The sequence below is a fragment of the Pleuronectes platessa genome, chromosome 2 (assembly GCF_947347685.1).
Source record: "Pleuronectes platessa chromosome 2, fPlePla1.1, whole genome shotgun sequence".
NCBI classification, from domain to species: Eukaryota; Metazoa; Chordata; class Actinopteri; order Pleuronectiformes; family Pleuronectidae; genus Pleuronectes; species Pleuronectes platessa.
Window position 1 is genome coordinate 6,393,680 of NC_070627.1, and position 60,656 is coordinate 6,454,335.

The window sequence follows — 60,656 nt, forward strand, 5'->3', positions numbered from 1 at the left end:
ATTTTCTCTTTATCCAGGCAGCCGGTTGATCCGTGCACGTTGACGTCCAAACAAATGAAAGTGCACGGAACTTTGAATTTAACAGTTTATTCCTGCGAGATCGGATGTGTTGTCCCTGAAGGTCACGGACATGTGATCGATTATACAACATAAGAAAAGTTTCAAAGGGTGAAAAGTCGAACACTACTCAAGCGAGTCACATGAGGACATTTTCATATTGTACAGAAATAAATACACAGGTAACCTGCCACAGTAAACAAAGCATTAGTGTTCTCTGCAGAATCTTTAGAGGAGCTGTATTAATTTGTGTTAAACCACTCGTGGGATCTGGAACCTTCTTGGGAGCTTGAACATTTAAATGGAAACTTAAAAACAAAACAATAAACACACTTAGGCTTTAACACTTCATTTGGTTTTAAAGGTAGGATCCTCAAATACGTTTCTAACAACATGAATAAAACAATGAATTAGTCGGCAACACCATAAAAACTTTAAACCCAATTATTAGTCCAGATTGGCAGAAACATCGTAATCTCCACATTTACTACGGCAAGAGAAAAAAACACAAATGCAGTAATTTGTTTAAAAAAATATAATAAGTGGAAATTATATAATACTTTCATATAAATTAAGTAATGCTGCATTTTGTCTTGTTGATTTTCTTCATCCACTTGGTTCGGGGAGTTTGTGACGATACAGAAAATACGATACACAATCAGATGTGTTGCTCCGAGACTTAAACACACGCAAATTTATGCTGATGGTCTAAATGAGAAGTCGCACACGTCTCACTAATCTCTGGGAAACAGTGAAGGTTGTAATCGTTCAGTAATTAGCAGGTTGTAATAGTTGTGTCTTTATTGTTCAACGGCTGGTTTCACGTTCTCTTCTTTCTTTCTTTTATTACTCAACCACAAAAACAAAAAGTCATGCCGACAACAGACGTGAGAGGGATTCTTTTTGTTCATTGTCTTATTTAATTTCATTAATATAATATTGCTTTGAAATTTGAGACAGTGTCATATTTCCACTGAGCCACACTCTGTCCACAAACATGGGCAAAGCATCGTATGCTGGTACAGTTTCATTATCTTTTTCTTTTCTCGTCTCTACATTTCTGTTTACAGCTTCCCTCACCCCCCCCCCCCCCCCCCCCCCCTGCTGTGACTACCTCCCATAGACCTGAATCAATAGAAATGCTCATTAATGCTCTATATATATCGTCAATGGTCTACGGTGCTCTAAAACATTTCAGTACCTACATGATGAGATCAGAGAGTCACACGGAGGCCAGGAATTAGTCCCGACCTTTCATGGCTGACCTTTCCTGGGGACGGGAGGGAAACACCTGGTCCCGCTCGGCCGCTGATCGGGGACGACGGGTTGCGTCTCGTCCGTGTCGTGTTGGGTTTCATATCGTGTGGTGTGGTGTGTGTGTGTGTGGGGGGGGGGGGGGGGGGGGGGGGGGGCATCAGTGCAGGAGCAGGGGGGATATACAGAGTGGGATCTAAATGTCAGAGCAGCACTGGTCTGGTCACCGGCCCCTGCATGTTTTTGGTAAGTCTCTCTCTCTCTCTCTCTCTCTCTCTGCCTCTCTCTCTCTCTCTCTCTCTCTGCCTCTCTCTCTGCCTCTCTCTCTCTCTCTCTCTCTCTCTCTCTCTGCCTCTCTCTCTCTCTCTCTCTCTCTCTGCCTCTCTGCCTCTCTCTCTGCCTCTCTCTCTCTCTCTCTGCCTCTCTCTCTCTCTCTCTCTCTCTCTCTCTGCCTCCCCCTCTTCTCTTTCCACTGCTCTGCCCACTAAACTCACTGCACGCACGCACACTCGCAGCGGCCGCTCCCCGTCAACTCACAGCTTGGTATCCGGAAACTTGAACGCTGGGGCGAGCTACACAAGGAAAACACCAATGTTAAAAAAGAGACTGGTACATGCACAGCCATTATCATGCCACCAAAACTTTGCTTCAAATAGCTGCTGCTCATTAAAGTGTAATGCTTTTTTTTTTTTTTTTCATATTGTGCATCCAGTACTGGAGCAGGCTGTCTTGGTGACGCACAAAATGGGAGAACACATACGTGACAGAAAATCTGTAGTTGGGGAAAGGGATGACGACAGTGGAGGAGGGATGAGGATGATTTGTGTGGGGGGTGGGGGTGGGGGGGGGAACATAAAAAGCAGATGAGTGAGAGGAGACGAGACACTGCTACGGTTACAAACGACGACTGCTCAGGCCAAGTGCATCAAAGGGAGGACACACAACACACACAGAGAGGAGACACTGCCAACATGCATCGTCAGTGGAAGCTAACAGTGAACAGTCAGAAACAATGGCGACGCAGCCACGGGCACCGACGCACACGAGGCCGGGTACATCTTTTTAAAACAAGTCTCCAGCAGACACACACTCTCACACACACACACACACACACACACACACACACACACACACACACACAACCGGAGAGGAGCTCAGATCAAAAACACAAAAGAAGAAGAAAGAAACCTGGCATCTCCCTCAGCAGCAGCAGCAGCAGCAACACACAAACAAGGACGGTGGCTGGTGATGTAACAGTAACAGTCCCAAACTCCCATGAGGACACACAGAGGAACAAGGCACACAAAGCACGCACAGCAGGTAACGCACACAGAGAGGGGGGGGGGGGGGGCACAGATATGCATCGACTCCACAACGAGCATTTCTGAGTCACAGTGCAGCAGAAGGAAGATTCTTCAAAATAGAAATCAAAGATAAAGATTGTGTCACGTCCTCAGCGTCACAAATCCACCGCACCAGATTCTTTTTTTTCCTAAAAACTTGGCTCCTTTTTTTTGAATGTCGTGGAATTGAATCATTTCTTTTATTTATTTTCATTTTTCTTCCACTTACGTTTATTTTCAAGTGACATACTTTGCGTGTTCTGCTTTTATTCTAAATCTATGCGGAAAAAAACCAGCATGGATACCGATAATGATAAGATGCTATGTTTTGGGGGAAATATGCAAAATTGTGCTCGGGGCTGGTTGATAATACTCTGGAGTTAAACTGAGGATGTTGTTTGTTTACCGATTGCCATAATTGTGAGACGCAGAAGCAAAGTCAGTGCACTCCATTATGCTTGTGTTGTGTCTTTTCCCTTCGCCTCTGGTTGTGTTAGTGTCAGGATCGCTCTCTCCCAAAGTGGTTCAGTCAAATTTCCCCCGTCTATCAAAAGGTATCACAAAATGCACAGATTGTTTTTCCTATTTGCATCGTAAGAAAAAAAAAAGAAGAAGGTATTAAAAGGGATAGTGCCACGTTCTTTGTATTTTTTTTTTTCAACACAGTGTTTTCTTTTAAATTGACAATAAGAAGAAGATGCCGTGATTTGCAGTCTCTCTCTCTCGGTGCTACCGTGACTGCTGAGAGGCACAGGGCCGAACGAGACCGGAGCCGAAAGACTCATCTGGACCGAGCTGCACCAGCGAGAGAACAACGTCATCCCAGCCAGTCGGAGTCAGTTCAACACGACAAGTCAACAAAGTCTCGTAGAAGCAGGGGGCGGGGCGTGCAGCTGTTGGGTGGTGGTGCTCAGGGAGGTCAAGGGGCAGGAGGTGGTCGGGGTTAGTTGATTATAGATAACCCCGATAAATCAAGTAAGGCTGTTGTCCTCGGAATAGTGTAGGAAAGTTGTCCTCCAATGTGTGTGTTTGTGTTTGTGTGTGTGTCTGTGTGTGAGGGTTCAGTTCTCAGTCCGTTTGAGTTCAGACATCAGCGATAGATTCCGTCATGTTGTTTTTTTCATGAGTATTGTACAAATGTGTAGAAAGAAAAAAAAAAGGGTTGTCTGCTGCATGTAGCTGCTTTTTTGTGTTTGTTTTTTGTCTTTCACTGATTATTTGTTCCGTCTTGCATTCCCAGGCTAGCAAAGCAGCCGCCTCATGAGCGCCTCACAGTGGTAGATGCCTGGTAAGACAGGACAAGCTACAGATGGAGAAAGAAAGAAATAATAATCATGTCTTGAGGCAAAACACCCAAATAAACAAGTAAAATTATCAACAAAAGTCCGTAAATTAAAAATAAAAAGTAATGCTGAGAATGTTTTTATAATATTTTACACATTTTGAGTTTAAATCTTTAGTCTGCGAGTAAAAGGAAAACGATTAATCGCTTTCTTGCTGAGAATAAGATGCAAACACTGATAACACTCTCACGTCCGTGACATAAATATTAAACTACAGCTAGCTGCTAAATTAGCTTCGTACAAAAACTGACAATCACGCTGTATCTCTATTGTATAAAATAAATCTCAAAGATTACGAGTAAAACAATCGCCACTTTACAGAAGGTTGTGTCGTCCCGACACTTTACACGTTTTTTTCCTGGATCCGCCCACTTCCGTACCAAAATATAATGGGTTCGTCCCTGATACATAACTCATCCTTCTTCCAGGTTTCGTGAAAATCTGTTCAGTTGTATGTGTGTAGTTTTGCACATAAACAAACAAACAGGGGTCAGGGGTGAAAACATAACCTCCTTGGTGGAGGTAAGAATAAAAATGCAAACTTCGGGCGCTACCAGGGGCCTGCACGCAGGGTAGAAGGAAATACTTTGGAGCAGAAAGCAGTTATTTGTCATCTTTACGCTTTGAATTTGATATGGATTAAAGAAATGAGATGGACGGACGAGTGGACGGAGCCAGAGAAGCTGTTTCCTCACGTTTCCTTTACACTGAGCTGCAGCCTGTAGCTTTATATTTGCTGTACGGACTTGAGAGCACTATCGATATTCTCATTGACTCTCTGGAAGAAAGCAAACCAGCTTGAGCCATTAACAGACTTCCTCCTTTGGTGTTACATCAAACTTTTTACTTCAATTTTAAAACTTAAGCTTGCTGGAAACTCTCAAACTTGCTAATGAGGAGTCTAGATGGAAAATAACAATATCAAGCTGTTGTGAATCAATATGAATAAAAAAAAAGAAAGAAAAAAGGAAGAAATATAAAGATGCAACCTCTGGGAGGTATCGGGGATTTGGAGGCAGATGCAAGCTGTCAGGACGAGGAGGAGGATGAGGAGGAAGAGGCAGTTTGGTTGAGAGAGCAGGGCCACCGTAAAAATGAGATCAGTCCGAGATCCTCCGTTCCAGGGCTCCGCCATTGGCTGCAGCAGCAACAGGCGAGGGAGGCTGCCGGGGGGGTAGTCGGAGGGGGGGTTGGAGGCACGGGAGAGTTTGTCATGGCGGGCGGGAGGTTTGGTGATGAAGGTCGCTGGGCAGGGCAAAGGGGGGGTGCAGGAGTAGGCCGCCCTGAGGGGTTGCTATACCATCACAGTGAGAAGGCACGGGGCTCGCATGTATGTATGTGTGAGTGCAAGAGAGAGAGAGAGAGAGAGAGAGAGAGAGAGAGAGAGAGAGAGAGAGAGAGACAGAGAGACAGAGAGAGAGAGAGAGAGAGAGAGAAAGATATGAAAGAGTGGATGCAAGGTAAGAGGAAAGTGTGTGGGGGGGGCAGATGGGGCAGCTGTTGGGTCGGGGTTGGGGGGGGGGGGGGGTCCGGCCTCAGAATATGGTGGTCTCGTACTTGGTGCTGACGGGGCGCCTGTTGGAGTCGCGCTGGTCCAAGAGCCAGTTGGTGCTGCCCAGGGACTGCATGTCTGCGTCCATCTCCAGGGGGTCGATCTGCCGGGGGGGGGAGGGGGGAGGAAGGGAGGAGGGAGGAGGGACGAGAGGAGGGCGTGAGACGGGCGGAGCAGTGGCGGCCATTTTCGCCAACACTGGCGAGTCCTCAGCTCTCTCTCTCTCTGTCTCTCTCTCTCTCTCTCTCTCTCTCTCTCGCTCTCTCTCTCTCTCACACACACACACACACACACAAACACACACAACGTGCATGTGGATTCAGAGGCACAGTCCGGTGATCCTTTGTTATCAATCACAGACGAGGTCGAGGTTCGTCAATCCACAACATGGATGAAGTCTGACAGGAAATACACTCAGCGGGAAAAACCAAGGCTACGACTCTCGTGTTAAAACACTGCGTCTAACACGTGCTCTACACCAGTGACTTAGAATTACAAAGTTAAAAAAATCTAGAATGTTATAGTTTACACCTTCACTTCAACATGTAGGCAAATACACTATTCAGCAAATGATCCGACAAAGTCCACTTCGACTTTAAACCCCCTCACTGGCCGACAGTCCTCGTAACAACAAGGTTAAAACACATCGAGAAAACAAAAAACCTTTTCTCCTCATTGTCTGGAACTAACTGTGTCTTCAGGTGTGAAAATGAGATGATGAAGATGAGAGATGGGGAAAGTAAAGGCATGAGGAGAACGTTCATGGCTGAGGTTTTTAAGTTCCACAATAACGAGAGGGAGGGGGGGACAGAAGGTGCAACCAGGGAACGTAAGAAAAGAGGGGAGGGGGGTGGTGTGGAAGCAGATGTGTGATGAATCAAAGGTTAAATAGAGGAAAAGGAAAGAGAAGGACCTGGACTCCAGGGCTAACAGAGTGCAACGGGAGGAAGGAGGGACGGTGGGTAGTACACGTGTGACAGTGACAGCAGCGGCATTCGAGCGGAGGGGCACCCTGGGAGGCAGGAGGACCAAGAAGACAAGAACAAAGACATGTTAAAGAAAACGACAGAGAGGAGAGAGGGACAGAGCATTGAACAGGCACCGGATGTTTTTAGTGACCGCGGTAGGAAAAGTTTTTAGTTATTTTTTCACAGGAAAATGATTCAACTTCACATGTTGTAATTGACCAGTGTGAAGCTTTGGTTTTGTCAACATATAAATATTGTTTTTCATAAAACTTTTCAAAAATCGAAAGCACAAGAAGTGAAGTGTGAGGAATGAATTATCTGCCCTAACGTTAGCTGTGATCATCAGCATGTAGACTGTTTATAAAGATGGACGACATGGAAAGTGAAGCCAAATCATTTTTCATACACCCCACCTCCTCCATGTTAGTCAATTGGACCAAATTAGGTAGTAAAAGTACACGTTAATTTGGGGTTAAATGTTTGTACAACGGGAGGAAGTGGAGACGTGTCCTACATTTTTATATACAGTCTATTCCCCTCAGCAGTGAGTCCTTTATAAAGTTACAAGTAAAATTTTCATGCACTTTCTGGAAACATGCAAAGAGAGCAAACCAATCCCCGTCAAACCTACGAATACCAGAGATTTACGAACATCACATTTGTTGAAGACATTTTCAATTCTGTCTCCTCATAACAACCTTTTCTCTTGTAACGTTATATCATATGTGCATTTAAACAAGTAGCAGGTAAACAGGGTTATTAAAGAATAAATATCCTGCTTAAAATAGATATAGTAGGAATTAGATATAGATATATTAGCTTTGCAAGAACAACGTTTTTTCTTTATTTCCATGCTGACTTTTTCCTCTTTCTTTTAGCACAATAAACTATATAATAAACCACGAACTTTACGGAACTTCTTAGTGTCGTTTAAATCTCTTCATAAAGCTTTTTCTTTATCGTAAAGCTTTCACGAAGTTTTGACGTCGGCTATGTTTTATTTTCGTGTACAATTCTCATTTTCTTCTCCTCTGTTTTATGAGCCGAACATCTGTCTCTTGCTTTAAAACTATAAATGATCCGCAGTCATTTCAGTAGACAAAACTGACTTCAGGTCAAATTGTTGCTTCAAATGTTACTGAATAGTCTTGAGTTAGGAAATCTCCTGTAATCATCACTGTATATGGATGAACTGTATTTGACCAGAAAAAAAAGCCGGAATTCAAAGTTTAACAGGTGTAGTGACTGTAAGTGAGGCTAACTGTTTGTCTGCAACACTTTCTATCTAAGCTAAGCAGATTTGGTTGAATTCGTAGAAGCATTAATAAGCAGGGAAACCTAACAAGCAGCCGCACTCATTATGCAGCTCTGTGATTACTCCATATTTTATCCTGACAGGCAGGTAGTAAAACAAAGTGATTTGTATCCCTGCAGGAGCATGTGGTCCGGGAGCTCCCGGCCGTGCAGCTACTCTCGGGTGACAGTGATCACCGCAGGCTCATTATACGCAGCCTGAGAGGTCAATGCATCAGAGGCGCGGAGGTCCACGTGAGCGTTCACGCAAAACACTCGATCAATGGCGAGGAAGCAGCGGATGGGTCCAACCGGCGCGGCAGAGTCCCACAGGAAATCATACACCCGCCCGAGAGCAACAAATAAAGCTATTCATTCATCATGCAAACTCCCCCCCCCCCCTGCCGATCGGAGTGAGTCACTGAGTTGGGCGAGGGGGAAATTGGAAGTAAAGTAATGACTCATCACTTTCTCCCACACACACAGAGAAGCCTCCTCTGTGGGCGGCCGACTGGTTATTCACAGGAAGAAGTCGGTCACGAGTTCCCGTGCACGTCTCGTGACTCACGACCGCACACACTCACAGAAACACACTTTCATGGTGCTGCGGTGTTTGTGAGGTGGTACTCACTGCTGATCTCCGCATGCTGCTCCACGACTGGGACGCAGGACGGGTGGTTTTGGTCTCGATGACCTCCGGGACATGAGACGAAGGGGGAGGGACGTACTGTCTCGCCCTGGACTGGATCGCCATCTGGTAGGCCACCTCGAAGGCCTGTCCCAGGGTCAGGATGATCTCGTAGGTCTGCGTCTGTGAGAACAAACCAGAAATGAGAACTTCTACTTCAGCTGCTGTGGACACAACGTCCTCACACAAAGTCTTAAAGTTTTAATAGGTTTTTAAATTGAGTCACAGTTTATTTGCAACTAATTTGATTGGATTCTTAAACGACCTCCATAGCAAACCTCCGCTAAATAATTAGTTGTTGGAAAAGCAACAAGTGGCTTGAATCATCCAAATTTACCATATTTATAATTGGAATATCATTCAATATTTTTTATATTTTACATTTCAATAACTAGAAATACCACAATTATTTTGTCTTCTCGAATCGTTGGGATAATTAGAAAAATTCCCCACAGCTCATTTTCAGAGAAAAGCAAAACACTTTTATTTTTTTTACTTGACTTAAATACAAATGAGTGACGCATAAAATTCATAATCTGGTCTCGTGAAAACTCAAATCAAATCATACTGCTCAGTTAAAACCGTTTCCCTGCAGGTGAACGTGGATCTGCAGTCGCCCGTCGGTCACAGAGGATTTACTGTAATCAACCTTTACAGAAGCCGAGACACAAATTACAACATAATCGGTGCCGGTTCGTGGAAATGCAAAGTGTAGCGGGAGTGGAACTTCAATTAAGCCATTTGACGAGCCAATCAAAGGAAACCAGGTCCCTCGGATGCAGCACGCAGTTCTGACCACTGGATTCCTGACATCCCACAAAGGAAACCTGGTTTTCAGACTCAATAATGAGTTTATAAAAAGCTTGTGTTGGAAAGACTTTAAAGAACCAGAGGAACATTCGGAGAGAGTAAACATTCGCAGAGGCTAACGTCAAATCCCCTTCAACTACATCACAGACTGTTTATACAGATGGACGACATGACAGCTGCCCAAAAGTGAAGCCAAGTTGATTTGATCACCCCCTGGTGGCTGACTGCAGTTTAGGCCAAAAACTCTCCCGCATCCATGTTAGTGGATGGGACATGGACCAAATTAAAATGTCAAAATACTTTATTCTCAAACATGGTGTCTGTCACTGTAGGTAGTTCTTATCACACAGATGTATAAGCGCAGATTATTATGTTAAGATTTGTTTTAATTTATTATTTGATACTTTAAAAATGGGTGAAATGTCATGATTGACTGATGAGACTGACTTGCAATTGGTTGCACATTTATATCGGTCGGATTTTGAAAGCATGGCTCCATCCCCCCCGTTCGCTACTCTGGTTCAAACTAACATCATCATGCATGATTGCATCGTTCATATTCTGGCTTCACTTCTGGCTAGTGGGAGGAAGTGGAGAGGCAGCGTCCATCTTTACAAACAGTCTTTGCTTCAAACCGATGTTTCTAACGGTGTGGACGTGTTTTCCTCACCACTTCCACGGTGGTGAAGACATGACAGAAGTGGTGGCCGCTCTTCAGATCCTTGGTGATGTAAGCAAAAGTGCAGAGGTCGTCTGGGTCCTGGGCGGCGCAGGAGATGTTCCTGATCTCGTGCTCTGCGACGATGGACTGATGGAGAGAGAGCAAAGGAAGTGGAGGGGAGTGACTGGAAATCAGCTGCTAATGGAGGCTGAACCTGGGGTGTGTGAGTTGTACAGATCAATAAACACAGACACACACACACACACACACACACACACACACTGTCCCTTTACCTTCGTGGCTGCATCGATGAACTTGACCCCCCTGTAGGTGATGGACAGGATGACAACTGGACCCTTTCTAGAGTCTTTTGATTTCTGTAACGGACACAATAAACAAAATAAAGCTGGACAGCTCCTCAAAAGTGAAGCCACATCATCTTCATCGCCCCCTGGTGGCTGCACTACAGCTTATAAACCTTGTCTCCTCCATGTTATTGGATGGGACATAGACCCAACTAGTCTTAGATCTTTGATGCTATAAAAAGCTGAATATATAATATGACACACAATGGTTCATAGACTTCGAATTGATTGTGACAAATGGGGATCGTCAGCTAAAATTATCACTGTAAACATTTACTGTCTTTTATTAAAATTCATAGTCAACAAAATGGTTTCAGTAGTTTTGAGGAGAAAAAGATTCTAAGTTATTTCCAGTGATATTCACCCTAATTTTGGCGCAGGCGTCTTGTGTGGACTCGATCCCTCGTAGATCCCTGATGATCATTGATCCGAGGTACTAGGGGAAAGAATGGAAACCACACCAGTGTTGGGTCAAACTGCTCGATGGTAAAAAAGGGTGTTATATATCGATTCATTGTGAATAGTGAAATGTAAAGAGAGTAAAAACGTGACTCACGGTGGCCTCGTAGCCGCAGGACTCCAGGATGAGTTTCTCTGGCTGGTGATGCCAGGCGGACACCGTGGCGTAGGTCGCCGACTGGCTCGGTGGCCGGAGGTTTATACGAGAGTCTTTGTGCCGCTCGCTCTGTCTGTCCTGCAGAGAGGGAGAGAACGCTGTTTGGTGATCGCAATGAAAAGAGGAAACTAAACCTGTTACATAAAATTAACAAATTCATCTGGATGACAGTGGAAAATTATCCAATGTCTTAGTGTCAGGACCAAATATTTGATATAGATATAAAGATGGCAGCTCCCAAAAGTGAAGCCAAATAATTAGTATAGGTCATAAACTCTGCCTCCTCCATGTTAGTAGATTGGACATGGAACAAGCTAAAAAGTGCAAGGGAATTTTTTCTCAAGGATGGTTTCTATCATTTTATTTAGTTCTTATCACACTGATGGTCAAGATTTTTTTTATTTTACTAGTAAGTTTGGTTTCTATTCATTATTCGATTCTATGAAAACAGGGTGAAACATCATGATTGACAGCTGAGACCGACTCACGATTGGTCAAGACACGACGATCGATCAGGACTGCGCGGACTCTTGCACCAAATTACCTCAAAAGCCAAACTGGCAGCAGCCAATTTCAGGATGTTTTGGCTTAATTTAGGTGCAGTGGGAGGAAGTGGAGACGCGTCATCTATTTAAACATATACAGTCTATCGTCAGGACACAGATCCACATCTCAAGATTATAATGAAGCCTGTATTCTGCATTATATTGGAACTGAACAACAGATCACATCTTGAGAACACGACTCAATGTCCATATTTGTGTGTTTCTGTCCATCTGTCCTGACGTCTGACTGCCTCACATTAGCACGAGGCAAAGTGAAGTGCACCTGGTCAGCACTTTAATAAAAAATCATTTTCTATCTGCTTCTACAAACATAAATATTCATGCCCTGGGTTTGGCCTTGAGGTCAACGTGCGCTGTGCTCAGCTCTTTCTTAAATCACCTGTCAGTGTAAAATATAATGATTGCAATAATCTAAGCATTTCGAAAAAAAAGATAAGTATTGATTTTACATATATGGACCCTGGTGAGTGCAGTCGTGAAACTTTCCCCCTGCAGGCGCTGCTCGGTGTTGTGTGTTCGGTCAAAGTGAAGCAGGTACCGGGCGAAGGTTTCTGCGGTTGACCTTTTAGAAAATGGTAAATTCTTATAACTGAGATTCTCTGAGTTCATTCTCAAAGGCCCAGCATCACAGACGAGCTGAGGGAATTCAGGGAGACTAGTGAGAACTGAACTCACGTCGGGGAGAGAAGAATCCAGTGGTTTATTTGTTTTTTGTTTTCATTATATTAAACCATCTCTAAATTAAAGGCAGCTCTGGATTTCACTCTGAGATCAAATCCCCTGAGTGAAGCCTCTGTGCTTCTGGTACAAGTCATTTAATTGAAAAAATAATAATACAATAATATTGTGTTTTAAAATTAAATTTAATCCAAATTAATGATTTGATGCCTTTTTGAAATCAAAGACTAACAAGTCATAAATAAATGATGATGTTTGAACTCTTTATCTGATGTTTTGTTTTATGTAATTCACCATATTTTGCAATGTATCATTTTTTAAATAAGAAAATGGGAGATTTTAGCTAAACTTTTCCTTTTTTAACAGAGGAGTTACTTAAATCTTATTGTGGGGAAACAATTAAATTGATAAGATATCTGACAGGAAAGTGGCTCCTTGGTTACTGAAGTAAATTAAATGTCAGACAAACCAAAGTAATTATTTTAAAAATAGTCTTTTAAAACTCACGGCTCATGGATTCCAACATTGACCACAACGGTCTTATAATTCATACTCCAATATAAAAGAGACAGAACAAAAAATATAGCCAAATTTAGGACAGTAAACTAACTCATATTGTCTCACTTCATATTTTCTTAAATTACTCACCAGTCAGCTTCTCCTATTTCAATTTTCCTAATCACATTCTAATGTTGTGGTTCTTTGGCTCTGAACAATGAGATTTAACTCAACCAGGAAGTTTGTTTTGCATCCAGATCAGCTCAGAGTCTCAGTGTCTCAGCATCCTCGTCCATTTTCCCTCTAATCGCTCACTCCCAGTGAATGAGAACGAGTTTGTTGTTGTTGTTGTTGATAAAGGTGAAATGAGGAACTCACTACAGAGCGCGGCCTCTCGCTGTACGACCTCAGGGACACACTACAGTCCTGGTCGGCTGCTCTCCGCCGGCGGTCCGAGTCGCTCAGCGGCAGGAGCATGTCCATGGAGCGACTGGTGTAGGGGTCCATCTGACCGAGGGGGGACGTGGTCTGGGACAGGAGGTCATGAAACTGCCACACAAACCCACACACACACACAAAAGACCACAAACACATCACAGATTAATGGGCTGACAGCGCAGGCCGGTTTCCCCCGATCTACATCGGAGCTTAATCCTCCACACAAGAGCCTCCTCCGTGGAGAGTCTCCATTCTTTCTAGCCCAGTTTAATCTGCCTGGGAAATCAGCCCTGAGTGTTTAACCGTTGTGAACATAATGATATTGAAGAATCGCAATTTCCAAAATTAGATTTCCTGCCGCAGAAAGGCGAGGATCCATTTTCTCACAAAATGATGTCGGCGCAGAGACACAGATCTCCACGTGACGCCGGTTTAACCTCCATCTTACGCTCTGTGCTGATTATGGTCCAATAAGAGAGGAAGCTTCCATCTCTGTTCAAGTACTTTTTATCTTTTGAAAGCATTTCATGGTGAAAAGCATCTTGCAGCAGCGTCACTGACTCTAAATATGGGTCACACCGAGGGCATCTGCACATCCCACCCTTTTATCTAATTGGCCATCTTGAGCAGAACCAGTGTATTAAGTGAATTAGCGCTGACGGTCTGTTTCTGCAGTGTAGTGGTGATAAAGTGGCTCGAACGCTGCTGCAGTCTGATTCCCACTCAGGGCTTCAGATAGAAACAAGCTGCTGGGACCGGGACGTCTTCTGGTGCTTCACACAGAGAGAGAAGATATCAAACCTGTGTCGTCTAATGAACACCGGGGTTCACAGAGTTAAACCGATTCACTGCAACAGGCAACAAAATGTTGTGATTATCCACCGAGGCCCTGAAGTACGAGTCATCTCAAAACTCATCGAGGGATGAGACGACTCAGTGACAGCTGTTGTTATGATTTCTCACGTTTCACAGTGATGTCAACAAACCAGTGTGTGAAAAATATCACTGAAGACCGACTGTGCATTTTATTTCTCATGACATTTATTAATCATTCATCGTTAATGTGACCTGGATTTAGAGCTGAAACACATGATTATCGATATGATCGATAAACATGAGGGCACAGAGAGAGAAAGAGAGAAAGAGAGAAAGAGAGAAAGAGAGGAAGAGAGAAAGAGAGAAACAGAGAAACAGAGAAACAGAGAAAGAGAGAGATAAACATAGAAAGAAAGAAATATAGATAGAAAGAAAGAAAGATATAAAGAAAGCGAGAAAGAAAGAAAGAAACAAACAAAGAGCGAAACAGAGAGAAAGATCGAGAGAAACATTGAAAAAAATAAACAAATACAGATAGAAAGAAAGAAAGAGAGAAAGATAGAAAGAAACGTTGACAAAATAAAAGAAATATAGATAGAAAGAAATAAAGAAAGAGAGGGAAAGATAGAAAGAAACGCTGAAAAAATAAAGAAAGTGAGAGAAACAAAAAATCAAACAAAGAGAGAAACAGAAAGATAGAAATGGGAGAGACACATAAAAAGAAAGAAAGAAATATAGAAAGAAAGAAAAGAAACAACATATTGGTCTAAGTAATGTAAGAAAACTGAAAAACTTGATAAACTAGATAATCTAGATGAACTAGATAAACTAGATGAACTAATGTATTATTTGACTCATCATTGTAGCTCTAGTTTGGATGAGCATTTAAAAAGAAAACCTATTTGTTCAAGGTCTGCATGTGAAGTTCACACAACATCGGATCTGAGCGATCAGAGCTCCCAACACAGATCATGCCATGTCACCAGTCTCACCATGATGGGGGACAGACGCCGGGACTTGCTGGGAGCCTCCTCGTAGGGTCTCTCTGCCAGGGAGGCGATGATCCTCTTCCTGTGGCCCAGGGCGCCGATTTTAATCACCTAGAAGCAAACACGACTCCGTCAATATGTCACAAAGACCAATTCATCTCCTCTAAGCAAATACGTGTTGATCCCAAAAACCAAAACCCAGAGCGGACGTCCCCTCGCTGGCAGCCGTCCACCGGCCGAGCGACTCACTCTTGTCAATAATTCAGCCTCAGTCTGTTTTTTGCCATAAGCCCAAAGTGCAGCAGCGTCTCCTTCCAGGGACACTGCATAACTCACACAGCGTCTCTCATTGGACAACACAGGAGGCAGGATGTTCAGATGTACGTTTTTAATTCACAGCATTTCAGCAGCTGCCACACACGGCTCCCGGGTGCCTGAACCTTTTGTGAATGTCTTTTCAAAGTGGTGTGACGAGGTAAGAAAAACCCACACATGGCTTCATTTGATGCAGTGGGAGCTCATTATCTCAATACTGTACATTTGCATAATTGGCTATTAACGTCCGTACTCATCCAGTCGAGGTGGATGTCGAGTGATTGATGTTACATTTGCAATTACGCCGCTTGGTACGAAATACTCTATAACCGGCTCGGGTGGTTCTTTGTCTGAAGGCTTCGGTTATTTATTCAGTGGGAGTTGCAGGCAGAGGAGGCAACTGGTTTGTGCTCTGGATTTTCCTTTTTCACTTATTCTCATGTACAGAATCCCAGCGAGACCAGTATGTGCTGGTGTTGAGCGGCATAAGATCATTTAAATTGTAATAAAGAGCCGTGGGATCGTACGGCAGAGTAAACCAGCTCGAACATCCTCTTAACGCTTGGTTCTGTTTCCTGAAAGATGCTGAGGAGGAAGCAGGAAGTGTCCTGGGTGAAGTGAGTCCTGCCAAGATGCTGGGAGGCCGTTCTGCCCATCTCACTGTGCTGCACCGCAGTCTGCTGGAGCCCGTCCCTCAAACACTGCTCACACAGCACACTGCGTTTGGCTGCCGCTCTCCTGCAGCTGCTGGTGCGACTGCAGCTGGTTTCAGTCTCTGCATATATCGATCAAGCCAGACTCACCAGGGACTGACGGGGAAACATGCTTATCCACATGCTAAGGTCACGTGTTGGATCGTCTGGCTGCCTGACGTCACTCCAACAAGCTGGTTTCTACTAGACAGGTGGTCTCCACTGACACTAACAAGGACAAGTTCAGACTCCAGAGTTATGTTGAGTCAATAATTATCACATGATAAGTGTCATCGATGGTAATATCACGGGGGAGTATTCGGGTCATGTTGAAGAAAAAGGAATTCTGAGATTTCGAGTATAAAGTGATCATTTCAGACACTGTGTCATGTTAGCAGGGGTGAATATTAGAAGACCAATTTGTCTTTGGAACATCTTGTGAAGTTACACTTTAGTTTAAAGTGTCAGGACTTTGAAGAGATTGGGAAAGAAACTGTCTGTTCTGAAGAAATAAAAACCAGGGACTTGAAGGACAGTGTGTCTGATGAATATGTTTGGCAGCTGTCGTCTGCGAGGTTGTCTTTAGTCTCTGAACTATTCAAAGGGTTTTGAACAGTTCAATCCCCGAGGTGAATGAAGTCAAATAAATCCATCCATCCATTTCCAAACTGCAAATCGCCTGAGGGTCACCGCGGGGCTGGAGCCGGTCCCAGCTGACATTGCCTGGCAGGTACAACCTGGACAGGTCGCCAGCCAATCACAGGGCTGATGTACAGAGACAAACAACCAATCTGTGAGCAGTCTGCATGTCTCTGGACTGTGGGAGGAAGCCAAGCAGACACGGGGGGGGGGGGGGGGGGACATACAAGCTCCACACAGACAGACCCTGGATCGTCCTCAGGTTCAAACCCAGAAAACTTCTCACTGTGAGTCGACTTGTGCCAACCACTACTCCACCGTGCCGCCCCAATTAAAGATTTCTATAAAGAAGCTCAGTCATCAATTTTAACTTGTGACTCATAAGAAACAAAACAGTGTCGAAAAACAATCTGGAGCTTAACAATAAATTAATGATTAGAGAAAATGTAGCCGAGGATAATATGATTTAGTTTCATCTTCTCCCTCAGATTCATCCTCCGCCGCTGTCGTCTCAACACAAACACAGACACACTAACTCCGCTACACAAGTTCAACTGATGAATTACATTTTAATACTTCCACAGCTTTTCAATGCTATTTCCATAATGATTAAACCAAATTCCCTGTAATCACCCAGCACAATGCATCTGACTTCACATGAGATCACTTCTGTTTCCCCACTAATCACTGTGTTTCTGCCACAGATCCACAAGGAAACCAGTTTGTCAGAGGGGTTGAGAACATCACCCCCTCCTGAGTCTTTGTCAAAACATCTCACACTGAACAATAATCAGCTCAACCATCATCATCCGTCAGAGCCCAGAATGAAAAGAATACGATGAGTGACTCGAGTCGTTGAGTTCTTACGTTGACGATCTCCAGCTCCCACAGGTTCTTCACACACTCCAGCGTGCGGTAGCCGCTTGACAGGAAGTTGGGCAGGTACTCATGCAGACCGAGGCCGTCCAGCCAAGAGGCCAGAGACGTGCTGCCATCACAGCCCAGAGCTTTCACCTGCAGAGTGGAGGAGGACACGTGCAACACAGTGAGGACTTGTTGTACCATGTTGTACTTTGAGAAAACAACTTAAAATATCAATGTACAGTAAATGGTGGTTTTCCAGTTGTACTAAGATGCATGTAACAATTCCTATAAGCAGGTATGGACACAGGAGTCCTGCCCTGGACCTCAGGATGCCCTGAGTTTAATATTCATCGTCCCCAGAGGATAAATTCGAATGACTCTCTCTCGTGCCAAAAGCAATTTGACGTTTTTTTTTTTTTTTCGTTAAATATGTTGACAAGAAACAGGAAATTGGCTCCAGATGTTCAAATCACATTGAGGATAGAATCACTTTGGGGATCTCTGAACACGAAACTTATTTTATATCAGGTATCAAGTCCAAACCCCCCCCCCCTGCTAGGTGACCCGGTGCTCTCCATGAGGAATTTGTACGCCCCCCCCCCCCCCCCCCCCCCCCCCCCTTCATATCTGTGTGGTTGACTGGCAACACTAAACTGTTTGAAGTTGTGATTATGGGGTGGAATCGTTGTTTGTGTCAGGATGAGCAGTATCGTTAATGGATGGATAGAAACTATAAATGTTTTCCATCTATCCATCCATCCATCCATCCATCTATCCATCCATGCATCTATACCACTTATCTGGGAGCTGGAGCCAATCCCTGCTGACGTTGGGTGAGAGGCGGAATTCACCCGACATAAGTCACCAGGTCTGACAGAGATTTATTTCACATTTCTCCATAGAGGGAGGTATGTGCTCTACTGACTGTTATTCTAGTTGATTGACTTGTTTGCACCAAAATCCAAAGTATCTGAGGTAAAAGGCAAGTTTTTGCATTTAACGTCTTTTGCTTGAAGGCTGCTATTTAATCTAAAGCAGAAATCTAGGGATTATTGTGTCGATGCATGATTACGAAAAACGTATTCTCTTTTTGTGTTTGTTTGCGTCTTTGCTTTTTGTTTGACGTTCCTCTCCCCAGTGCCGAGGTCACGAACCTTGGGCAAGTTGCGCGCGGCGTGGAGGATCTTCTTCCTGTGGCCTGGGTCGGTGATCCCAACGTCTCTGAGGTCCAGGTCCTCCATCACGTTACCTCCCTGCATGTGCACAAACACAGGATACAAAGTGCAAATAAACACATTCACACACAGGCGCACGCACAGCCACACGCAAAACACATCATCCCACACAATCAAGCACCCGCACAGACACAAGGTACAGTAAGGACACACAGCCGCACAACACACGCTAGCCCATCAGTTATTTAGTGCACGATAAATCTCACTCACACACACAAACTGTACATTTGCATATAAAAGACACAGCACTGACAAATGGCGATGAGATCATAGGTCAATACAAGTGTCATGACATATTGTACGATGACAGCTTGCAGGGAGAACACACACAGACACACACACACACACATCTGTGACACAAGCAGGAACAGCAGAGTGGGAGGACAATGAAGTCAAATGAATTGTGCATGCCAAGAGTAATCAATCTGATCCGGTGCGACTCAAAGGGAACAAAGCCTTCGTGGCTGCTGCAGCTTCCACACAGTCGCTTCGCTGCCGCGTCTCATCGAGGAGAAACTCAACCGTCCAACAAGGAATACAAATATTTCACTATAGTTCGGAACAATTCCTCAATTAGGGAAACAGAAAGAACAATAATTGTGTTTCCTCTCCGTCTAATCCGGAGCAGGTTCTCGTCTGTCTCGTGTTTCTGCTCGTGTTCTCATCTCCAGGCGCTTTGTCGTCTTCCGTCAAGTTTACAGGCGCGATTAATAGACACAAGGAGAATCTTGAATATGTGGAGCTAAGCGTTTCTCCCCAGCGGAGTGCTGCAGATTAAATCTTCCTGGCCAAGAATGTTAAAATGTTCTGTAGTCTTTACTCAGTGTGCTCTCGCTGGATTGGCTTCAGAGCACAATGCAGCAGTGTTCTGCGGGGCCTGTATCAGGGCGCAGCGGAGAAATTACTCACTGATCACTAGAATAAAAGGTCAAAAATGAAGCCGGGAGGACCGAAATAGATTCCCCTCACTTCCATTAACACAGTTTGGAGTTCGACGACGCCTCGGGAGACTCAGCTAACTTATAAATGTTCATGCTGCATTGGAAACATGTGACGGGGGTGTATGGTTGAGTTCCCTACATAGCTTATGAGCTCTGCTAGTTGGATCTAATCTGATACGACTCGCAGACGCAGCCACGGTAGAAGTCCTTCATCTCACTTAATGCACTCAGTTAATGCAGCAGTGAATTGGAATTTCCGTGCCCCAGAGAGGAGATGTTTGGAAAAGTCTAATTTTGTCTGCAAAATTAATGCAGCAGGGATGTAAATGCATGATGGAGCATTTCTAAAATGTTTTGCCAAGGGAGAAAAAACAAAGACCAGAAGTTATTTTGAGTCTTTGACTGTAAACGAGACGTGCAGGACGCGAGAGGCCACGAGAACGAAAAGCCACGTCCGCCCCAATTCTGGCAGCGTGCAGCGACGCACAAAGTGATAATCATCGTGTAAAAATTATGAGAATGGGCACACAGCTGTTCATAATTCATGATCCCTCAAAAGCTGCATCTCAGAGCAATCATGGCATGCCAGAGAGAGCCTGAGTCGTGTGAGCGCCGGCTCTCTGCTCGGGTAGACGGGCCAGAGGAAAGTTCCCAAAGCTGCACTGTAGAGCCTCAGCTGTGACAGCGGCGGGTCGGTCCAGTACCAGATCTGTGCCACTGCAGAATTACATGGTGGGTAGTTCTCATCCTCCTCTGGACGAGGAGGTGAAGAATCTACCTGGTGTTTAGCCTGTTTTTTGCTTTAATGTGCATCTAAGACTCTCTAAGACACTCACATCTTCTTCTGCCTTTCCTTGTCTTCTTTCTCTCACATAAAGGCACTCAAACATGATGCTGACTTGGAGATGAGCCACAGTATACCGCCCCCTGCTGGATCAGCCGTCTATTCTTTGCAATCGAATCCCACAAATAAGTTCTTGGGCTGGAGTTCGGTCAGATTGATCACATCTGAAGTGAGCGGGACAGAATCTAAAAGGGCACAATATGAAACATTCACAATGTCGGCCTGACTGCTCTGACCTTTCCCTTTGGTTTGCAACCTCCACAATCCTTGTAGATATTCCAAGGGTAATTTGCCTTGTGCGCCTAACGATTTATCTCCTTGATCCATCAAGTCCGGCTGACATATCGGCCGTGGCATGAGAACGAGCATCAGAATGCCAAATGACCCGCAGTCCTCATCACGCCGCTGCCCGCAAATCCTCTCCAGCGTACAGTAGGATCTCAGAGTGGAACTGCACTGGACAGGAAGGATGATTTGTTTGCTCTTAGATAACTATTCGCTGGCGTCGGCCAATACAACTGCGTGTGTACACAAAATAAGATCATAAAAATGTCTCAGGCAGTAAAGACTTCAGCTGCATTTGGAGTAGTGTAATAGTTCTGTATGTGATGAGTTCTGGATTTATTTTTATGTGTCATATCAGAAGAAGATGGACGTTTTAGTAAATTTGGTTTCTCTTGTAATCTCGAAAATGAACCAAATGCATTGATGTGATGCAGGAATAAAACATATATGTGTGTTTGTCTATTTGGTTTGTTGTTGTGAACTATGTTATAAAACAACAAGCAGAACTGAGTAATTTAATTTATAGGATTTTTCTCATCAATTTATTGATGAACACATTTCATTAACTTTAGGTTAATGAAACAATCTCATTTATTCTGATTGTAAACAATTTCTCATTTTCGTTATCTTTGGCACTATATAATAAAATGATCCAGGTGAACTGATGGTCAAAGCACAGACCATTAACTATGAAAGGTAAAGGATGATGGGTTCAGTTTTAGCTCCGGTCCTTTGTTGAGTAACTTCACCTCCATCTCTCCTTGTTTCCTTCACCTTTGTAATGCCAATTTATAAATAAAGCCGTAATATATATACTTTGCTTTATTCTGGATTTGCTTTAACTTCTTTTTAATTCCTTATATCTAAAATCAGGCTTTGAAGCATTTTACTGTTAATAATAAAGCGAAAAATATGAACAAAGAACTTGACCATGAAATTCAGAACACCGGAACTTTTCTCTTCTCTGGTGAAAACACTTTTGTTGCTATCTGTGTTTCTGTGCTGCAGCATTTTTGTTACCTAATGATGGATCTATACACAACAACATCTGCCTGGATCAGTCCAGTTCTTATCCACATCACAAACTGTTGCCTCTTTACCACATCTGCATACTATGACTGTGTATTCTACATCTGTACGCTTGGCGTCACCTCGTAACCACATCACGGTCTAAAGATGTTTACCTGTTCAGCGCAGTAGGACTGATCACATGTTCGTGAGGCCGTCCATCATGTATTCATCTCATTCTTCAACCGGCACGCCTCAACTGAACCACTTAGTGAATCCAGCCCCCCCTTCCCTCGGAGCTCACTGCCCTCACTCAGCTGAGCTCAGCTGTGACAAACCGCTGTAACATATAGCCCCATAGTGCTAACGCAGCGCTGTTGTTCCGAGTGCGCCCCTTTGGGCCCCGAGTTATTTACAGTGTGCGGCACATGTCTTTTCAGAGTAACATGTCTGCAGGATTGGAAACATGATGGTGTTTTCAACAATCACCAGCCAACGCAGTATCGGGTCTCCACGCAATGCTCTTGTCGGGAAACATGATAACGCTTTTAGTCGTTATCGCACTCAAGCTTTGAGCTGCCTGTTAAATGATGACATCAATATGTAATCTGACCGGGGAGTTTAAAAAATGGAAAACATTCGTGCAAACTGTGTCGGTTACTTTCAGAGGCGGTAATCTTTACTGTCCACGTATGGGGTTGGATAATGCACTTACTTCTGACATAATGAATCTGTCACCAAAATAAACGTCTGCATGCCCACGCGTGGTTAGAATCCAAACACAATGATTACACGGGGTTTATAAAGATCGTGTTAAAAACATGCTGCTGCAAACGTAATCACACGTTGTGCAGTTTGTGCAAGATTGTCTCAAAAGCAGCACAAGCAGAGCACAAAGCATGATGGGTAGCAGATTAAGGGAGATTTGGGCGAGCCACCATGCAAAGTCTATTTAGAATAGACTTCAGTGTGTTGAGATAAGGGATTGTTTTTGTAGTGTAAGCCTTAAGATTAGGGTTAGGGTTAGGGTTAGCTGAACGTCCCTGGCTCAAGTCAAGTATCTGTAAAGCAGAGGATCCAGTATAAGGGAAGGACATGACTGCAGTAGCTGGTCCAGTAGATGAGATAGCATGAGTGGGAATGCTGGGGGAAAAAAGTTAATGGGTTTCGGTTTGTCATTTGTCTTGCCACTGATGACAGCCCATGTTCTTTAAAGGGATTCAGTGATGGGCCCATAAATCTTAGCGGGGTCATGCATCGCACAGAGGTGAAGAGGAGTTATGAGGGGGGGAGGGGGGGGGGGGGTAGTAAGACGAAAGGGTTCAAGGCTGAGTGTGACACGAGGAGGAAGTGAGAGAGACAAGCAGAGCGGCGACATAAAAAGACAAACGCAGCAACGTGGACGGGGGCAGAGGCGGAGTGATGGATAGTGGACCCGACCCCCCCCGGTGGTGGATGACGTGCCCGCAGGTGACTCACCATGAATCGCAGGTCGTCAAAGCCATTGACCAGGAACTTGCTCTCGTACTGCGGCAGCCCCACGTGCTCCAGCCACTCTCCCACCGGCTGGTCCAGGGCTCTACCGCAGGCCCCATCTGCCGAGAGAGGGAAGCGCTTCAGCAGTGAGAAGCCGTTCAGCCGGTAGCAGCGGCACTCGGAGGACGACACATGGCATTGCCACATCATCCTCGGCCAGCAGAGGCAGAGCCGAGTGCAGCAGCACCAGGCGGGGCGGGGGGGAGACAGGGTCCAGGCCGGGGGTGAGGGGGCTCCCACGGTACAGGCGGGGGCCCGGCTAAACTCAAACCACGGGAGGAGGACGGTAAGTGCTGCGGGGGCCCAGCTCAAGCCCTGCGGGATGGGGGGGGGGGGAGGTTGGGGGGGGGGGGGGGGTTGGGGGGGGACTGACTAGGCTAACACACACGCGCTCGGCTGTTACTGTAACTGTCAGGCGAGGGTGGAGGTAGTGCAGGAGAGGAAGCCCATCTGAAGCTCGGTACTGTTAGTTATGTTGGACCGAGCCACTACGGCATCTTCCAACAAACAGGGTTCACTAAACATTCCTTTAGTGAGCAGATGAGCGAGAGTAAGAACAAGTGTCTGGCTAGTCCCAAAACATGACACTACCGAACAGGGGGGAGGGGGGGTCGAAATATTAGGGGAAATGGAAATTACTTATCACTACATCAGACATTTTCATACATCACACATTATTTTTACTCTGCTTGAAACTATCCCCCGTCATTTTCTCTAAAATCCCTCCATCAGGGTGTAACACAGAAATATTTCAGTTTTCCCCCCAAAATGAATTTGTCAGGGTTTTCACCACATACTTGTAAAGCTCTGGCTGAGTCCCATGGCTTCATTGGTCAACCTCTTTGAGAGCTAGGACACGGCTCATACAATGAAGGTAGCAGCATTCTATAAAGTACTGTTGAGGTATACTCGCGTTATTTATCGTCGAGGGACAGCATTTGTTTTTTTTTTTAAATCATGTTTACTCCACAGTCACTAGAGTCAGGTAGACGTATTGTAAATCCTGCAACCGAGACAGAGAGAGAGAAACGTTGGCTTCGGTGGTTTCCCACAGTGTGCCGATTTCCAAACTCCTCAATCCGTGGTCAAATCCCAGTATAGATTCCTTTTGATAAAGCTCCGGGGAAGCTGAGTGCCGGTGGGAAAAGGCTCGGTGTCCTTGTTGCTCCCAGTGCTGCCCAGCGTTCACACTCTTCCTCAGGCGCTGCCGGGAGACGTGCCTCTCATCTCACAGAGCGGTAAATCCAGAGGAGCAGATCCATCAAACGGCAGGTGAGCCTCTCAGGATGACTGCGGGAGGACCACAGTGCGGGTTAAAGCCAGCTCCTCTTCCCCCCCCCCCCCCGAGGCAAGCGCCCCCCAACCTCCCCCACTCCAACTCACGAACCCCCAGCCCACCTGGTTCTCCTCCTCGCTGGGTGCAGCTAGCAGCCTGGGTGCTCAGGGCAGAGGTTTGCTGCATCCCCTGCCTGTCTGAGACATGCAGGCAGATGCAGTCTCACGGCAGCTGCTGCTCCTGGCTCACACACGCTAACCCCCCCCCACCCACCCACACCCCCCCTCACTGCTCACAGGGCATCACGGTCCTGACGCCGGCTCGACTTCTACACGGGAGACCGGGATCTGATCTGCCTCAACCTCATTTCCTCAGTCCTTCCCACGTCCACGACAGCCGACGGACTCAGTGATCGTCCCCCCCCCCTTCTCATCTGAGCAAATCTCTCAAGCTCCTCTTTTCAACTCCCCCCCCACCTTCCTCTCTCTCGTCTCTCTCTCTCTCTCTGCTTTCTCCCTCTCCCTCTCGCTCTCATAGCCCCATTCCCCTACGCTGTGTGATCGCACTGCAGGGCTGCCGTATGCTGCCTGATGAAGTGGGGTGCTTGCTCCACGTAACCAGCTCTCCCTCTCTCTCCCACTATCTCAGCTCCCCCCCCGCCCCCTGCCTCGCACTCTCCCTCACTCTGTCTCGCTCCTTTGCCTCTCGCTCTCAAAATGCAGATTCAGAACACAGTCTCTGTCTCTTGCCTCATCGTCTGTCTCACTGCTCCTTTCCCCTTCTCTTGTGGCCCCCCTCTCGAATGCACTCATACTCCCTGTCTGTCTTTAACACCCCCGTCGCCACCACCAAAACCACCCCGATACCCTTCCTTGAATGGAAGGAGAGGTGGTGCATTGATTAGAATGGCACAGAGGCACTCTGTAACTTGGCAGTGAAGAGAGGACACCACCATCAGAGACGAGGAGCAAGCCCCAAAAACCACACTCCTTTTCTGCAAAGAATGTAAATGGGTGACGGAGACCCATCGAGTTCTGCAGGAGGACTTCCATCCTTTTTCTTTTTGGGGCTAACATGGGGTATTGAAACAAAGCCTCCGCTTATTAGCAGACGGCTGTACTTCATTTACATCTTACTTTGATGATAGGACGAGGGGGGGCAGCATTGGTTCAAGTCGGTAGAAGTTCTATGATGCACGAGGAGAGGAAGAGGACAGGAGAGGAAGAGGGGAGGGGAGGGTAGGAGAGCAGAGGAAGAGGACAGGAGAGGAAGAGGAGACACACTTCAGGTCCATCTCCATCTCATCCAGTCATACAGCATGACAGAAAAGAGGCAAACTCCATTATGCCCTGTACTCCCAGATGCTCGTGTCACATCAACCATTTTTAGAGCTCAGCTGAAGCCACTTACGGGATATGCAAGTGCGATGCTTTAAAAACTCAAGATACTTTTTTGGACGCTAAAAAGACCATTTGAATTTGAAAGAACAGAGTTTGGTACTTCAGCCGCCACCTATGTTTGCTGGGTAGGGCTGCAGGCAGGGGCGTAATTATGCAGGTGGTTTTCAAACTGCTCGCAATCACCTCACACGTTCCCAAACGGGTTTGCCAGGCCGCTCGGGGAGGCTGTCAGGGGCGAGGCGAGGCCAACCGGGGAGGGAGAGTGAAGGGCTATTGATTGGACCTCCTCCATAATTGGCCGCCTGCTCCCCGCGCTGCAGTGTGGAGCTAACGATCAGGTAAAAGGCCAGGTCAGGTCTCCCCGTGACCCGTCAGTCATCGGCCGGGGGCCCGCTCTCATCATTCGTGAGCAGGAGGAGGAGGAGCTGCTGTCAGATTTCGGTCCGGCCGAGGAGAAGAGTGATGGAGAGAGGGAGCGAGAGGGAGAGAAAATGAGCGGAAGACAGATAAGAGAGGCAGAGGAGGACTAATGGAGGAGGAGGCGATGAAACACACGGCTGAGATAAAATTCACCATCTTATCTCGAGGAGGTAAGGAGGATTGAAGTGGACTAATTATGATTCACTACAAGATCCCTCAACTCCTCCTCCTCCTCCTCCTGCTGCTGCTCCTCTCTTCCCATCTGAGCCTCAAACCAAAGCCAGCCCTTACACCACAATATCCAGACAAAGACTGTTAAAAATACCAGCCACCTTATCCAATTACCTCAATACATTTGGGACAGCAAAACCTCCCACAGTCGTAGGACCTAATTACTGACTGACAAGAGTATCCACTGCTCCTCCCTGGGGGGAAACTGGGTCACTGTCTCATCCCATGTTAAACAGGCCGAGCCCTCAAAATCCATCCAAATGGGTTTCTGCACCTTTTGAGCACTGAGGTCTAGACTAGACCCAGAGGAGCAGCCATCAGCAGCACCTATTTACAGAGGAAGAGGTAGAGGTTGTGCCTGGGTAAAGCCGAGCCTCTTTAATCGGAGCAGGAGGAATGAACAAGCTCCTTGTCAACACACACGCAGGGCGCAGGAGAAAATGAGCCGCAAAGCTGAATTAATTCAGGGAAACTGAAGGCGGACTCTTTCCCTTTGAACGTCAATGTGTGCCTGTACACAAGCCGGAGCCGGAGCCTCCTGCGTGCTCTCAGCTGAGCTCTCTCGCCGCTCTCTCTCTCTTTTTAAGCTCATTTACTCTACGCTGTCTTAGCGCACAATCGAGGCGCTCATGATGGATACACAACACAAACAATCTCATCCTCTAACCTGCAAAACGGCACGAAAATGAAGGGGCTGGGTTGTTGTTTTTTCTCATAGATGTTCAGACTTAAAGATGAATTAATTGGCCGTCCTTGGCTTCCTGGCTGGAGTGGAACAGCACAAAGGGGGAAGGGGAATGGTTGTCACACTTGTATTTTTTTAATAAAATAAACAAAATAAAGGTTGTATGAAGAGCGAGCATTTAGTTTTTAATATTTGTGTAAACCCTTCTCTTCCTCCTCTCCTGCTTATTTCTCTTCAGTAATTTGTTGAGAAAAAGCAGCAGGAGCTCTTTACCAACGTGCACAGACAACAGAAGCAGCCTCTGGAGCTACTTATGCAGAATCTTCCTGTTAAATCTGCGAGCGGCTGCATGACTCAGCCGAATCTGGGACACGTTCCTCAAACGAGGTCTATAAATAGCACACACCTGTACGTGAAACACACAAACAAACAAACAACATATTTCCCTTTATGTAATCACACACCACCTCGGGTCTTCATTGTTAGCATAGTAATTAATCTAAGAACGCGTGAGTGTGCTTGAAGTCGAGTTACAATTAACATCAACACCATGGAAAGCAGCTTTGCTCCCGGGTCGCTCAGTCAATATGTATCGTAAAATAATGTTAACGATTATAAATGATTTTTGGTTTGATTTGAAGCTGCCTGGGTAGAGCTGATTCACATGATGACGTTAGACATATTACAGCAGAGTATTTTATAAGTTGATTTAATTAACTTTGTTCAGAAGTTTGAATGATCTGCTCCTACTCTTTTTATTTTCTGAGGCACATTCTGTTTCTAAACGCTTCCGTATAAATTCACTTTTATTATAGTGATAATTAAATTGGGGGATGGCCGCTGTTATCTTGACACTTAAGACGTCAACTTTCCTCTAACCTCTCATCTACCTTTCTCCTTCATTAGTGAAGTCAAATTTTCACGTATGAAATCAGGAAGAGAGTTGATGGAATGTGTAGATTCCCTCAACGTTTTCTGTGCTCAGCACTTAAATTAATTGGCTGCTTGGGTCAAACCGAACTCGCTTGCATACACATCCACTGTCAGACTTTTACAACGGGCTGACAGGAAGACGATATGTAAGGATAAACTTAATTATCTCATTATGACAGTTTTAATTCTCTTAATTCCAATGAAGTTTCTTTGCTTTTTCTCAGAATCCTTGCTTTATTCTAATTTATCACATTTTACCACTTCCCGCTGGCTCTTCCACCTCGCTGTGGTCAGCAGATGTGAGGTCAGTGAAGCACACTGCGCCAAATTATTCAGAACTTTATTCAAACACGTCTTGTGCCGTGCTGGGCAGACCCAGATAAAAGGCTGTTACACAACCGTGTACGATGAAACGTCCTTATGGCGGAGGATCTAATGGAGGTGGGTTTACACTGTATCACCTCAGGAGTGTTATCTAAACACACCGAGCTGACGCCAGCTGGCCTCGTCCTCTGCACTGCCTGAAGGACCCCTGGTGAAGCGTGCTATCAGCTCTGTCCCTATAGAGGTTTACATTAATTCGAGAAAACAGGGAAATATGACAACGAGGGGGAATTTAGAATTACGTTTGCCATTAGCAAGAATGTGTCAAATGAATAACAGCCTGAATCTCTGTGACTAATAAGGAAAACAACGCCACAGTCCATGTGTTTGTGTATGAATAAGACTTAATAAGACATAAATGTATTCAGGTACAAGGTGTAAAACGGTCACTGCCAATGTTACATACATTTCCTATTCAATAAAATATATGGGACTATCATCAATGCAGCACCAAGGCAGTTAGGAGCTTTATAAATGGTTAATGACTTAATTCCCCAAACCCCCAAATTAGTTTTTCTGCGTTAACCAACTAATAGATAACTAACCACAAATTCATATGTGTGTGAGAAACTAGAATTACCATCCTACTGCCAAACACTATATATATAAAACATTCCAGACTCATATGAGGTCACTGAAACCTTTAACCACAGATCTGTGAGGTCACTGTGACCTTGAACTTTGACGGCCGACCACAGAAATCTAATCAGTTAGATTGTGAGTCCAAGTGAACTCTTTTGCAAAATGTCATCGAATTCCCTTGAGGTGTTCCTGAGATATTGTGTTCACAAAGCAAACAGATCTAATCAGTTCATCATTTAATTCAACAGAATGTTTGCACTAACTTTGAAGAGATTTCCTCGAGGCTTTCCTGAGATTAAACGGGACGGAGAATGGACGGACAAAGTGAATAAATATTAACCCTGCTCCAGAGGCATTAAGTCAGTGGACCGAACTGCACAAATTGAAATCAATCATCGTGTAAATAGAAAAAGATGTGATGCATTACCTGAGCTGCGTGTGGGCTGTTTGCTCTTGGACGTCTCTATGCCTGCTCCAATCAGGTCCATGATCTTCTCGATCTGTGGAGCAGCATAAGAATGAAACATGAAATATCAACACTGATTATTCTCAAAGAACAAATAATCAAAATGATCCCGCGTTGAAATTCTTTTTCAATTTGACAAACGTGCATGAAAACTCGTATCCCTCCCTCCTCCGTCCACACCAGAGCGAAAACAGTTACAAAGCAATAACACTGCAGTAATGGCACTGGGTGAGGAATTACAGCAGAGAGCCGCTGCTGGGAGAGTTGGGACGGAGGTGGTCTGCTTTGCAATGATGGATTACAAGTAACAGTCCGACGTGGACGGCAATTCAATGACTAACCCCGGCACTCAGCGAAAAACACAGCGGGCTGATAAGATGAATCACAATCGGGGAAGCTTTTGAAAAGTCCAAATTGTGGAGGCCTGCAGGAGAGACCCAGGTCCAGGCTCACACCCAGGGAGATTCAGATCTGTTAGGGGAGCATTCGATTGGCCTCTCAGACCTGTATTATTCAAGCTTGGCGGAATAGAGAAACAGCTTTCTGCAAGGTTAAGTGAGCACAATGCTGCATGCAGGAGATTACACAGCGACTCGCAGACGAGTTGTTTAGGGACTCGGAGCCAGAAATGTTTATTTGAGTAGGCCCTGACTTTTCAGGAGACACAAAATAAATTTCCATGTTGTTTATTTTCATTTGTTTATTGTGCTGGATAACTGAATAGCAGCTCCAGATAAGAAATGGGGCTTTTGGTGCCAGATGCAGGATGTGTGTATATCAAGAGAGGACACAGAAAATATTATCAGGTTAGTTGTGAACATTGTTAATTTTTATTTTGTATTGCACTGAAACACTGGATAAATACTAGGGTTAGTGTTTGATAGTATAATATAATAGTTTTATCATAATGCACTCATCAAATCCTCATCCTCTGTTTAACAATCATCATTTGCAGATAATTAAAATAATTCATAATTTCGATGGCAACAGTGCAGGAGCCAGTAATTATTTTTAATCACAGCTCATTCTTAACATTCACCAAGTTCCCGAAGCTACAACCTTCAATAAGACATGAACAACAAGGGATGTTAAAAATTAACTGTAGATTATTTGATTCTACTGACAAACATTTTATATATTTTACATAAACCCTGCCTCCTCTATGTTAGTGAATGGGACATGGACCCAACTGAAAAACCCTCTATTTTTTCAAAGATAGGGTTAGGGTTAGTACTCATGTTTCTAGTAAGTTTAGTTTAAATTATATATTTGATGCTATAAAAAGTTCAGACTCCGGCTCCAAATGACGTCAAGAGCACAAGTTGGCCCCCCCGACATGCGATACTTCACTTTCATACAACGAGAGGAAGGGGAGATGCGTTCTCCATCTTTGTATAAAGTCTAGGATCGGAAACAATCCTATAGCCAATACTGACGTTATAAAGCAGAGGAGGTAACGCCCGTGACATTTATCTTCTTTACACTTTAAACACATTTATCTTCTTTTATATATACTGTTGCTGCCATTATTACTATATACTGCTATTATACTGGTAGAATTACTATCATATATAAATATATATATTATGTTATATTATATACTATATACTGTACTATTTGTATATACTGTCTAACAATAACATTACCATCATATCATCAGTACTATTACCATCATCTTGCCACTGCACCGTATCTACCTATTTATCTTGTGTTCCTGTTTTTTTATTCTTTCTACCTCAATATTTTTTATTTTATTCTATTGTATTGTATTTTATTGTATTCAAATATACCTGCTGCTATGACGACTTAATTTCCCTTCAGGTATGAATAAAGTAATCTATCTATCTCTCTATCTATCTACACAATAATCAAAATCATTAGAGAAACGTTTGAATCAGTTCATCTCGATCCGACGCCTCAGTTTATTATAAACAATTGTGTTAAAATGAATCATTTACAGCGGCTCTGTCTCTGTTCCATCTTGCACAAGGATTAAATTCCCATGATCTCATTCTGCCCAAAGGAAATAGACATTTCATCTAAACTGACATTTCCCTCAAGCACCCAATGTCATACATCTTCAATATATATAAACACACAGTAGTACATTTATTAGTGATGATATTCCGACTCAAGGAAACAGTCTGGCACAAATTATATGCGTGCGACACATTTGAATATAAATCAAGCTCATCGCAGGTAGAAGGTAAGCAACTTGTCTCCAGAGCGATGCAGCTCTACTTCAAGCTTCAAGGACAACTGGCCCCCGTGCACTGAACAAATGTAGCGTTCACCCCGCTTTAAAGGAACAGCCTCTACATATTAATGGTATTTGATATTCTTTGGCTGTTCCAGGAGGGTGACGTGACCCCACGTGCATGTTTTGACACCTTTGAACAAGGCAATTAGTGGGATGGGGGTCACCCTGCAAATTTATGGGCAACCTTTCGTGAATCCAGCTGCTGGGAGGGAGCTAAATTTAGATAATCACCAGAGGAGTGTGTTCACAATGAGCAGTGGACATTTTAGTGAGCTTGAAAAGCTGATTCTGCTTTCAAAGGTGACACCAGAGACACAGCCGGGCTTATTGGATGTAATATTTAGTGTTTCAAAAAGCCCTATGCACTTTGCTCGTGGCATCAACACTGTAGAAAAGCCTTGATTCATTTGGAAGTCAGGCACGTGGGACGCGTGGCATATGCCTCTAGCAATGCAGACCTCACATTACTCTTTGAATTAACCCAGTTACATTCTATATCTCACACACACACACACACCCACACACACACACAGACACACACATGCACGCACGCCAGGACAGCATTACATCTTAGCTTAAGTGCACCTTTATTAAAACCTGTCACCAAAATGCTTCTTCTGAGGAAAGCAGCTTCATCACGGTTAGAGTGCGGAAATATTTCATAACATCCTGCACACCCGGTCTCATTCACTTGCATATCACCAGCTGGAGGTTTGGCAATGACCATAAATCTATTACCTAAAGGATTCTCCAGGTTACAGTGCAGCTCTTTCAACCTTCAGCCATCTCCCATGAATCAAACAGTTATACTAAACTCTGAGCAACTTTAAATGTAATTGATAAAACACTGCGTTGCACATTTTAGGAATTCCGTGCGTAGCAGATTGTCTCTCTGCAGTGAACCGTGGACATGTCCTGCACGCTGATGGGCCACTCTTACTTTTTACCTCTGGACATTTACACTTCCAAATTAGCTGCAGAGATAATTAACATAGATTAACATAACTTTGAGTTTAAAAATAAGAAAGTTACTGTAATTAAACCATATTTATATATAATTCTGTGTTATTATTTCTGGGTCTTACACGATATGTCCTTGTGCTCTGTGTTGCACTGTGTTCTGTTCGGCAGCTGCTGCAGCACTTTGGCCCAAGACAAGTTTCCCCTGTGGGGACAATTAAGATATATCTGATTTGATATTGTCATAATGACATTTCAAAATGACATCATCATGACATCATTATTAAATGATGGGGATGGGGGGGAAATCGTTATCCAACCGTATGATCATATGTTATTTATAAGCTCTATATCAGGTCTATCGTCCTATGAGATGCAGATATTTGGAAAAAACATATTTTACATCATTTAATAACTTCTTCTTGTTGACCTTTGACCCATCAGCTCCGAAATGTAATGATCTGAATCAATCCACCAATCCGTGCACATGCTGTTAAGGTTTTTTCTGTTCATGGTACAAATAATTACACCTACATGATTATACTAGTTAATCCTACCATCATGATTACTGCAGGTTAGAATTACATTTTTTTTAGGCTTTAGTTTTATGATGCTGTTAAGTAGCTCTATGTACTAGGAGCTGTTTCTAATATCAATTTTGCCCTTGTTGAAAAAGACATCACTGCACCTGAGCGTGCGCTGACATGACATCATGTCAATTCAAATTATGATCAGGAAATTGAGTTACGCATCGACTTGCCCTAATTGGACAAATGTTTTAAACAGTAACAGGTCGGGTTACCTTGACTTGAAGTCCACCTGTCAGTGGGAATTAATGTGACACAAAATGTGTTTCTGAGGGAACGACTGGGATCACAAGGGAAATAATAATCAACTGGATCCATTCACACTGAAAAGTAATGGATGGAGCCGTTATTATGCACATGAGACTCGGAGTGGTTATCATTAAATCAGTGGAGTCTGAGTGATTTGGCTTCCTGAAGAGATTTACATGTTAATGCAGGTGGATCTGCTCTTCACTTCCTGCACATGCTGCAAAAAATAAAAAATAATCTTTTTTATTTCATCATTTCAAGTTCAAGTCTGTGAAAGAGGAAGGTGAAATAACTCTGCCCGGTTCGGACGTGTTATTAACTGATGTCCTCGGCACCGTCATCATTCTGTATGATCTCGAGTTCATCGTCACTTGTTCTGCTCAAACTCAAAACACGTGGACGTTCTTTGGAAACAAGTATTTTGCTTTCTTTTGAGGATTATAACCTTTTAAATCTATGTTCTAAGATCCAAGACTCATCTGCAGATAGCTCTTATAGAAGAGATACAATTCATGAGGTTAGGATGAGAGTCCTTGGCCGTCAGTTGATTTCACATACACCCTTCACATTTATTCAAGCTCGCAAGAAAATCTGGCCTCCAACATCCTGAGATAAAAAAGCCTGTATAATTTTTTTCAATATTATTTACTTATATAATAATAGTTTACTCGTATAATCCTCGTGGATAGATAAATGTTGCACATAAATTGTATCTGGTTAATTTCTGTTTAAATACATGTAAGTCCGGGTGTGGGGGGCGCCGACCAAATTAATGTGAATGGTGGTCCTGAAGGTTTTGTCAACCATGTGATCCGAGTCTGCTTTTTAATCTGTTGTTGCAGATTTTCCTTGGACCCTTTTACTTACAGCCAATAGGTTTTGATTTACATTTCTTTTAAATCGAATGTGATTGGTTGACCCTCGTTGCCGTCTCAGGTGGGTCAGACGTCTCTGACATGGTGACTTCAGGTGGAACTACGGTAAAATCTGCTGACTTCTTTAAAAAACACCTCAACAAGAGAAGAAGAGCTTGGTTCTGATTACCAGATTCAGTAACAAGTGATGAGGACGAGTTTACATCTTCTCCTGCTCTTGTTCTGAGAAATATTTCTCTGAAAAGTGCAAACAGCCTGAAAGTTGCCAGAGTCACGATGAAGCTGCTTTTTCAATTGCAGGCTACATGACTGACAGATTGTGTTGTTTGCATCTTTTCTCCTGGGAATCAACAGATCATTGGGTTAATCCAGTGATTTTCCAACATGCCCCACTTTGCTTGTTACATTAAAGAAGACTCCATGTTGGCCTGGATTTAGCCACTGTCTCCCTGAGTCAGTCAACCTTACAGAGTTCCTCTACGCTCATTATGATTATACCTACACTCATTATATGCATCACCGCCCCTGGGAAATAAACAGAAGTTATAGATATGGCTCTGTTTCAAGGGAGAAAATCAGAACGACTCAATTATTTTAAAGCAGGAAATGCAATATTTGTAATGGACTAAGTACTTGTGGTTTTTACTTTCTTTAACATGGTTAAGTAGGGTATTATATAGGTGGAGGTATCTGTTCTTCGATTGTCTTTCTACTTCCATCTAGAAACAAGAAGATGTCCATTGGTTTGTGAGTTGTTTGCTGCATCACATGAAATATGCTTGACTGATTTTTATGAAATTGGTTGGATTTATTCATAGGAAAATCTATATTACTTGTGAATTTAAATTATTACATTTAGTTTGACTGATAAATTGGCCTGCCAGATATATACAGGCTGTTATTAGCTTTAAATAGATTTATCAGGACCAGTTTTCCGTACAAGTAATGTCAAAGACACAAATAAGAGATCAAGACGGTGTCTAGATAATTGAATTGTAGAATAATTGCATCGATCAGTTATTGAGATGATCAATTCCAGCAAGCAGCATCAGCAAAAGTGATTTACAGCCCTTCATCCTGTTTTCCAACTCTGTCATGATGAATCTCTGTCAGTAACGCAGTTCTATAAATTAGCAAATGTGGTGCAAATGGTCGTGTTTCCCATACGCACCATTATATCTACACTGTAAAGAAGTTTACAGTGTAGATATAAGACTCTACATCCTCATCTTCATCAGTTTGGGGCACGAGCTGAGAATCGTGCTTTGACTTTGGAACACCACTGCACATTCACAATGAAGAAAAAAAAGCGGTTGCTCATAATCAACATAGCGATGAAAGATTTATCGGAACTAGTGTAAATACATGACAGACATGGAGAACTCTCATTTTGTCACTTTTCCCAGAGAGAAAAACCTCGAAACCCATTTTGTATAGTTTGTCCCAGTAAGTACGGAACTGGGACACGAGACAAGTCTTTTGAGGGACGTGCAAGTTCACTCATTTCTGCCTTGTAGCAATAGAAAGACTTTTTCTTTCAAGTTGCATAGCAATCCCAACTTGCATTTTCTTGTCCAGTCATCAACATATAACCTCACAGAGACAGTGGGGAGAGAGTACAGTATTGTCTATGAGTCAATAATGGCTTCGAGCCCAGAACAGAGCAGATAATGGAAATGATGGCTGAATATAATAAAGGAAACTAAAAGGCTGCCTGCTTCACTGGCGCTGGACTGGAAACCGGATTACTGCCTAAGTATCATTGTCAATAAAGACAGATGGGCCAGCAGCTCCACAGCACCAGACCTAAATCACATACTTCTACCCGGCAGAGATCATGATTAGGGCTGTTTTTCATCGTTGTGACAGTTTTTAAAACCATTTGAAATCAAATAAAAATCCTCAGAGAGCGGAGACAGTAGAGTCAGGACGGCCTGCACAGTCGGTAAAGTGCATCGTATACTGTGACTGCTTTTCATGAGGATTCCTGAACCAGCTCGACAGGCAGCGTGCTGGGATCGGGAGTTAACGTCAGATCACGTCAGATTATCATAAATTTAATTCCTCCCTGTGTATATTTTTTTTCACCTGTATGGAAGAAGAATTCTGCTCTTTATGTGACGGAAGGATGAGGAGAAATATTACATTTTAAAAGCTTCATATTGACTTCATTTGACAATATTCTGCACGAGGAACTGAAATTTTATCAACTGCTTCTGTCTCTTTTGAGCAAAAAAATGAACAATGCCAAATACTTATTTTGACATCATTATTAAATGATGGGGATGGGGGGGGAAATCATTATCCAACCGCATGATCATATGTTATTTATAAGCTTTATTTTTTTATAAAACTATGTGAAACTGTTAGACAAGCGTATAACTTGGAACAGTTTTACATTGGTCGTTTTCTTTGGAGAGAATATTCACAATATCTGCAACAACAAACTAAAGCATGATGAAGGACGACTTCAACTTTCCAAGGAAACATAATCAAAATGTTGACACCCACTTATAGTGTGAAATATGACGTTTTTTTTCTATTTGATCAAACATCTCAAATGCCAAGTTTAAGCTGTTATAATGCAAAATAACCATAACAGAACTCACCTAAATGAGGAGATATCTGACGGTTACTCTGATATGGACACGATTCAATTGACCCCCAAAGTTAACCATCTGGTCAAAGGCCAATATTTTATTAGATACCCCCCCCCCCCCCTCTCTCGATGCCTTTAGTTGATCAAACCCACCACAACCAGTCCTGCTCCATTTTTCTTTTTACATTTCTTAGCGTTATGGCACGAGAATTCCGAAATATTTCATGTTTAGTTTGTAGCTTTTTTGTGGCGCTGATACAAAACCGAGTCGGAGACGTTGTTCAACAGATCTGAAAAATGTCTGCATAACTTTCCCTCACAGCCACAAACTATTCACATATCATATTTTGCCAGAGCCGCAGCCTGAACAAATTTGTCTACCGCAAAATAAAAGTATTTAAGCAAACAGTCTTTTACACTTTTTCCCGTGTGAGCCTCAGACTGCAACACAAATGAAGAACAATGATTTTTCAGGGAAAACCAGAAAACTCTATTCTCCACATCTTTGACACCAGGAACCCAAAGCGACACAGATGTGTTCAGGAGCGTCGTGCAGCGCTCGCACTGTTCAAACTCCGGTGATAACCGTTACAGACCCGAACTGAATAGCAGGAGCTGAAGACCGAGCGCTGAGCCAAATCTCTCTAAAGCCTGAGTCTCGGGGAGGAGGAAGGAGCTGGTGGCCGTCGCCATGGCAACCGGAGCTGGAGTCGGCTGCAGACAGCTGATGGACGTTTGGTCATTAACAGGCTTCTCTGCTCCGAGCTGTTTACAAACATGCGACCGGCGTTTCTGGCACAACAAACGTGGATTTACTCACATTTCAGTAGTTTCCAGTGGAAACACTGTTTTTGTGGCGTTTCAGTCGGTATCGGTCTGAAGCTCATTTCAGCCGGTGGGAGGAAAAACACACACGCTTGGATTTTTTCAAAAATAAAATCTTCCAAATCGGTCACACAGAGGCTGAACAGAGACAGACACAAATATGTCAAGAGACAGATGGACGACATGCTCAGAATATAAGTTACACAACACAGATTCCCTTATAAACTAGAATAGCCATCAGCTGAACATATAACTGCCAATTAAGCTGCACCAACTTTCACACAATGTCTCCCAAAAAAAAACAATCGGCACAATGGATCGGGACCAAAAACTGAACAGGGGCTTTCTTGGTCCGTGTCGCAACCTTCCATCAAGTTTTGTAGAAATCCAATTAGTAGTTTTTGTGTGATCCCAGTGACAAACAAACCAATGAACAGGGGGAGAAACACGAGCACCTTTGTGAAGGTAAAACCAACAACACTCAGCCGCTGTTCACCTTCAACTTTGCCATAGACAGAGAATGACAGAAGCAAACACCACAACTACTGGAAGATTTAGTTTGTGTGAGAAATGAATGTCACAACTAGAACCACAACCAGTGGAGCACACACCTCCACCAAGGTCCAACACGCCCCTGATAAAACAACATCTACAGACACTAGATCTGGATTATTAAGGATGTCTGATCCATCATTTATTCCTTGAGATATTAAGGAAAATGTGGAATGTAGTTTTTGCATCATCCTGATAATGAACAAGCAAACATAGACATAAACATAAACTCCTTGGTAGAGGTCAAAATAAAGTCACAGAAGATTAAAAATGTTGAATATAAATGTTACTTTTGCAATTATGTTTCCTGCTAAATGAAATTTCTAAATGCAAAGTAGTTCCTAGTAAAAAGCCGGTTCGAGGACCCGCTACGATTGTGATGCACAGACTGAAGTCAACAAAAACCTGTTCACTCGATATAACAACACAATCATTGTAACTTCATGACAGCAGGAATCCACCTCAGCTTTCCCCCTTTGATTCGGCCCTCGACCGGTTCTGCACCGATCCGGTCCTGCATGGCACGTGTGAAGTGACGGCCCAGAGAGCAAAGTGGAGGCAGAGTGGGGTCGCTGGTGTTACACCTGGTGGGAGACGCTCCAGGCGTGTGACAGGTGAAGCAGGCCGGTGCCCCCCCGCACCCTGCCCCCCCCCCCCCTACCAGCAACATCCCCACTGCTCTCATATTCATGTACCACATCTGTCTAAGCAGATCTCAGGATGTGTTCACTCTGCCGTGGCTCTCTATATGAATTATGAACCAGCTTGCACGTACTTTTAAAATTGTCCCTTTTTTTATCAACTGGAATCACCAACAGGAAAAGGTTCTTTCTCTTCTTCACTGTGGCCAATTAAACGAATAGATGCTGAAAACTAATTTGGTTGTTTTTGAAATCCTGTCTTTTTTCACACCATCAATTCCAAAGTTAATCTATTAAAGATGTGTATGAGCCACATGCATCTTAAACGACTGATGAAGACGTGACATTATAATAGTATTAATAGTTTGATGAGGGGGTCCCGGTCTGAAAGTGAAGCTGCACACTGGCTGCACTTTGAAAGCTTGCATGTGTAATGAACTCTCGAATACATCTGGGAAATTTAGAGTACTCACACGAAAGAAACCACTCAAGCATCGGTAACATGTGGTTGTGTTAACCTTTGCCTTTTGAGTATTGAACAGCTGCAGAGGAGACGTCAATCAACCTTAATCATATATGCCATTTCTATTTTTAGTAGCACGTGCAACGCTTACTGAAATGCAGGATTCTTACGTAATGAGGTTATTTGCGGTATTGCTCTTAAAGGGAAAGTAAGAATTCGGCTTAAATTATAGAAAAATACTGAAGAAAGAGCAACCACATGGTAGAGGACTCCCTCCTAAATCAGGACAGACAGCAGGACTCAGTGTCGCCTCCTACAGGGCTGAGAGTGAATGTTTTGAGGGTCTTCAGGTTTTTTACATTGACGTTGTTGATAAAGATAAACATGTCTGAAGTGTAGGTCTAAAACCCCGCCTCCTCCATGTTAGCAGATTGGACATGGACCAAACTAAAAGTCAAAGTACTTATGTTAGTTCCCTTCACACTGCTGTATGTTCACGTGATAATAATCCAACAAGTTTGGTTTAATTTCCTTATTTGGTCCAATAAAACTGGGCTGAATGTTCCTGATTGACAGCTATGTGTATATATCACAGCCCTGCACCATAATCACTACTGCGCAGATTCATTGATCAACAGGAGGAAGAGGAGACTCATCATCCATCTTTATTTTACGGTCTATGGGGTTTTTCCATTGAGCATTTCTAGTTTATTTTACGTTTTATTTAGGAGTAATGAAACATAAAACCCTCAGACTGCTTAATGTATAGACACCTTTAACTTGCCTGCTCTTTGTTGAGATGGTCATAAAGACATTGTTTGTAAGAAAAATATTGAAAAATGTCCTAATGTTCCACCAACATTTTGAGTAACCCTGCTAACAAATAAAAGGAATGAATAGACGCGGATGAAAACCTAACCTCCTTCGTGCAGATAATAAAACTGTCTCTCTCTCTCTGTCTCAGTGAAAGTACAAAAAGAAAACTAAGAGCTTTCTCCACAACAGAAACCAAACAATAATCAGCAGTTACATAAGCTCCCACAAATACCACAATTTAAAATATATGTACTGTGATGTTTAAAGGTTAAACTTCAACTCATAGCTTCCCTTTTCTCATATTTGAATGTCATTGTTTGTTTTCAGTATGTTGGCTTTCTGTGTGTGTGTGTCTGTGTGTGTTTGTGTGCATGCGGCAACACAATCGTGTTTGTATTTGACTTAAAGCCAGCCCCCCCCCCCTGAGCCCCCCCCCTGTCGGTTTATTGTTGATGCTGTTGGCTGATCATCTCATGAGATACACACACACAGGCCGGACTTGGGTTTTTGGCTCCAGCCCGGACACGCCCCCATCTCCCCCGACCCAAACAAATCCCTTGAAATCAGCAAGAGGAACAGACACTCGGGAGCAGCTGCAAAACAGGATGCCCTTGAGAACAGGACACTCCACCCAAACTGGCCTGAAACAACATTCATGTCAGAGGGCGGGGGGGGGGGGGGGGCTGGAGCAGAGAGCAGGGGCTGTTCAGCGAGGGATGACAAAGAAAGGGGGGGAGGGGGGGGGGGCATTAAAGCCAAGTGAAAGTTCAAGAAAGTCTTTTTATAAGTGAGTGACACCAATGGAGCCTGATTTAATGATCAAAAAGGTTCATTACAAATACAGTATGTCCGGCCCCAGTATGTGTGACCAGTACAGGACTCTGATGGAGACCATGAGAAACATCTTCACTTCCCAAGGTGCCCACACACCTGCCTAAAGTGGAAATGATGGAAAACTATCCACTAGTACCAGCTCCTGAGACATGAATACTTGCTGCTGGTGTCCCTGTCCCTGTCTCTATCTATTGATAATGATCGTTGGTTGCAGTCCTACTTCTATGGTGTCAGGTTTTCTGTTCTAATAACTTAACTTCTAACTTTTAAATTCCCTTATAATTTCAATTCAAGTGTCAATAGTTCTGATATAAATTGAACCTGGGACTTCCGGGGACCTCTGCAGGATCGGGGCCCTCTAATCGGTTATCAAGTCTTGGTGAAGAAGCTAAGATGAGTCTTAGACAAGTCAAAGTTTCGAAACATAGTCCACACAAGTTTGAAACTAAGTCAAGATACAACCCAAGAAACAATCTCCACATTGAATTGTCAATCGCACAGTGAGAATCAACTTGGACAAATTCCAACAGTCAGTAAAGTCCTTTAGAAAAGTCCTAGAAGCCATTGTCATCCTTTTACATAAACTACTGAGGTCATCGGTCCAGATTCCTCCAGATAAAACCACACTGAACCGCCACCAACCAACTTCAGTGAGAGTTTCTTAGAATTAAACTTGCTCAACTTTTCAAATATATTTTCTGTTCATATTTGGGGATATTTAGGCTAAACTATTAAATAAAATGAAATACCACTGTTTATTCCCAGATTAAATTACGGCCCTGGAAGCAAAAGGTTGTGATAATTTTGAATCAAATCAAAGTTAAAACAAAGAGACTATAATAAGATAATAGAAATAATAACAGATGTATGTCCTAAGCTTTAAGGAGTGAGCGCCATCACATAAAAATGCTATAATTCAAAAGCATAAATTCAGAGTGAGAAGTTGCTTAAAAAGTAGGAATTCCACAAAAAAACAAAAGCAGAACCGATGGGACTTTCACTGCGTATTTCCAGCCATGACGTCATGATATCACAATTATTGCATAATGCCTGTGAGTCTGATCCTATAACTGTTACAATTGTGAAAGGGATTAAGCATTGAGCGGGAAGTTTTCCCAAATTGTCCCAGTGTGCCTTGGACACTGGGAGAATGCATAACTCTGTCTCCGAGCTGTATGCAGCTATTTCAGCCACTGTCCCCACAGGTTGCAACTGTTTAATTGCTTTTGGAAGTTGTGGTAAGAAATGATTATTCAATTCAAGGGGTCTCTGCAGCGCTTCGGGGTGTGTGCTGCATTGATGCTCCGAAGTGCTCAAAAATCACAAGTTATGGCTTTTGGGGATAAAGGGGGGGCGGGGGGGGGCATCTCTCACAGTGTGGCTGTGAGAGTAGATGGCTCAAGACGGAGCCGAGGAGCCAGAGGAGTGCAGGAGGAGACAGTGGAAGCGTGGGTCGGCCCCTGGGACATGTACTGAGTGGATGTGGGATGACAGCACAAGCCCAATTAGTCTTGGAAGCCGGGGCTGCTACAGGGAGGTCGGTGCAAGTGATCAAGCCATTCATGCATTCAAGCACTCGGCCGCAGGCAGTCTGTGCCGACAGCCTAGGTGAAGTTACCCTGTCCCTGCCTCTGCTGGACTCCTGATCGCTCTCCTGCTGCTACTTCCCCTCTTCCTTCCTTCCTTCCTTCCTTCCCTCGCCCCCTTCCCCTGAAATGTGTTGCCTCACCCACTCCCTCCCTTTTTTCTTATTTCACGCTAATCCTCAGTTGCTCTCTTCTTTTCCCACACATTCACATGCACTAGCACACTCTCTCTCTCTTGAGGACTTGGAAACCCCAGTCCATGCCTCCGTATCCAAAGCACCACTCCCTCTCCGCCCTCTACACCCTCCCACTTGTTTCCCATCCCCGGAGTGCGAGTATTACCTCATCCCACTCGGAGGCAAAGGAAGGCATGCGCTCCATGGACGGCCGCCCCGAGCTGCAATTAGACACCGACCCACTGCGGCCAGCCAGACCTCCATCCTCTTCTCCGAGCGGTGACGCCAACAAGTCCGAGTCTGACTTGGACAAGCTTCGAATCAGCCCCAGGTCCGCAGGTCTGACTTTGACCGGCGCGGCCGACGCAGGCTCGCTTCTTGAGTCCTTGATGTCAGGCTTTGGATTTTGGATCAACTTGGCAGGATTAGCATCCAGCGTGCTCTGTGCCATAGTTTTTTGGAGCTGCCAAGTGCAGACTTGGGGGGGGGGGGGGGGTCTTCAGTATCCTGCAGCACTCTGACTTGTTTAGTTAAGTCCAAAGATTGATTCAGGGTCTTTGTTGAGCTTTGGAACTTCTGCTGGAAGAAAGCCAATCAATGGTGGAGCTGAAAAACACAGAATGATAAAAAATATAAGTTCTGTAGGCTGAGGGGATTCGCCTTTAATCCAACTGACTCAAACTCTGTTTGCAGGGAGAGGGAGCATAAACTAAGTGAGAGACTTGTTGTGCGGTCATCGAGGTCCACCCACTACTCGTATCCTGTTGCCCTCCTCTCAGTGACGGGCTTCCCCAAAGCGTCCCCCCCCCCCCACCCACCCCCCCACCCCTTATCCTCTGGGGTGTGACTTTTCTCTTTTGACTCTCCTACACTTACTTTTCTCCTTAGTTCAGCATGGAATTCCAAGAAGGGAATATACCCAGTGGAATCTCAAGCAGGACACCAGGATTAAATGAAGTAAGAAGCAGGGATCCATGAGCATCTACATGAGATAAACCGCTCAGAAACACATGACATCTGTAGTACTTTAGGACAAAGCCTTATGTCTGACTCAATCAAGTGAAATCAACAAAAGCTCTGCTGCCTCCTCTTACCTGCAGACTCATTTAGTCCCCGGCTCTTTCCCGGCTCCGTGTGCTCGTGTCCATCCTCTTCTGAGGTTGTCTCCAGACTCTTTGGGCGGGTCAGCTCTATCCCATCGTGAGGATCAGGGGACGGGAGGACCCCAAAGCCTGGCCTTATTCAGACTGACAGCTGGGGTAATCAGGTTACTGAAGCACTGGGTGGCTGCTCCATTTATTCGAGACAGGAGAGAGGGGATTCCTCCTTGGTGCCGTCTGAGGGTGGGCGTGTGCAGGAGACCGGGGTCACTGGGTTGAGCTTTGTTTTGTTGTCGCAGGGCAGACGTGGAGGCGGTAGCACTTCAAGTGTCTGTTGAGTCAGCGCTCTATCAACTCTGTCTTGAGATCTGAAATGACCTTGACCCAGACTTAACCGATGGCCTTGAGCCGTCTTTGGATGCGTCATCCATTTTCCTTCTGAGGATCCTGCCTGAGCAGAAGATGCATCTCTAATAGACTCTCATGCAGATGTGTTATCATCACAAATCCAGTCAAGGCTAAAGTGGTGACACTTCACGGTGGCGAAACATTGCTTGTGATGCCAAAATCATTAGAGCACATTGATTTTCTCCACTTATCTCAGATATATTTGAATGATATCATTTGCCAAACCATCAGTGCTATTAAATGTTTCTACTGAGTTCTCTGACTTGGGTTGTATAAGAGATATATGAACCTCTGGGGATCTGCAGAGGTTTGAGAAAAAAGTGAAGATGGGGAAGTGTTGATGATATGTGAGGAATGCAGAAAAGATCTCAAACACTTTATGCTATTCACGGCTCTTGTCAAAGGGGTCGGGCGCTGACAAAAGGATCTCTTGTGAGACATCCTTGGTATTCACAGTCAACCGTGGCCCCGCACAGCGCGTCTCCGTGCCCTCAATCAGCCGAGCTCCCTGCATGCTCACCTCTTCCCTGTGGGCAGCGCTGGTGTGTGCACGACAGAAGAGATAACAGGGTTCACACAGGAGCTGCTTGGCTGGCGACGACAAAAAGCCACGACTAATGGAGCGTGTACGATTGCACATCCAGTGATCGCTGTGACTGTGATGGGGATGAAACGGTTTAGAGATATCCGAGTCCTCGGTGCCATTTTAAACAACAGAGGCTGCGCATTGCAACATGTTTCATGATAATGATGTCTTCACGGCATATTAGAGCGACTAAAATAAAACATGCATCCCCCTCCTTCAGCTGGCTGGCTGCCGAGCCTCGGGCGAGAGACAGTAGTGACTCATGAACACTCGTCTCTAACAAAGACATGCACACTGTGCAAGTCACTGGGAGGCTGCGCGCACAGGGCTGCAGTGTTTTTCATGCACAGTGTTTTCACATCCATACAAATGTGTCTGAGTTGTGTGCTCGCTAAAGAGTTGTGAGCTTCCTAACATGCCTTTTCAGGATTCTTGTGTGTGTCTGTGACGTTCTTCACTCAACGTGTCCCCAGGTCCACAACTGACATTTTTAATAACACTGCGCAACTTCTAACACCACTTCCTCTCACAGCTCAATCCAATTAATCAACATCCTTCTCTGCAATGTGGTGCCCTGCAGTTCCCACCTGATGAGCCGGCATTATGCAAGAATGAGACCACTGGGTAACGATCTAATAAAGTTAATCAACCAAGGGAAATTACCTTGAGATGGGTGTTTCTGGCTTCAACCTGATCTGACAATAACCACACAACTTTACAGACTCTAGAGTCTACAGACTGGAATGGCAGTCATATCGTTTCATGCTCTGAGATCCCATGGCACTGTGTTGGTCCTGGTGCTCCTTCCAGTCTGAGAGGACATTAACTCAGACAGGAATGCTCTCATTCTAGCCTTTGAGGTCATCTGTTCCCAGAGGCGGCGGCGGCGATGCGAATCATCCAATGTATCAATTTCAGAGCCCTGAGATGTGAGAATTCATAATGTTCAAGCGGAAACAATCCAAGTAATAGTCACGCAGAAGATTAAGTTGTGTTTTGAGGCTAATAACAGGCCAACAGCGGATATTTTTACATTTAACTCCAAACAAATTTGTTATCCCGGCAGTAAAAAGTGATGTTATTTCTCTCAGGTTGGAAGCTATTGATCACAGGTGTCTCTTTGAACACCGCTTCATTCTCTCAGAAAGTTGAGAAGAAAGTTAAGGAGTTGAAATAAGTCTCCTCAGCAGGTACAGCAGCAGAACAGCCTGCTGTTAGCCGAGGATGCTCAAAGACGCGACTCCTGTGAAAGCTTCCCAGCAGACACGGACGGAGCCGACCTCTCTGCAGGGAAACGCGAGGGCGAGCGTGCACGGCTGAGTGAAGCTGTGGCGCTGGATATCCATCAGTGCTAGAGAGAAGGGGAGAGAGGAAGTGACAGTAGAGGGTTGGTGGTTGGTAATCTCACTGGGGTTGGCACCAAATTAGCTCTCACCAATATCTGTAGGTTATTGGAAATTTGACATGAGGTCACTACTGGTGCAGAGGGGGTATGATGGTATTCTTTCGGGAGACCAGAATCATTTCTGTCGGTCTGCGGCTTCCAGTGAAATGTCTTGTCAGCGTTGTTCCCCGCTGAGGATGACTTGAAACTTTTGCGATCCCTCTATCTAGCGCCATCCTGAGGTGAAGTGTTTTCATTTGGTTAATGGGAACCACTTTGCAAAACCACCGGCTTTCCCATCGGCCTCAGCTGAACTTCTGTCAGACAAGCACTGAAGTCCAGTTGCTCAAGTCAGGAGCATTTCCTTGCAGCCAAATTCTCCCTAATATTAATGAATAAGTGTTCTTCCCCCTTTTTGTGTGTAACGGAGCTGATCATCAAGTATTTAGGTTCCTAGTGAGTTTTGTCAGGTCTTTTCTGATCCTTTGACCTTTTATCTTTATCTTCCAAATCCATCTGTATTCCCTCATGCATTTCAGCTCAGTCTCTTCCACTTGTACAGTTGTAATTCTCCCATGGAGGGAAAGGATAGAACTATTAATTGAAACCAAATGGCCACAGCAGCTTTGTTGAGCAGGATCTTTATCACAAAAGACAGTTTTCTACAACGAGGAGGCTTCAGCAGGTGGGCACCTCAACCTCTACCTGCAGGAGCGAGGAACCTTCAATGTGAAGGTTTGTGGATCATCCGGCTGTGATCTGAACCTGAGGGCTTGGAAAGTGGTGAGAGTCGGTAGATTCCTTCCAACAAGACGCTTTGTATATTTGTGTTTAAATGTTTTTAAAAAATGGAGAAGTGGGGCACTCTAGTATTGTTGCTGTTAAATCTCGGTTATCCTATACTACATCCTTTTCAAAAGAAAATCTTTTCTGTTTTTTGGGGTCTTATGTGATAAAGGAACTCTCGTTCCACAACAACTGCTGCCGGCCACTTAAGGGTGAAGATAAATTCAATAGATAAAATCAGCACCCTGGAAAGATCAGAATCAAAAGTGCAGCGTGGAAACTGAACTGTGGTTCCCTCGTTTTTCTATATTTTAAGATGAGAAATGAAGGCTTGTGTAGATGCAGTTGTGTATTTTGCTTGTTTGTTTATGTGTGCACATGTGTGTATGTGTGCATGCAGGGGATAGCTGTTTGTGTTGGGCGCCGGCGCTTCCTGTGTTGGGTTGACGCTCTCTGTGGGGCTCTCAGTGAAAACAATGGCACAGCTCCATGTTTCTGATTTTCCCATTGTGTGGTGGACGGATTTAACACATTCCTTTTTTTAGTTTTTTTTTAACTGCAGTTGGCCCAGAATTGCAAAAAAATGTCGAGTTCAATGAAATAACACCAAGACACCACCACATGAAAAGAAAGGTGCATGAAGGAGGGAGACATTTAAACTCAGAGGACAAAGGGAATAAGTGAGCTGAGGAGGCAGAGGAGGAGAGGAGGGCAGGTAGCGGGAGGACGAAGAGGCAATTAATCCACCGATAATGCTGATGGTTCACAGCCGGGTCACTTTCGGCGTAGCACCTCCATAATAGCCGCCCTTGACAAACGCCATATCCAGAGAGAGTCCTATCATCTGTTTCAATGATAGCGATGATATCGGCGGCCGTGAATCAATCAGACATGCTCAATATATTCAGCCGAGGGTCGGGAACTTCACCCCCGGAGGTGATGGCGGAACACAATCCACTTTCATGATGTGATGGTTTATGTGGCACTTCTGAAGGAAAACAGTTAAAAGGAAAATCCAGCGTTTGCACAGATTCCAGGTATAAAACACGTCGTGTAACTTTCCCTATCGCAAAAAAACCTGCCCACTGTTTGTTCTGTGCCAACGTTTACTGCTGCGGCTAAATCTACCTTCTTCTTTAGTCACGTAGCCAAAAGCTTTTAGCCTTTTTAACTTTAGGACATCAAAGAATTTTAGAGACTGTAAGAGTCTTTTCCCTTTTTAAAAATACACTCTGCCTTTGACTCTATATCGGGGACATTTTTAGAAGCAATTTGACTTGTTGCTGGAGTAAAAGGAAAGACAGCACTCTGGTGTTCTGTCTGAGCTCGACTGCTAAACGACTACATCACATTTATAGGGGACGTCACAGGAGATCTTTGTTCTGGCCTGGATTCACCTGATCGATCACTTTTTTTATTTCTGCATAGGGGATCCATTGGTTAATTTGTTTGTTTTTCAATGGGATTACGCGAAAACTATTGATCAGATTTCCCCGGAACTTTATGGAAGGATGGGAAATGGCGGAAGATTTTTCTGGGATATTAATGAAAAAAGAATCAGGCATATTTAGAAGGCTGATATCTATGAGAGTGTGAAATTTGGTGTTGCTTGATTGGATTTATGGGAACTGTTGGACCATTGGGGGTGGTGGTTATCACTGTTGCCTCACATCCAGAAGGTTCACAGTCAGAATCCCAGTTCAGTCCTTTCTGTGTGGAGTTTGCATGTTTTCTTCATGTCTGCACAGGTTTTTCTCGGCCTAATCCGGCTCCTCCCACAGTCCAACGACATGCAGAGGGGGGGTTTGTTAATTGGCGACTCTAAATTAACTAAGTATTAATTAAGTGTGAACGTTAGCTTGTTTCTGTATGTTAGCCTTGTGATGGGCTGGCCCTGTTCAGGTTGACCCCACTTTACATGCTCTAATGGCAATAAAAAGTCAATGATTTCTCATAAAATCAATTTAGAGTTCCTGAGAATGTTTTGGGTTTTGTTTTAATCACTCGAAGAGTTTACAGCAGAAAGCTGACTAATTTAAATATGTGACAAAAATAAGAAGGAGGCAGAGAAAGTACAAAAGCAAACAGAAGGAAGCAGTCAGTGTATGAGCTGATAAAGACGAGCAGGTTCTGCTCATTTCTAACAAGAGCTGAGTCCTTGTATTAAACACCATCACATGCAAGAATGAGATGGAAACAGATGATGGGTTTTCAATTCCACGTTGGGCACTTATTGACTGGCAGAAGAGAATAACAGAGATTCCTGTGGAGGAGATAAGCAGAGAGGCGGCTGATTGCAAAGTTTTTTTCTCGGTAGAAACAATTTGGGATCGAGTTGAGGCTGCTTCGCATACGCACGGAAAAGTTTGGATTTGTGTAACTTTCTGTAGGCAATCTTTAACGATCATTACAGATAAAACTGCAAATTGTCAACCTTCATTCTGGATTCATCAGGTTCTGAAAAGAGGTGGACCGAGTGGTGTTTAGATTGTGCATGAAGTGAAGAGAAAGCACGAGCAGGAGGTGTGAGGCTCCATCTTTCTTTGACAACGTGTCTTATTCTGTTGAATCTCATGACGCTCCGGAAACAGTGCAGTGTCAGCGAGTAGACTGCCAAATATAGAAGAAGAAATTAGCATGTTCACATGGGATTGTCTTGGATGGCACCTCTGAGGTCCGGGCCCCAGGCAATCAGATGCTTAGCCCACCCTGTTGCAACGCCCCTGTGTATTGGCAAAGTTGTGCTGAAGAAAGATAACAAACATTGGCAAGGTAAAGATTTCTAATGTGGTGTTTAAAAGCAAAATCTAAATCACTAAAAATAGATTCCTAAAGGATCAACACAACAGTGAGGAGTACAGAGGGTAAATAACCCTTTTCAGGTATAAGGGTACAATAAAAATACTGAGTGTGGGTGTGAGAATGACGAATACGAGTAAAGTAACAGACACGGGGGTGTGTGTGTGTGTGTCTGTGTGTAAAAAGTCACCGCACGCCTCTGGTGCATGTGCGGTTGTGTAGCAGTGGTGAGTGTTTGGTGCGTGGTGGGAGTCAGTGATGCACTCTGCTGCAGGACACACAAAGTTCAGTCCATGTGGAGCAGTTTCCTGTACTGTGCCGCTCAGCTAATTTTGTTAGTTGAACCAGGAATTTACAGGTTTTTTTATGGGCCTCATAATGACTCATGCCAGATTTAAAAGGGTATTTCTGGCTTAAGTGGCTCAGCGGTTGTTGAAGAGTCGTCTTTAATTCGCTGAAACGACGAGTTAACCTTCAAGGAGAAAGGAGCAACTGTGTGTAGCAAGAAAACAAAACTGGGCCAGGGCATAATAATCCAGTGCAGATTAGCAAACCCAAACTGGGAAGGGAAAACAGGAAAGACGGTGCATCAGTTACAGGACAGGCAGGAATCTGCAACCACTATCATATGCATGTGTGGATAAGAACCATATGTTTGAGGTGATGAGGACCCTGATGAAAAATTCAAGTCTGAGTCCTTTCCTTTGAGGTGAGGTTACATGAAACATTTATGGAGTCAAGTTATTCCAAATTTAGACTTGGAGAGAATTTGGGGGGGGGGGGGGGGGGGGAGAAAAAGAGAGGATATACAGAGAACACGAGAGGAGAACATCACTTTCTGTTCCCACTTAGATTGCATAACATTGAGATCACTCGTCAAAGTAAAATGCTTTCTGATGGATTTTAATTTCTTTTATTTCTGCGATATTCATGGAAAATGTCACATGAATCCATTGGTTATTTGTGGACTCGTATTATGAAACTTCTGCTTATGACTATTATAATAATAAGGATAATGTATGATGTTATGGTAATGAGGCTGTTATCGATTCTATTTCCCTTGTTCTTTCATTCTGGTGTTTGATTAAAACACTTTAAGCTTCATTTCCTGTATATGTCAATCAAATGCATATTGTTGTAATAGCATATTGTATTTCTGAATTATTATTATTATTATTAAACAGATCATATTTGAATGATTCTTTAAAAAACAATAAACACAATTGACTGGACAGAACAATTTGAAACATATCCCCTCAAGGTTTAATCAGTCGCTGATCTCGAGCTCTGGATTAACGATCTTCACCAGCGGATGGATTTTGTCCGGTTGTGCTGGAATTGCAGAATCTTGAATTTGCATTTCATTAATTTTCTTATCTTCACAGTTGAGTTACAAAAACCTGCAGAGGAGGATCGCTGCTGCCTCTGATTCATGAATGTCCTGGAAACCTACAGGTGTTTAAGGAACTTAAACTCATAAATTATTTTGGTGTAAATCCTCAAGACTTGTTTTAAAACATGACAGAATTCCATTTCTCACTTCTAGTTAAATCACTTTTATGAATATTGACCAGTTGCAGGTATAATTTCTCTTTATCCTGTCCTTTAGTAAATGTAAGACCTTCCTACCATACTGCCACAAACTGAATATTAGTCAAATACAGAATAAAAGTAGTTTTAAAATCCATCAAAGTTTAATGTAGCACCACAAGCCTTAAATCATATTTCACTCCAGCAGCTTGTAACTGACTGTGCCAGTGAATAGTTGTGTAAATTCTTTGCCCCGTCCTTTTGACTTTATGAACCTCGGCCGTGCAAATGCAAAAACGCGTTGGATGCAAATGCTGACAGATGAATATTTAACACGGTTATTTATAAAACATGGCACTGCACAACACTGGGCGGAGGAGCAGGTGAAGGAGAATCACTGTCAGTGTCCGCAGAGCGTGCAGCTGGCCGGTGGCAGGCCGACACGGGGCCGGCCAGAGACCATTGGTACTTAAGCAGGACGGCTCACAATGTTAATGCTCTCGAAGCGTTCACCCGGTGGCAGCGAGTGACGAACCCTCTACCGTCACATTCAGACCTTCAGCTGCCGGCGTGACGCACGGGCCGTGTGTCGGGATTGAACCTTGCACCGCAGCGTCGTGAAGCTAACTACTCATCATCCCAGCATCGTGCCGGCAGTAAATCAATCCTGGGGGGGGGGGGGGGAGAAGGAATAATAACTCCCATCGCTCTCTTCCCGGCTGCATAAAAGGCCCAACTAATCAAATTAGCCTTGATTAAACCAGATTAGATGCCATTTGTTTGCTAACTGGGCAACGGCTCTGCATCTCAGTGGAACGGAATAATTCATTTGTGCTGTAGAGAGTAAAGACCTGGAGGAGAGATAGTCATAGACTTTAAGTCTTTCGACGTCTCCAGATGTGTTCAGTGATTCACTGTAAGCTTTGCTCCATTTCCTTTGGACACAGTGGTGCAGGACATCTGTATCCATGGCCCATGGGAGCCCCTGCTGGCCAACACCACCCTTTGAAACCAGCTCATTCAAGTCTGTCTCCCCGAGGCCAAGGAAAATGGATATTGATCTGGAGCCATGACTAAATGGATTAAATTACAGAGCAGTGTAGCAGGGGCACCTCCTGGAGGGAGGAGGAGCGGCGGTAGAACATAGATGGAGGAGGGAGAGACAAAAAGGGAGGAGGAAAGGGAGAGATAGGAGGTATTGGAAAAGTCCAACTAAAAATCTTTGCCTTGCAAACGGCTCGCTCTCATTGTTTGGATCAATAGTCCATCCTGCAGCGCCGTGCGTTCATCCCCCAGCATGCACTGCTCCCGAGCATCCTCCTGGTCTTCACGCAGTCACGGGCCAATTGGCTTCAGAGGAATCGCCAGTCAGGGGATTATCATTTTTCATTCAACCAAGGCTGTTGAGTGTTAAGAGTGCCAAATGCATGCTGGGAGCAATGGACGAGGCATCATGAGGAATACACAACCTTAAAACGATCCATCAGAGACGCACAAATCGGGGCGGATCTAGCCGGTTGTCAGTCGCGGTCAAACCTGTTTGGTCTGAGCAGATAATGAATCAGCAGTCGGCCGTAAGCCTCGCTGCTCCTCGGCCTTGTTGACGGGTCCGGGGGCAGCAGTGCAGAGAAAAGCTTTCCGAGCGCCTGGGAGCCTCTGAGTGTTGAAATTCGGGACATTAATGCGTTCACTCGTCTGACAGGAATATCAAGGAGGTGAGCACGACGTGCACCGTTAAGAGAGAATGAGTCAAGTCAATTTCAAGGGAACAAATTCCTTCAACTAGAAATGGGCCTCGGCAGAGCACGTACCTCCACCGAGACCCAACAGTCGACTTCGATTCAGTCAGACCGCACCAAACTCTCCCCTCACAGAAATCAGTCACGGAAATATGACATTTTTCATCAGAGTTATTCCCTGGGACATTGGGGTAATAGTACCAAAAAGACCTTTCTTGCAATATTAATAAAAGTTATAACAAATGTTCTTTTTCGAGATCGACCCTCAATTTGCTTTGTCGTGACCCGTGTCCCATCCTTCCACCAGGCTACAAGGAAACCTGTGTGTAACTGTGCTGACAAACAAAACCACCAAACAAATCCTGCTTCCAGACACTGAACTCTGGACACTCTCTTGATCTTTAGAATGCAAATGTCCAGACAATCTCCACAACTTTTCCTGCCAGCCCGACGAGTACAAACTCTGGAGAAACTCCAAGTGAGCCCCGGTGAGAAGCAGGATAATCTCCAGATCAGTCATTCTCAAGCAAGTGGGTCATTGATGGCGTTTCATTAAAGAAGCGACAGACTAAACACGGAAAAAACTAAAAGAAAACCATTATCTCATGATTCAAAAGGTGTCAATGACAAAGGCAATGAGATTCAAGAGCTTTTGGGAATAAGGGCCGAAGCTGATGTCGATAAACTGATTATTTCCACTTCAGTACCTGCATATATCTGCCCATCCAGATACCACCATCATATTATAGACCCAGAATCATAAACAGCTCACTTCAGCTCTACAGCGACTCAGTTTTTCCTACTTTAACTTGGTTCGGAATATTTTGTTTTTGATCAGAGAGGATCCGTGTGATTCACCTGAGACACACGTACGACTCCATGCAAGAAAAATAACTCTAAGGCCTTTAGATGTTTCGATTCTCATCCTGCATGCAGATCCGTCAGATCATGTCCCCAACTTATCCTGCAGCATGAAACAACGACCCCAAACATGCAGCCCCGAGTCTTAAAGAACCCTCTTCAGTGCTGAAGACAGATGGCTGCACGGCCCCCACAGAGCAGGGTACTCAGCATCATGGTGTCAGTCTGGGATTACATGAAGAGACAGAAGACACTGAGACAGATGAAATCCACAGAGGTCTCCGAGAAACTTGGAACAACATGAAAAGCTGTGCACAAGTGAACGGAGGATAATTGGTGCTTCGAAGGTAAAGGGAGGTCACACGGTCCATTGATCTGATTTTAATACTTTCTTTTGAGATCTCTCCCTCATTTAACTTTAACTCACATGAGAAAAATAATAAAGAAACACTGAGAATCTCACAAACATACATGTTGGCAGGTATTTGCTGATAAGATATAAATAGAGAGTAACTCAAGATGGATGATTCTTCTCCCACTATCCAGAAATGAAGCTAAAATATCCCAGATACAAAACCCAGATATCTTGCGGCAATGAGGTCATTTGGAGGCTGCGCAGTTCAACCAATCAGGAGTCAGTCTCATCTGTCAATCATGAGGTTTTTACTATGTTTATTAGCATCAAATAACCAATTAAAACCAAACTTACCAGAAACGTGAACCATTGAACATAAATCAGTGTTATAAGAACTACTTAAAATAACAGATACCATCTTTCAGACAAATGTATTTGATGTGTACTTTGACTGTTTAGTTGGACCCTTGTCCCGTCCACTGACCTGGAGGAGAGGAGCAGGATTCATGACCTCTATGAGGCCAGCAGCAGCAGGTGACAATCGAAAAACACTTTGGCTTCACTTTTATTGTGTCGGCCATCTTTAAATACAGCCTGTGTAGTCTATGTCGTTAGTGTATAGACAGTTATGTGTTTCTGCTTGTATAAAAAAAACATTTAATAGTAAAGACTATAATGGATGTTTATATAATAGGTTGTGAAAATGAATAGTGAGTAAGAGTCTAGTGTTACGTGAAATTTAAAAAACTAGTCTTCCCTCATTTTACAAGTTAACAAACAGTCTGACACTGAAATCCCAGATAAATAGTCTTATCTTAACTTATCAGGTCTCATCCACTTCTAATGAAAGAACCTTATTACTTGGTTTGTGGGCTGTTCCTTTTTCTTGAAATCGATGTTTATACTCAATAAATACAACTTTTGTGTTTTAAAAGTACAGATCATTGTAATAATACCATTGGGAGAATGTGGTTTTCTCCAAAAGGTAGCTTCTCTTGATACAGTTGGGGAAATTTTTTTTAGTGAACAATAGGTTTTCCCTCCTATGACCTTAATTATAACACATTTGTCCGGATCAGGGGCTTATTTCCTCAACTCCTGCGCCTCTAATCATACCCCCCCCCCCCCCCCCCCCCCCCACCCCACACACACTCCATTCCCCTCGGGGCAGCGCTCCACGTCACAGGGAGATTGAATATTCATAAAGACTCCTGAGTTCCTACGACACACTGGTATCTGCCCAACATGTGCATAAAATGTGCATTAAAAGGCTGTTATTCTGGTCCCGGTGATGTGCAGAGTGGAGGTTTATGGGACAGTTAATGGAGAGCGGCCATCAGATTCCCTGTAATGCACCAAAGTCTCTCTGAAGATTACAATTTACAACCTGCATGACTGACAGATACCTGAAGTTTATCTGATGTGGTGCACGGCGCTGCATCAGCTCGGCTCGGCTCTGCAGCTCTTTCTCTCCGGTTCTGCAACTATATAAATTGGCAAACACGCACGACGTGAAGCATATGGCTGCTGCACCCAACACGTTTGTTATTTCTTCATATACGTGGCCTAGAAATTTCTTAAACCATAAAGCCATAAAAACTGTCCTCTGGGGGGTGTGAGATACAAAGACATTTGACAGTGCATGGAAGCTCATAAGCACACATCATTCCACTGTCCTAGGGTGTAATGTGCAGAGCAGCGTGACTCTCTAGCGCCATCTGTTGAGACGTTTTCCTAATCATCCGAGGCAGATGTTTGAGGTGGATGCAGAAGTTTATGATCCAGCTCCGGGAGAGAAGCGGTTAATTATTTCAAGGCACCGTTCAACACAAATGTCAGCTGAGATAACGATTCACTGTCAGCGTCACATTCTTACGTAACAGCTGTAATTCCTCACATCACGCCCGACCGAATGAGCTAATGAGGGTCCAACATCCATCTGCTTTATCCGCCTGTATCGTCCAGGCTGCGGGGGGGGGGGGGGGGGGGGGGGGGATGCTGAAAGGTTCCAGCCTGTCCAGATCGCCAGGCTGTCACCGGGCGGAACGTGCTCGACCAACTCATTCACACCTTTAAGCCGGCAGAACATGTCAGATTCACTTAAGAAGACGCCAAGTGGCAGCGTGGGGGGGTTCACACAGTGATGACCTCAGATCACCCAAATTTATGAAGCTTGAATTCACCAACCTCCGATTACAAGGAAGGAATAGACGATTACTTTTGTGTAAAAATACTTAAAAAAAGGTATACACTTCAATTTATGAGTGTTGGCTATACAAATAAAAATTTAATTTGATGAATAATCAGCTTAATATTTTCAGAAATCAAGAAATTAAATTTTTTGCACTCTCCTTAGTTTTGCTACACTTGAGGACATTTTACTCGATTAAGGTAAGAGTACGTTTTGTGCCGTCACAATTTTAAATACGACGGCTTGAAATTAGCCTGAAACTGAAAACAACTTGTGAGGAACTGTTAAAAGATTTAAAACTACCAAATTGAACACACACATTTAAATATCAGTCTTGTAAATATGTCCCACGAGACCCATGAGTTATTCCCAGGGAAAACTGTGAAGAAAATATAACATGTCACGTTTAGGAAAGATAAAAAAACTTCAGGGATCCTTACAAAAAAAAATTCGTACTTGTCCCATGTTCCATTGTTCAACCAAGTTAAGTGGAAATATGTTTGGTAGTTTTTTGGGTAAGCCTGCTGAAAAACCTTATATACAAAGTAAAAATATGCAGGTTTGAAATCACTGTTTTATTTCTCGATGCAATGAAATACAACACAAACATGTAAAAACCTAAAACAAAGCAAAAGACAAATAAAAAATTGTATCAAAAACGCAGCGTAGCAGAGTGACAGGAGGTCGTTTTGGTCTTGATACTAACAGGGGGGACGATGTTTTATTAAAGTACATTTTTAAAAAGGGGGTGTGGAATTATTCTAATGAGGTGAATATTAATAAATACCACGATTCAAGCAGAAAGATAAAGTAATTATACAAAAAACGAATAATCACTTCAGGGACTTCAGCTTCGAAGGCTGGAGAAAATGGACATTTGAAAAATTAAAAAGTCGTCTCGACAAAAAACCCAAAATGTTAAACCAAGTGTCCTCGCTAGGCCGCGCGTCTGTTCGTGGAAACAAAGAACGGAGGAGATCCACTCGCTCTTATCTGTCTGGGCGCATCATGCCCGGCCTGACTGGCATCATCATCGGTCGGGGGTGACGCATCATGTGAGGTGGTCCTGGCATCATCTGCATGGGTCCTCCCATCGGCGGCCTCATGCCTCCTAAAGTGACAAGGAGCAACCACATCTCTTAATTAGATCGGAAGTGTGAAATGATTAAAATTTTATTTAGTGTGACAGTAAAGGAAGTACAAGGAAATTTCTTCCTCTTTTTGCGAAACCTTAAATTTTGAAAACTCACATTTGATTAGCCCCAGTTTACAGTGACTTACTTTGATTATGGATTAATGTGTCAATTGTTTAGTAATAGTTTATTCTATTGCTTAAAAGATCAAATCTTACGGAAAGGTCAAAAGAGCCAACAAAAGAACAACATGTAATTGACCTCAGTATGAAATCAAATCTGAGCATCAGGAACTAGAAGTTAGTTTTTATACTTTAAAAAGGCAAGTGATTACTTATGAAATTGTTTTTTGCAATTATGTCATATCCTCCCCGTACATGGTGCTGTAGTATTTCTCTCATGAAAACAAAAATATCAGAAGTCGCAACTTCAGCACCTGATTATTAATTTTCATGAAGCGATTCTAAACGTTTCTCAGAGGAAGAAGAACTTGTCTTACCTGGTCCTCCAGGCATCATCCCGTGTGGTGGAGGCCCCCATCATGGGCATCATAGGAGGACCTCCCATAGGGGGCGTGGGCAGCATGCCTGGGCGCGGAGGGCCACCTAATACAAGACAACAAATGTTAGTGCTCAGTCGATGCTCAGCCAATGTAGTAAGTACCTGAATTAGATCAGATTCACATGTGATCTAATTGTGATCCCAGTGAAGTGCATTCTGAATTGTCCTCTCAGACTTTGTAAATGTAGCCGTTGTGTTATTGGCTGTGACTCAGACTCGATACACGAGTTGTGTACGACTCTGCAAATTAAACCAGGGCCCTGCCTCCCCCCTCGTGACAGAGCGAGTGTCAATGTTTACAACTTGGATGAGAGGATGAAGCAGAGCACTCGTTCTGGTCATAAAAAGGAAAAGAACACACAATGAAAGAGAATCCGTGAAACAGCGATCAGGTAAACGTGTGTTCAATTCTCTCTCTGTTTGATGTCAGCAAGTAATTTAAGTCCTGTTGCAACGGATCTTTTCTGTGCTGAGGCGTTTTTTCAGCTGCTCCAACAAATCAAACACAATAAACCTTTGTGTGGCATCATCACAGTCGGGCTCAAAGTTACAGAGCAGAGCTGCAAGTGGCCGGCAAGCTAAACAGAGCCAGACCCAGGAGACCCACTGTCTAGCTTGATTAGAGAGACGCCAACGTTACTGTTTTGTCTTTAGTCGTGTAAACTGTAAACTGAATTTTAATGGAATGGAATCACGAAACAGTTTTATTAAATGTTATGTTCCACAACCCAGACTCCTTAGGTTTTATTTTTACAACCAGGCTGTAGAATGAAAATATTTTCCATTATATCCATTGGTTTGAGAGCTTAATTCAATTTGAATTTATGACTGAGTTAAACTATAAAACTAATAGGGTCTGTGCTACAGTAAATTAAATTAACTCAGATGTTGAAGACAATAGGCTGACTCACCTGGAGGAGGAGGACCACCAGGAAACGGCGTGGGAGGAATCTTTCCTTGTTGAAACGCAGCCGCTGTTGGAAGGAAAGAATAAAAAAACATTAGAAAACATATTTCATGTACAACACACAACTTTTATATTGCGGTTATGGTCATTAGGAGTTAAATTCTCCCTGTTTGGTGCTCAAACAGCTAAATATGAAGATGGGCTCTTTAATGAGGTCAAAAATAAAGTATGTGGTCCAAAATCTGTTATGAAGACTGTCCACTACAATATTGAGTTTGCTATATTCACAACACTGATTAGAAGAAACTGTTTTTAGCATGATGTAAAAGTGTGTGAGTGTTTACAAGTATTTACACATAAGAAAATGTCTGGTAGAGATGAAGGGAGCAGCAATGACAATTGAATTGGAGGAGTTATGGCCAGCAATGGTAGAATATGTGACTTTAAGTCCTTATTTTTGACGATTTAAGTCATGCATGATGTTAATTGTAATCTTCAGAGAGACTTTGGTGCATTACAGGGAATCAGATGGCCGTTCTCCATTAACTGTCCCCGTCTGTAAAAACAACACATCGCACCACACTGGACAACACTACTCTCCAGCATCAAACTGGCTTTGCAGCACTTGCATGGATTAGTGGTTTGTATTCTCAGAGGGCCGGGCCCCCCCCCCCCCAAATAAGACAGTATACTCAGTACACTGTTAAAGCATGGAGCTTGGATATCCCACACACATGCACAAGTATGGCTCGAGTGGGCTGTGAAACGAGATTTACTCCAACATGAAATTTATAGTCTTCATCTAAACATAGGACTAAATATGGAGAAGGGCAGCATGATGAGCTGTGCTTAGAGGAGGCGTGCGAACAGGACTACAGGAATCAGCTGTAATATGTGGGACTGCCACAAGAGGTCACTTTCATATTAAGATTGTCTTGCAGCACCTGTGAGCTCTGTATCCCAAATGATCAACTGCTTGAAAACTCAGGTAAAGGCCCTAAAGATTCCCTCCATGTTTTGGGTTTTAACCTCAACAACACATTTTAGGCACCTGGGCTATTTAGAACATTTTCCCCTTTAGATTTCCTTGAGAACAGATGTATCTTCTGGATGAGCAAACACCTTAGATTCACTCAGATAACTGAGATAATAGTTTGCTTACTTGTTTTATCGATCAAACTCTGAGCCTGCTCCTCCATCCACTTCTGGTAATAATCTTTTA

General features: G+C 43.9%; 2 protein-coding genes across 2 annotated transcripts in view; both read right to left on the reverse strand.

Annotated features, from left to right (window-relative positions):
- Positions 1–5,524: 5,524 nt before the first annotated feature.
- anks1ab (ankyrin repeat and sterile alpha motif domain containing 1Ab) lies at positions 5,525–44,370 on the reverse strand. The gene is made up of 14 exons (XM_053445981.1): positions 44,189–44,370; positions 43,261–43,700; positions 29,633–29,705; positions 23,238–23,353; positions 18,600–18,698; positions 17,449–17,595; positions 14,939–15,046; positions 13,071–13,241; positions 10,891–11,028; positions 10,699–10,770; positions 10,263–10,346; positions 9,979–10,116; positions 8,442–8,621; positions 5,525–5,652 (listed from the first exon to the last, which is right to left on the reverse strand). The coding sequence occupies exons 2-14, from the start codon at positions 43,543–43,545 to the stop codon at positions 5,533–5,535; spliced, it is 1,731 nt and encodes a 576-aa protein (XP_053301956.1). The 5' UTR covers positions 43,546–43,700; positions 44,189–44,370; the 3' UTR covers positions 5,525–5,532.
- A 13,023-nt stretch (positions 44,371–57,393) lies between these two features.
- The window catches only part of snrpc (small nuclear ribonucleoprotein polypeptide C), a 5,558-nt gene continuing 2,295 nt past the window's right edge, over positions 57,394–60,656 (reverse strand). Inside the window, 5 exon segments of the mRNA XM_053438908.1 lie at positions 57,394–57,944; positions 58,466–58,502; positions 58,504–58,571; positions 59,439–59,501; positions 60,597–60,656. The exon segment at positions 60,597–60,656 is cut by the window's right edge and continues 49 nt beyond it. Coding sequence (XP_053294883.1) covers positions 57,823–57,944; positions 58,466–58,502; positions 58,504–58,571; positions 59,439–59,501; positions 60,597–60,656 — 350 coding nt within the window. The 3' untranslated portion in view covers positions 57,394–57,822.

Bases quoted from the DNA above. Each gene is read 5' to 3' on its own strand.
- anks1ab (XM_053445981.1), bottom strand. From the start codon at position 43,545: ATGGCACAGAGCACGCTGGATGCTAATCCTGCCAAGTTGATCCAAAAT. The intron at 23,354-29,632 runs GTAATGCATCAC...CTCTCTCGGCAG, and splicing joins ACAGCCCACACGCAGCTCAG to ATGGGGCCTGCGGTAGAGCC. The intron at 10,117-10,262 runs GTAAAGGGACAG...TCTCTCCATCAG, and splicing joins TCATCGATGCAGCCACGAAG to TCCATCGTCGCAGAGCACGA.